The 72089-nt window shown below is 35.4% G+C and overlaps 2 pseudogenes; both read right to left on the bottom strand.

The window, feature by feature from the left end:
- Positions 1-14324: 14324 nt before the first annotated feature.
- LOC131073416 (sesquiterpene synthase Cad-like) lies at positions 14325-18029 on the bottom strand (annotated as a pseudogene).
- Positions 18030-22798: 4769 nt separating this feature from the next.
- LOC131073417 (sesquiterpene synthase Cad-like) lies at positions 22799-46266 on the bottom strand (annotated as a pseudogene).
- Between the last annotated feature and the right edge of the window lie 25823 nt (positions 46267-72089).

Below are 72089 nucleotides of genomic sequence, written 5' to 3'. Positions count from 1 at the left end.
TGGTCATCTTCTCTATCTTTATCATACTTTTCTTTTAATTTTTTGGTGTGGTTTCTCAACGAATTGATCAACATTTTTCATTTATCCGCATTAGGGGTGTCTTGATCTATCTTACACTTGGGCATTTCAGCATGAAGTGATACCTACAAATCTTCAACAATTTTGTCCTTTTTCCAAAAATCTTGTCTTGCAGATGAAAGAAATAGGATGAATAATAGGATGAAGTAATAGGATGAATAATTGAGGGTGCAAAAAATAGTTTTGTCTAGGTATCTTTGATAGTACTAGAATTGGTACCGACCAAAGTCACTGATCTAGGTAAACTCACTGTAGATTCTTTTTCCTGATTATCAGCCTTATCTTTAGATATATCCTTGGGCTCAGGTTTACTCGCTTTATTTTTAGAGGATACTTGTTCATCTTGACCTTTATCAATAGAATATTCAATGTCTTTGCCTTTACCAGATTCAAAATTGACCGAAGGAACAATAGAATTTTTGTGGATATCTATAACATTTTTCATAACAGATCAACAATTGGATTATTATAAGGATTGCTAATAGGGGCATCAATAGGATTATCAGACATAATTTTAGGCACACTGGTAGAAGTATCGAAATCAACAGAAGGGAACAAACCAAGATTCTGAGCAATTGTCACTAGAGTCTCCATGATTTCACTTATAAGTTTTTCTTTGGCATTAGCCTCTCCTCCCATGAGACTGCCTAGGGTCTTCTTGGTTCTCAATTCAGTTTTGTAAGCTTCAATAAGGGTAGCCTTATTATCTTGGGAAAGTGAAAAAATGACTAATTCAAAGACTTGATTCTTAATGGACTATTCCTCTTCCCAACAATTTTTTTGATCCTAATCAATTTATCGTACAGGTCTTTTAGAATATTATTCCTAAACTAATCATCTATAGCTTCAAATTGAAGACAATATAATAAAAAATCTTTAATTATTCTATTTTGATCCTCAACATTTGCTTCAATATAAAGACTGCCTACCTCACTTGGGCTTTTACCTTGAGCAAGGGAGTCACACAAGCTCTCCTCATCAAGAGGCTTCTTGACTTTCTTCACTTTAGGTTTTTGGACATGTACCCACATCTTTCTCTTCTTCGGACTCTAGAACTATAGTCTTCCTTTTAGCTTCTATTGTCTTCTTCAAAGAACTAGATGAGGGAAACTCCTTCTGAGCAACTTTAGATGCTCCAGATGCGCTAGCAAGTCTTCCAGGACATCTAATATTAGTACTATCTTCCTTAGTTTAGCCTTTTCCATGGATTCTTGAATTACGTTCTTGACATTCTTTTCACAATCCTTCTTACTGAGTTCCATGTGGACCTCCAAATACTTTTCAATAACTGTCCCAAACATTCTTGAGACTCCTCAGCCATATTTTGCAATAGGAATTTAGCTACACCTTCAAGAATCTCTTGGGTAGCTTCATATCTGAACAGAGGGACTCAAACTTTCCTTGGCAAAACCACCTTCATATAGCATTTATTAGTTGTTACTACAAACGTAATACATTTCTTGTACTTTAAAATGATCTCCTTCGAGATCCTATCTCTTCTCTACATGTTCATTTGAAAAATGGCAAAAAAGGCTAAAAATGCTTCTTCTCTTTCCTTATCACTGATGAAACCTTTTATATTATCCCCAATTAGATGGGCTACAGGGGTATCCAGAGACAAGAAAACCCTACCTCGACCAGGTAACTCTTATAAGAAATAAAATAGAATACACAAGGATAGGGTTCTAAGTTTGAAAGAATGTTTCTTTTTCCCATATTATGCAAAATTCTCTAGGAACTGCTATCACAAGATCTCATAGAGGTTGAAATCCTTGTTCAGCTTTGCCATTTCATATGCCATATGTACTATCCTAGCTGAAATGGAGTTTTCCCTATTTGTGAAATAAATCTTTTTTTTTGACCATCCTTGATAAATATTTAACCATTTGATTCTAGACATTTTCAATCACCAAAGAACGCTTATCAAATGTTGCACCTAGTAAAATCCATAAAAAATTTATTTTTGGGAGATTTTTGAGTGGGAATAACTCTAGAATCACTCAGACTAGTAATGGATTTCATTACATCTTTAGTGATAAGATGAGTTTGATCTAACCAAAGGAATTCATCATGATACCTACTCATAGCTAGCTTAACCCACTTTTTATCATAACAAAAGTTGGGAAAGTCATTCCATGTGTCTAATTTCTTCTCAGCTAGGTTAGAAAATTCATGCCTTACCTGACCATGCTCGTTAATTATTTTCTTAGTCCACAATTCCAACATCTTTCTATTATAACTAAAATCTTCCATATTAGCATTAATATAGGATTTAACATCCTCAGCAAGGACTTCTCGAATATAGGGCGAGGCTTGGATACCACATCAACTACGGTAGGAGTATCCATGAAATCTAATTCAAAAAAGTGTTAACCATGATCAATTTTGCGAGAGAAAACCTAAGAACTCTAATCGCCTTGACTGTATTCAATGCTCTTAATTTCTTCTTTAATTCAAGGTGAAGTTAAGTTCATCAAAGAGGTGTCCTTATAATCCTCCATGTAACGCTCCACATTAAATGCACATGAGCTATCTTCTACTTTTTTGAGTTTTGCAATAACCTACCGAATCCTATGATGAGTTATGAATTTGATGACCGGACTTCTTCATACTTTTCTCTATCAATATTATGGCCTCATGCTTCTTTGGATGGGGATAGGGATATGATATTTTTCTAATCACTCTGTTTGGCCCAAAGCCATAGATTCTTTAGTTTCCAAATGAAGTGTCTGCACTGGATCTAGGCGTTGATGCATCTATAGTCTCTATCTTTCTCTAGATCTTATTCATCTCATCTTTCACATCCTCCAGATTGATCTTCTTTAACAATTTAACTATATTTTGAACATTATTTCTTATGCATTCTCTTTCCATGTGTCCAAATTCGTTGCAGTTGTAGCACCTATTGTTCACTGGATATTGTCTTCACCTGCATTGGTTAGCTTTGTGTCAAAAAAAATTACATGTATATCATCATCCTCTAAAATGATTATATCTACCTTGATTCATAACTAGATTTTGACATTGATTAGATTTATGACCATATTTATTGCATGTGTAACATGTAGTAGAGAATAGGTTAGAATTTTGATTCAAGCTACTTCTACATTCTACTACCCTATGTCCTCCTCTATTGTATTTATAACAAGAATCATTATAGGAGGTATTTTATTTACTTACTTGTTGTTGGGCTTGTTGGGACTGATTAAAATTGAGTCAAATTTTAGAGGCCCATTTCAAAATTTTGCTCTGCATGTCAGAAAAGCACCTAAATAAGTCAGTTTGAATGCCTAGTTAGCAAGGGGGTAAAATGGAGCCAGTTGATTTTCAGAGGGTAAGGCTCGAGATTCATGTCCCACACATTTCATTTGGCCTATTCAGTGATGTGCAACTTTCAGAATTCATTTTGGATAAATTTATGAGGTACCCATTTTGAGGGGTGAGCTGGAAGTGCATTTTAGGCATAAAATGCAGATTTTATGGAGTAGCCTTCTTTGAGCGATTACATCTTTTTCCCTATTGATCGTCATGGAAAAATTCAAAATGGATTCAATTGTATGCATAAAAGTGAGTTACCCTGCAAAATTTCAAGTCTTGACGAATCCGTTTGCTCCGTTTTCATAGCCAAATCCATTTGTAGTTTGTGAGGTTTGCACAAGTGTAAAAATGTCCCGATGAATGTCATGTCAGAATTTTTGTTCCGAGCTAATGTTGGTATAAATGGTGAGCTACATTTCAAATTTCAAGCTTTTATCAATCCGTTTGATCGGTTTTCAAAAGGACTCATTTTGCCATCAAATTCAGTTATCCGCACTTCCAGTGTTAGATCAGTTAATGTAGCCGTTTTGGTGAGCGCGCCGTTTGCATCCTGTCATTCTGGTGATCGAACTGAGAATTCAAAGATTTAATATGTACTTTAAGGTACCTATGTTCCAAATTTGAGAGCCTACGGAGGTCGTTTGATATTTTTAAGAAAGGCATCATGTGTTGCCAGAACATTGACTTCATCAGGTCCGCAGTGTCGACAAAGCCAGTTGGCCGTTTTCGGAAATTAATATCTCTTCACTCGGGACTCATCTTGAGAAACCGTTTGGTAGATGTCATCCTTGTATATCAAAGTACACGCCTGTCAGATGGCGAGCTCCAGAAAGGTGTTTTGACAGGTTTGAAAATTACGTCTTCGCGATTCAATGCGAAAATTGTGGCGTAATTGCTTGAAAGATGTAAAATGCAATTTTATGATCCGAAAATGGTGCCGATCGATTCCAGAGGTGTGTTTGAGGTTCCTAAAGCATTCCGAAGGTCAGTTGCATGAAAATGAAATTTTTTTTAGTCGGACCCACTTTGGGGCCCGACCTGGCTCTTGCCTGTGCATTGTTATTTTATTGGCGACTTGGCTTTATGAGCATTTCTAGAGTAATGTTGATGTCCATTGTTGGAGTCGAATACTTATGTGTTTCCCACCAGAGGATAATGTAAAATCAATGCCATATTTTCCTTCCCTGCTAGAACTTGGTGGTTGGGAGATGAGTTTTATGAAATATGCAAACCAAATGAAAACCCCAGCATCTTCCCTCTTTGCTGAATGTGTATTGTTTGGATGGCAAAAAAAAAAAAAGAGTCTATGGCTGGTGTCTTTCATTATTCTCCATCTATAATGGCCTTTACAACTCCATTGCCAAATGGTTATGACCGATTGCAGCCAAATACAAGGAGTGATGAGAAAAGAGAAGTTTGAAAAGCCTTTGGCATGAAATGAAAACAACCAAGTGCATTGAAACTCCCTTTGCTGGCAGCTACAACAGCAATAAACTTTCAGACAAATGCATTTGGCAGGTGTAAAATTAAATCTCCGTTTGCAGCGTTGAAGATGGAGTTTGGAGGGCTCAGAAACTTCAAACAAAATGAAATTGGCAGTTCATGTGGTGTTGAACAAACAAGTTTAAAAGGAAACCATTCAAACAAATGCCAATAAAGTCCTCCCTGTGTGATCATTAGAAGGCAATGTGCTTTTTTTTTAAAGCAAAGTTCAAATGCAGATTTGCCAGCAGCTGGAGTCTTTTAAAACAAATGCAATGTGCAGCAAACAAGTTTCCAAAACTCCAGATTGACATGGAATTGGCAAATGGAAATGCCAATGAAACCTCTAGCATCCTCCCTTGCAGCGTTGCGTGGTTGGAAAGACCATCGAACCTCATGCAAATGTCCAAAAACGCCATTAAAGTCTCAGAAATCTTCAAAATACACAGTCCCAGGCTTAATGTTTTAATCCCACATTGGCTGGGAAGTGGTATTTTCTGGTATTTATAACCAAAAATGCACAGTAGTAATATGTCAAAGCCATAAAGGCTTTTGACACAAGGTGCCTATGGGTGCCCAAGGTGGGCCCAAGCGTGAGCACGCTTCTCGAGGTGACAGAGGAGGTGAGTTGACGAAGACCAAGTGGACCCCACGTAGGCACGCTTCTCGAGGCAAACAAGCAAAATTTTGCATACGAAGGCCGGGTTAACGAGCGAGCAAGTTTGAGAGAGATCAACGGTGCGCGCTATTTCGCGAAGGGAAGATGCACGTCGTTTAAACCTCGCGAAATAGCGAAAGTGAACGAGAGCCGTCCACGTGTCGTGATAGGTGGCAGTCCAGCAGGCGGGTCCCGGTGAGGTGGCACAGAGTTGGCGCACGGGTGGCAGTCCAGTGGCGATGATGTGGCGGCCAAGTGGCAATGACGAAGCAGATGACATGGCGGTGATGAGGTGTCATCCCAGGTGGCATCCGGTCAACCCCATCGACCAATCAGAGGCCGCCACGTGGCAAAGTGTCAGAGCACAAATGGAGGCAAAAATCAAAATTAAAATGGATAAATGATATAGTTTAAACTATGGAGAAATTCGAAAAATTTAAATGATGGGTCCATGTTGAGGATTAATTCGCCCAGGGCTCAATTTTTTGCCAAAGTATAAAGTGTTATATGTTTTCGGAAAGCTCTCGGAGTGAGGAATCCGATTATGAGGTTAATTTTGACAAATGTGGGATATTTTAGAAGCAGTTTCCATGGGAACAAAATTCAGTTAGAGAGGAGACTCTTGGCAATTCAGTTGCAGATTTGATTTTCTTCTCTCCTTCTTTTTATTCCGAATTCTTCTCAGTAGTAGGGGTTCCAGAAATTTGGAAAATGCTCTAGATTTGATGGCTTCCACTTTCTGAATATCATGAACCAGATTTGTGAATGCTTCTGTTTGGTTTCAGGGTACAAAGATTGCAGTGTATTGTTGTAAATGTGGTTTTAGTTGTAGGTCTTGCTTGTGTCAGGCATGAGTAAATTCCTCACAGTATTGTCTCTAAGTATGCATTTCATTATCATAAATTGAATCCTCAAGGAGGATGAAGATTTGTCAATTTTGAGGAAATTGTGTGACTGTTTATAGGTATCCTTCAAGGAAGGTTTTAAATTTTGTAGTCAGTCATGAATGATGAAATGTGTATCCAGATCTGATAAATTTGTGAATGAATCAAATAGTGCACTAATATAAGGTATTGGTGCATGAATATTTTGTTTAAGGAAAATAACCTTGCATCTATGAGTCATATTTGCAGTTCTATCTGTGACTCTGTTGCCCAATGAACAAGGCACTGGTCTTGCAAGTTTGGGGATGTTTTCAGATATATATTTTAAACGACAAATCTAATTTCCCTTCATGTTTAGGGGTGTTTGTGTTCCATTCTTTCCAAGCTTTGTTTCATCCTATTGTTTGTACAGATCTAGCCAATTTGTAATGTTTCTTAACCTATTGAGCTTGTGAAATGATTTATCTGCTTAGTGTTGATGCAGTTATGTGTCTATAATTGTTGTATTTAATGCATCAAAAGGGTGTCCCCCCCTAGGTCTAGCAGAACCTGAAGTGCAGGAGGATCATTAGGATCCTATGTTATGTTGTCCAAGCCCTGAGGTGTTTCATTGATTGAGATTGGCTATCTCATAGATAGATTTATAGGTGTCTTGAGTTATCACTTTTGGTGAACAACAGGGCTAAAGACTTACCATTTTCTTCCCTGGTAGTTGCTACTTTTACTAAAGGTGAGTCTTCTTTGTGATATGTTTGGATTTGAGAACATTCCTCAGATTCATTCTTTTCTTCCTTCTTGGTTTCCAAAACTTTCTTTGTATCTGTCACCTTGTAAGATTTACCATATTCAGTTTTACTCTCTTATTTCTTTTCTTTCTCGAGATCTACCTTTAGAGATGTTACTTCTATATTTTGCTTCTCGCACTCTTCTAATTTTCTTTCATCATTTTGTTCAAATACTCTTTAGTCTTTTCATTATCTTCACTTTTGTCTTCCAGATCTGCAATAGTGTCATTTGCTTGTTTAAGCTCCTCACTGACTTCTTTATGCATTATTTTAATCTTTCAAATCTGCTCTCTTAGCTTCTCAATGCATTCATTATCCAAGTGGACATTTTCTTTCAGATCTTTATTTTGAATTTCTACCACATCAATATCCTCAAGAGCATTTCTAAGATCTTCGCTTAAATCCATAATTTCAACTTTCTGGGTCTCCTTTCAGTGGTTAAACTCTTCCAAAGAACTTGTCTCTAATACCAATTGTTCAATATTCAGAATACTTAGAGGGGAGGGGTGAATAAGTATTCCCTTAAACTTATTAAAACTTCTAACTAACCAATCACATAACATAATTTAAATGCAATAAAGAAAATTAACAGCGAACACATAACATCGGATTTGTATGTGGAAAACCCAATATGGGAAAAACCATAGAGATAGTGTTCTCTTAGGAATGATGCAATATGTAACCGGTTACACATTATAAAGGTATGGCTCACTACTGGTTTGGGTTCACTTCTTGGAGGGCTCACTATGTGAATATAAATGGCTCACTGCCAGATATTAGAAAATACAGAATTTGAACTGTTAGAGTTGCATCTGACATATTGATAGATTACAGTTCCTTTGAAGTACACAAAACTATCTTATACATTCATTGTACATATATCATATAATAATATTTACATCCATAGAATTTTTTGCATAAATACACTATACACAAATAGTTGTTTTTCAACAACCATACTTCTAACATGCAAAACTAATGGCTATATATATCCACATCAAATATTCTGATGAGTTGGCTCAATTGGAAGGTGTGAGACCAAACTATCCACAAGCTACAACAACCAAAGTATCTTCACGTGGTGTCAATTTCCAAGCTGAATCATAAACACCTTGTAGAATGAACCTTTACTGTATTCGGATAGGACCAGAGTCAAAGAAATCTTGAATAGTCTACTCTCAACGCATCCAGATAGGACTGGACCCAAAACATCATCTGGTAAGAGTAAATATCAAACCTCAAAGTTTCATGAAGTAAACATACATAGATTGCATAACAAAGAAACATCGTATACTTGAAGAAAACTTCTAGACTAAATCAAATACATACATGCTAGACCAAATAATATCCATGACATCAATGACGACAGGAAAACACACACAATATATCATAATGAATGTAGATTATCTAATCAGGTGAGATAAATTTGTGGTAAGAAAAGATTGTATATTTGAAATAATATTGTGATTCATATTAGTGAACATAATCAACAAATTTGGGTGTCCACTAAGTTTGACTAACAATCAAGGAATGCATTTTATTGCATCCACTATTAAAGTTTTGTTTCGCATGTTCATTTTTTTAGTATTATTGAAGCCCACCTTACCATGTATAGGCAAATGGTTTTATTGAAGATTTCAATAAAATTCTAGTCAATATTTTATTGAAGGTATTTGGTGAGGGTCATCATTATTGGACCAAGAAGCAACTTCTTGTTCGATGGGAATATTTTACAACCTCAAAGTAACTCATTGTATGTATTTCATTTTAGTTGGTAAATATTAAAGACATTATTGCCCTAGTTGAATTCTTGGCACTAACCTTACACACTACGTATATTGTGCAACTAGACAAAGAGTGTGTATGAGTGTTTATTAGAGTTGTAGGATCTAAAATAAAATTAAGTTGTGGAACTATGGGTTCAACATGTGGAGAAGTAAAGATAAAAGTAGTGTCATGGTTGTCATATTAAGGAACAGGATTTTTAACTAGGGGGTTTGGTGCTTACTTTATATTCAATTTAAGTGTCATCCAAGTAAGATGAAGGTTCGATGATTGGGCTCATATATGATTCATCATATTACAATAAATGATGTAGTGCAAATAGAAATGATAGATGGTGCATCATTAAGAGGAGGGAATAGTGTTTTGTAAAAATCAAATGTGGAGTGGTTCGAAGTCTCATGTTAGTAATTTATTTTCCTTTTCTAAATATTTTGTTATTAAATCAGTTGACTATTAAATTCGTAAAATATTTTTAATTAAATTTTATCAATAAGATCCTCTGTGACCAATGTAATAAAATAACTATGCTGATTCATGACTTTTAATCATAAATTATTTCTTTGTGCTTACATTGAATAAAGTATGTACGAGTAGAACACATGATATAGTCTAGTTAAATTCTTTAAGGAATAAGGTACAACATAAAAAAATGGCATGGACAATGGGATTTTTGGAATCTTGACCATTCTGCATTTTTCATGTATTCATCAACATTCTACATCTAGCACATAAAATGGTTATGTTCTAATATTTTTTGGGGATACCTATCTTAGCTCCAAATTTATTGAATACACCTCTTGTCATTTAAAAATGCATTGCATGTTTGAGGATATTGGGAATGTTTATGCCTCAATGGAAACGAAAATATCTTGAAGGTCATGATGACTAATTAATTATATGTCATTTATGAATGAATGCCATGAGGGTCACCACAAGTAGATTATTTGATGGGTAAGATCATCAATATGTAAGGTCATAATAAAATATTGATGAAAGTTAAAAAGAATATCTTTCACTTGTCAAAACACCTTTATAATTATAGAGTTAATATGGTGAAATATTTGTAACATTATCATGCACATATTTCATTAACTATGAATCTATTTCATACAAAATTTAATTCTTTACTACATGTGCCTATACAAAGCACCATTGGCATGACAAATACAACAACTCAATTTCAATTAATAATGAAGGTTTAGTAAATATATTCCCAATTTCTCTATTTTACAAGTGATAATGGTACAAGGTTCAAAGAGTCATAATTCATAAAATAAAATAAGATATTTGTTAGTATGTGGCGATTGATCATGTTGCAAGGCTTAAATTTTGGTAACTTTGTCAGCATGTTTTCCTCTCAAATTAATTAATGGGCTTGTGCAGGGGGGAATGACCTTCCTTTGGGGCCCAAGGGGTTCATCCCCTTGATGGGGACCTAGGGGAAAAGCCTGTAATAGGGGTCTAGGGGCAATTCCCTCAACAAGGATTGTTGGGGGTAGTGTCCCAGGACTGGGGTTTTCAGGGCAACACCCTACAAGAAACAATTACCCATTATTTAATAAAGGATTCAACTATTATTTTGGCATGCATACTAACCTTTGTAAATTGACAAAAGGATTGATAAATAAGTGGTTTTGTAAATTAAAATATATCATCATATTATAATTTTCTCTTCCTTGGATAATAGAAAAAAAGTGGACGATTGTTTCTCTATTAGATGTAGCTATCATTGGGTGAACCACATTAAATATTTGTATTCTTGTTAACTGTTATTTTTCCCTCCCTTATTCTACATTATATTTAAAATTATTTATTGTTTTGGTATTTCTTAAACCCTAACAATATTATTCATTATAATTTAACCTCTTAGGTTCTATTAGATAATGAAAGTTTAAGGATTTTGACCACCTTTGAGAAAACATGGATGATCATTGAAAGAAAAAACTTAGTTCTAATGCAATTGATAGTCATTTGGTGGCATAGGAAATTGCATTTGGGAAAATAAAATATGGCTAAACTTGGCTAGATGCAATAATGCCATTCAATTTGTTGCATTCATGCTTTACAACAAGATATAGTCATTACAGACATAGATTTATTTCCCCTTACTCTTTCTTTGTCGTACCTGAATGTTCTTGCATATAATCGTTAGATTTTTTCTAATTACATCTATTCACAAAAAAGGAAGCAACGAATTATCATGCCTTTTAGTTGGGCCTATTCATTGTTTCCCCAATATATGTTGATGTGAATGGGTTTGATTCCTATTTTTCATGGTTAGACTAGTGAATCCCATTCTCAACTCTACATAAAGGTAATGAAATTTGTTAAATTTACTTATTTTACTTTGTAATAAAATTACATTTAATTGGAGCTTCTAATTGTTTATTCAATTCATGGAATAGTCATACAACCTATCAAGAGAAGAGAATATACCATAGGATATACCAAATACCAACTAGATCATGATATTTATGTCACCCATGTGCAAATTTTAATTTCGACCATTGATTGATTCTAACAAGATTTAATTCATTGAATATTATAACTAATTTGTGCTTCCTTGCTTCTATAAAAGGCAAAAAGGTTATCCATTTAAACGAGGAACAAAATTATAATATTCTAACATAGATTAAACTAGGATTAAAAATGGTTGCCTACTATGGGCCAAATGTTGAAGAATTGTCAATATTTTGCTTACTTCATGGTTTCCTTTCAATTATATCAATTAAATTTTTTATTTATACTTGTATAATAATTAAATTTGATGTCAATTTAAGTTAATTTCTAAATTTTAAATCATTTGAGGCTATACATTTTTTATTTTCATTAAAATATATAATTATTACACCATAATTGGGAGTGTTTGATTGATTTCTCTATGTGGTAAGTTTTTTTTTTTTTTTGCATCATTTATATGTAATTATGATAAGGATTGTTCAAGCATAAATTAGTACTTATATGTTCTATATTTCTATATTATATTCATCTAAGATCATTATGCTACTTAGAATGTCTAAACTTTCTATCTTTCCCACTCTATCTTCTTTTATTTTCTTTGAAAATATATAATTCAAAATTTTAAATTCTAAAGAATATAAATATTATATAATAGATGACCAAAGCATTTTTGAAGGCATAAATTTAATTAGATTATAAATCAAAAAACACTTATTTAGAGTGGAATGTGTAAATGAAACTGATATTTTTTAAATCTAACTCCATTTTATAGTTACTAGTAAGTAAGTCACTTTGTTGGGATAGTAATCACATCAAACCATTGAGTTACTTTTTTAAGTCAAGACTTGACATTCAAAGCTTTAAGATGATTAAATTTTTGTACCAATTTTTTTTTTTTAAAGAAATAAAGTTATTTGTGAATTTTATCTATGTTATGTGTGACTGTAAACCACATCAACACATAAGAAAACATAAATGGTCATAGTTTAATTGATGTGTATGACTCATCCTTTGACCATTGATTACTTGTAACTACTCCTAAAATATATTTTATAGTTTATGTACTCACCCCATATCAATATATATCACTTTTATAATTACCACATTAGGAAAATGATATCATTTATTTTCCCATATTTTATTATTATTTCATTGAAATGGGGATGAATGAATAAAGTTCTCATACTCCAAGTTACATTTTATAGTACATGGATCTTTGAGCTCCCATAGAAAAATCTACTTACAATTGATAATTATAATATTTTTCAAAACATAATTACTATTAACATAAGTCTTAGGGCCTTAATTCTAATAGGATTGATTGCAATCCGATATAAATTAGGATGTGATAACCAATATTCACACAATCACCAAAACCACAAATACAAGCTTAAAATGAGATTTTTGAAAAAAAAATTCAAGAAAAAAATATAAACCACCATATTTCATGTGAAAAGTTTACACTGAACTAATTAGAAAATTACACTTAAGATTTCACTTGGTTATTCAACTCAAATAAACATAAATTTAATAAAATGGCATCATTACTAAGGTTTGGAATAAAATAAGAAATTAGGCATGTTCCTTTGATTGATTTTAAAATTTGTAGATTATAACCTTTAGCAAGGTTCCAACACTAAAAATTCAATACTTTTCTTGTACATTCAATGTGTTTTATTAAACCATAACAATATTTTTATTTTTTTTTGTAAATATCTAGCATAGATCATTAAAGACTAATTAAAGATCACTTGATAGCATTATTTATAAGAATATTACAAGATATGGACACATTTCAAAAGTCATTTATGTTAAAAAAAAAATCCTATAAAATATAGATACCCTTATAGATAGAGTAATAAAATTGCTACCTTTTTTACAATATTCTAGAATGAGCAATTAGATTCAAGCAATCCAAAATGCCTTATCCAATCAAATTCCTTTTCTAAATGTTACTTTTTAGGCGAAAAAAAGTTATCTATTAGAAATCCTTGAGTCAAAAACACCCTTCCCCTATGATATCTTATCTAGAGAAAGGAAAAAGTGTTTCTATTCTTCCAATTATGGTCATCTTCTATTTATATAATTTGAATAAGACTTTAATATCCAATAAAAATTGAAACAATAGTTCAAATTAAATTCACATTGTATAAAAATAATTTCCTTTCATGTACATTAAAACTAATTTAGAATCTAACTATACATAGCATTGCAACCACATAGGATATATAATCATAATTAAAACATATTCAAACATATTTTAGATGGTCATGTGGGCACTATTACATAGACTAAGACTACTTTACTCTTCAATTTACTCTCTATGTCTACATTTCTTCCATCTCTCTAATATATTAAATTGTTATATTTATCTAATTTAAAGAATTATTTCTTCTATTAACTATTAATATTGAAAGTAAGCAATTGAACACACTACGAGTTTAGCGCATGTGTCAATAACTATGCAGATACATTGATTAGTACAAAGATTGAAATATACATAATACAATGAATACATGATATAAAACAATAATTAAATCATAATCAAACACATTTAATATAGGTGTACTTGCCTTATTATCCATGTTAAGATTTTTCTTGCTCAACACTTGAGAACACAACATCCACACTACACGTAGTAAACATATGATAAAAAATTTCACACTTAAACTCTTTAAGAATCTATAACATCAAACACATTAATTAGAAGTTCTATATGAAATTTAAAGTATGATGGATAATATAACAATTATATTTCAATCAATACTCACTTCCAAATTATATAGTGGTATATAACCCACTTTATTCAAAGTGTTTTTGGGTAGCATTTATAGGGAAATGAAACTAGTTATACTATATCATCTAAATTTTAGTCTATGGAATGATTGGATCCATGAGAATTTTTGTTATTGCATCTCGTATCTCTTTTCAGTAGGAATTTGTAATACCATCAATATCCTTGTACAAGAAAAATATACCTCGCATGCCAGCATTGAAATATAGGTTCCTACAATAATCTGGTATATTTGAAGGCTTAAGAAACTCCTTATTTGACTCTTGTAGACAGTTCTCAATGATATTTATGATATAATTTAAAGCATCTTCCCTTGTAGAATCATGGTTGTCTTTCATGTAGCACTCAATGCTTGAAGCTGACTCTCCATGAGTTTGTTCATCCTTCAAAATTGTTAAAGAGATATTAGTGCATAATTTCATTCAACTAAAAATATCAAATTTTTAATGTAATTTTTACTTTTTATTTAATATTTATATCATTTACCTCAAAATCTTTCATATCATCCACTACTCATGCAATCAATGACACAAGAGCTTGCAATTTTGATGATGGGATATCAAGTTTCTCCACAATCTCATCAGATAAAGGAGCATTCATTAGTAACAATGAATTGACCATTATAATTCTTAGACCACCACTTATCTCTCCATTCCTTAAATATTCATCAAAACCTGGTGTATGATTAGAAGCTATCCATTCCGCTTCTTGCATATAAGATGTGATATAACTCTCCCACTGAAGCAATATAAACAAAGAATGGTTTAAATCAAATCAAATATTTAAAATAAAATTTTAAACACTTACAAAACATATATACAATATTATGTTTAAAATTTTAGTATAAATAATTAATAATATTTTACTTTTCTAAAACTAAAATTTTGTATTATTAACCTTTTGGAGAGAAAACACAATATATAAAATTAAAAAATGAATATCAAATATTCTTATTGAAGTAATAGAAAGAAAAATAGTTTGTTCGTTTGAAAAATTATGATAAAAAATTCAATAATATACTTAAAAATTTAATAATATGTTCACATAAAGAAAAGTATATAGAATCCAACTTAATATTAATATATTATAATTATATTAATTTTAAAAACTAATCTTGTATTCCAATATTGTTTATGAGTATGCAATTTGTTTGATCTAGAAATCAACATATGTTGTAAATTATAGTTACCAATTTATGTTTCAATAGTATAAAGGGAAGAAAAAAATCTAATATATTTTATGTCCTTTTGAAAATATAGAAAGAATATTTAATTTTTTTAGATCAATTTATTTATAACAATAATAAGTTATTGCATCTAATGTTTGATTGTGTAAAAAAACCATACGCTTTTATGAAAATTAAAGTAGTAAATATGAAATATGTGATAAGAATATGTAAATTAATAAGAACTACTATAGATAATAATAGGATTTAATAAAATTACAAGACCACAAAATTAACAAATTTGTAGTTACGCATGATTGAATGTATTTGTGAACAAAGGGACCATGCTTTCTTTTGGCTTCACTTGCAATTTCCTTATGTATCATGTATACAAATTTGAAAGCAATTTTCATGTATTCTAGAAGATTATCAATCATGAAAGCATCCCATCTAGAATAGAATGAACAAGAACAATTAGAAAATGAACTAGACATTTAACATAATCTAAGATTACTATCTAATTGAATACCTTATTAATGTTGTTGTGAATGGTCTCAATTCATCAATGGTCCCATATGTGTCATAAATATCATCAAGGATGGAAAGACTAGTAACTAATTTTGCAAAACCAATTCTACTTGCACTGAACTCAGGTTCAAATAATGAGCAATCCCACCAAAAATAAAATTCAATGTGGCGATGTTGGAAGAAATCAAGCTCAATTACACTTGAATGTTTCCACCACCTAGCACAAAGAAATTGCATATCATTATGATTATAAATCCATTTTCTTAGATTGACTGTATTCCATTCTTATAAAATGTAATCAATTTTGACATTTGATTTATGATTCTCAACCTCAAACAAATTTACTATTAGACATTCCTTGTATATTATTAAATGTGTAGCTATTGTATATTATTGATTTAATAAGATTTATAACTAAATAATTAGAATGTTTCTATTTTTATCTTGCCTAATGCGCAAGGGAACATTTTCTGAGCTAGTGTATTCAGTTTGACTAATACTCACAAGGATATTAATTTCATTTCTGATTGATGTTGAGCTTGTAAAATATTGAAGTCCAATATTGCCAATCCCAATAGCTTTTGGCTATATATGCCTATAATCCTGGGAGAAATTATACACATCAATGATTAGCATTAAACTTATTTTATTTTTTATTAACTCAAAACAACATAGTAGATGGAAAGATTATTTTTTTCAAGTATTTTTTAAGCGAAGAATAAGTACCAATGCTCATACATAAATTTGATCTTACTTATAAATGTTATTAACAAATGATGTATTGCAATTTTGTTGTTTGAATATTTGAATAAAGTTCCAAGCTTCCCATCTCGGAACCCTAGTTCTCCAAGGATATTTCAAAGTGTACTCAATCTGAAAAAGACATAATGTTATTAAAAAGATAATATGTAAATATAAAATTAACACTAATATTTAAAGAATATGTGGCTAAGACAATTAAAATAGCATGGTTAACTATTAGTAAATTTCAAAATTTTATAAAAAAAAAAATGGGTTTGTGGGTTGGTGTTCAATTGTTGACCATTTGTAGTTATCAAAATTAGCAAGCAATTGATAGGAAAACTCATCATTCCAATTTTGTTTCTTCTCAAATAAAAAAATAACCTAAATAATAATCCCTTTCATGGAAAAGTACTTGCCTCCATTAGAAGCGAATTTTTCTTTTCTTTTATGTCACCAGTTTCCTTCATGGCTTGTTGCAGGTATGCCATTGCAAAAACTCTAGCTTCTTTTAAGATTTTTTCATCGGGAAAATCCAGCTCTGAAGCTTTGAATAAATTCAACATAATTGCTAATTTTGCATCCTCATGGCTAGATCCAAAGTCAAAGAATTGTCCTTCTTCACTTTTGAATTTTTTAAAAACATCTACTCACGTATCCAGAATATTCTAGTAATTTGAAACATTTGACTATAAAAAGATAATCTAAAAAAAATTAAAAATTCATCACCTGAAGAAACATCATATCTATTCAATCGTAATATCTGAAATCCTAGAGCCATCATGTTGAGATCGCCAATAATATTATGATTCCAATACCTATTAATGACGATGATATTTGATCACAAATCTACTTACATCTAGAGTCCACTATGTAGTATTTGATACACCTCCACATTTTAGTATTTCAAAATCAGATACACAATTATGTATAGTAGAAAATTTGCTTGATGAAACATACATACTTGTGGATATAGTCAAGTGCCAGTTTGATTTCCTCTTGAAAATATCGATCGATTCCCAAACGTTGTAGAACGTCAACAAACAAAATCCTTTCAAGTAGACTAAATTTTTCTTCTCCTTTAGAAAATATACCATGAAGGTCATTGATCAATGTTTCCCTATGCTCATAGTATGAGGAATCCTGCTTACAAAAGATAGAAACAAACCTTTTGCATCAGCTTTCACAATAGAGAATAACATAAATCTGTGTGAATCAAAATGCAATAGTGTATCATACATACCCCATATGGAGAAGCAAGAGACTGAATGAAATCATCAGTCCAGATGTTAGGATGATGATTTCCATTCCGGCAAATGGTGGGCTTGGGCATGCATGAATTTTCAAGCATTTCGGACAAGTATTAGAGTATGTGTTGTGATAGTAAAAAACGTGTGAAGACTAGATTAGAATGAACTAATGCTAGTCAAATAAACGTCGAGATCAGAGCCCTAACAAATCTTAGTGTTGTCATTTTAGAGATTGACCTTTCACTAAGCCTTTGTTGAATAAATTGAGAAATCAAAAATGATATGGTCTCCCCCTAAGCAGGGTTGGTTCAAGCTAAACTTTGATGGAGCCTCCAAAGGGAACACAGGTGCTTTAGGTATAGGATATGTGGTTAGAGATCATATAAGAACAGTAATTGGAAAGATGGTCATGCCACTACCACCGAATACTAACAATATAGAAGAATTCAAAGATTTGCTCCTAGGCTTACTTGATTGCCACAAACATGGGATAAGAAACCTCATATTAGAGGGAGATTCATAGATTGCAATCAATGCAATTAAATCAAGAAGAACCCCAAACTAGCAACTATAGGCAATTTTAGATAGTATAATTGAGATTTTGAGCAAATTAGAGCAATATGAGGCTAAACATGTCTACAGAGAGGCTAACACAGAAGCAGACTCTCTCTCAAAAACTGCAGCAGAAGGCCACTCTTTACATTGGTGGGAGAAGGACAACATTAATCATGGTTAAAGCTATAGAGAGTAAATCAACAGTTCTCAGTAGTGGATTCTTGTTTTCATACGTCAGACTTAAAACTTTTCTGCTAGCTTGGTCTAAACGGCTATCTTTTCAAATTCAAACTTTTCCGCCAGCTTATAAAAGTGAAATTGTCACATCAACTGTGACGTCACTTTATTTTGGTCTTTCTAAAAGTGATTTTTCCCACTTCATCCCAAAAAGATAGTCTGTGGTCCATCGTCATTGCAAGTATGAGGCATGCGTTGTCTGTTGGAAACAACTCATTTTTTTAGCCTCAAGATTTGGCATGATAAAGACAGATATCCCTTGCCACCTTTGTAGGTGTTGGTTAATAGATTTTTGCTTCTTAAATACCTTTCAAAAATGACTCCCAAATACCCAAATTGAAAGACAAAAAAAGAACCAATAGTTGAGTCACTTGCAATGGTGAGTCCAAGTTCTCTCTGAATTTTGATATGAAGGTACAACTCCCTTCGTTGGATAAAAATGTATATTTTTTGAATATGCTTTTAACTGGAAAGCAATAAAGGCAACTAACATCTTCTCATATCCATGACACAGATGTGAATAGTAGATTTATAATGAAGTGAATGAAGATAAGTAAAACATAGTTTAATTACCCACACCCAAAAAATACCCTTTCCAATAGGTCAAAATATTTTGGACTCTGATCAAGTCTCTCTCATGCCTCAAAGAACAAGGGGGATCAGAATACTTGAACAAAGAGCTAACATCATGTTTCTTTCCACATACAAATTAATTCTGAAATCAAAGTTTTAGAATTAAATGCATACATAATTTAATGTAACAGAAAAGGAAATGAAAGGTAATCACAAGAGAAACAAAGCTCATTGTAATCAAAATAAATTATTGACAAATCCATAGATCAACAAAATCTTCTTCATTCCATTAATGTCAAAATGTGAGCTCACAGACTCAACACTTCTGAAAAAAAAAACTATGTCGTCCAAAAAACAATGTTGCCCCCTTTTTTATAGCCAAAAGATCAAAAAAAAAGAACCCTTGCTCTTTTCTTTCATTACATATATATAGCCTTTGAGACTTTCAGTTATCAATAACTGATTCTTGAAAAGATTATTAATTAATCTTTTCTTTTATCTTTTATCTTCTTTTTTTTGCTTCAAATCTTTTATCTCATAATTTTTTATAGACCCGTACTTAGAGATTAATAACTTTTGAACGCGATAATATTTTTCCAATCTCTCCAATGAGGATTTATAAAACTAGGGTTTCTAAAACATATCAAACATTCAGTGCAATTCAACGGTTCAATTAATAATTATTCCCCCCGCACTGACACCGATTTTTCTGTCTCAGAAAATTCATGGTTACAGGTTGCATTGAAAACTATAAAGAATATACATGCCAAAACTTGCACATGGATCATGAATTTGAGCTACCATTTGAAGGAATGAGCTCTATTTTATGACAAAACTCTCTTTATAATAAAGGAGGATTGTAACTCTTTAGATTTTTTGTAATACTGTGTTGCTAAAACAATTCTTTAACTACTATCCTTTGTTATCAACGTATGAATTAATAATTAAATTCATCTTTCAAGAAGCTGAATCTTCCTTTGTAACATGAAGGTTGGACTTTGTATGTGTTAGTGTCGCTATCTCAAAATTCATCTAAACACTTTTACTCTCAGCTCGATGATCATTTTTAAAAACATCCACACTTTGAACCTGCGAACTTTGAACGATGAACCTTGAACCTGTAAGGTTCAAAAACCCAAATTGCACCCACAATATGCTTCATTGATTGTTTTTCCTTTCCATTTTTTTGTGCGTTGAGCCTATGAATCTTGAACCTTGAACCTACAGGGCTTGAACCTTGAACCTTGAACCTTGAACCTGCGGGGTTCAATCAAATGGTTCAAAATTATAGACTTTGCCCACAATATGCTTTATTTATGACCTTGTCCTCATATTTGGTTGTGCGTTGAACCTTTGAACCTTGAACCTTGAACCAAAGAAGGTTCAATAGTTCAAGTTCAATGACCAAAAATTACAAAGACTTTAGACTCATTAAAACTAACATTACGATACAACCCGCTCCGGTTGAACTTGAACTTTGAACTTGAACCCAAATTTTGAACTTGAACCCGAACTTTGAACTTGAACCCGAATTTTGAACTTGAACCCAAACTTTGAACTTTTGAAAAAGGTTCAATAGTTCAAGTTCAATGACAATTGTTCCTTTGGGCTGCCATAGAAAAATCTACATAACTTTTTACTAAGGGCTCTTTTTCTTATGAAATTTTAACTATAGAATAAATGATCCAAGTAGAACATAACCCAGAAATAATTTTTGCATAGGACACATAAGACTTGGGATTTAATATGGGTAACCCAAAAATAAAAGAGTTAAAATCTCTCAGCCAACATGGAGTTTGGCCATAAAAACTGGTCATTTTAGAGAAAAGGATGTTAAAATTATCTCTACAAAAATATTTTGTGTCATCTTTCACATAATTTGAAAAATAATGATTTCTTTGTGATTAGCAAGTAGGGGATGTCCAGGAGGGTCCTTGAAAGTTTGAATAAAGGTGACCAACACTTTCAACATTAAAACATTAGCAATAGCTGGTTTTTAGGTGACTATGAGGCTTTACGCATGAGCAAAAATATAGGGGTAATAGCAAGCGAATTCATTGCAAGGCATTTTGCATTAAATGCATGTTGAAGACAGAGTCTATTAGCTTTTATTTGGCTTCCTTCACAAGACAATCAACCTTATTTTCTCTACAACCATCTTCACAGAAACTAAAGCTACTAGAGGTGTCTAAGTGATGTCTGGGGAGGAGCCATTTGGGTTTATAATGAGTGTCTACCCCAAACCAATCTCTTGCTTTGGAGCGGATACCCCCATCTCTCTCTCTACCTCAACCCGCCAAGTCTCTTTCAGACAAATCACGGACCTGAGATTGAAGAGGCTCATCCTAATTCCTGAGCCAATAGTCATCCTGGCCCTTAAGCTCATTCTTGGTAGTGGGAATATCAACAAAGAAGAATACCCCCGAGACAATACGAGCATTTTGTCTTGGTTTGTCGCCACCCTGATGGACCTCAAGCTTGATAAATAGGAAGTCTGGAACCTCACCAGATGACTCTTCCCAGGAGACATCTTGCTTGAATTGCAAGAAGTCATAAACAAAGCGCAACATGACTCTTTCACTCCGCATTTGAGTGAGATAATCCTCTTCAGTGTCTCGGGAGAGCTGATTAAATTCTATCCTTTTCTGATAGACCTGGCGGGAAAGGAATTACAAAAGCACAGATCCTTTGCTGCCATGGCTCTCAGGTTTCTAAAATGGAGGTTTCTAGGGGATAATTTGAAGGACATGGGAAGGGAAGAAGAATTCCTAGACTTTTCCAGACTTAATGGTGTTTTGCCTCCCAAAATAGAAGCAGAGGGTCCCCAAGCAGAGCATAGTAGGCGAGGTGGTGGTCGAGGTTCCGGTCATGCTTCTGGTTGAGGAAGGGGTCGTCCTCCACAAAGGGGTCTCAAAAGAGGTCGTGCCCCAATGCCTCCACCCATGCCTCGAGGAGAGGATTAAATAGATATAGGTTTTTAGTTGGTCTGTTCTTTTTTTAGGCCACTTCAGAGCACATAGTTGGCTCCTTTTGATTTCTCTGTCAATTTTAAGCTTACAAAGAAATTTTAACGTAGCATTAGTCTTATAAATTTTGAAAAATCTTTAATAGATTTTATGAAAAGGATAAATGAATTGTAATCAACACTCAAATCCCACTCTGAGTCCAGAGAATTTTAGGGCTTTGGATGTGGTTTTCTTTTTTTGTGCATACTCATGGACATAGCTTTATTTTCACATTTTTTAGGCCCTATTGGGCCATTTTAGAAATTTGTGGATCAATAATTCCAAATTTAACCTCTTTAAGCATCTAGAATAGCAAATGTGTTAATTAGAAGTGCTAGATATAAACTTGAAAGTATGGTTGACAATGCAACAATGATATCTCAATCAATACTCATGTCCAAATTACAATTTGGGAAATAACCTACTTTATTCAAAGTGTTTCAAAGTAGTATTTCGGGGGAAATGATACTAGTTATAAGTTATATATTCTAAATATTAGTCTATGAAATGATTAGTTCCATGAGAATTTTTGTTATTTCATCTCGCATCTCTTTTTTATGGGAAATTATAAAACTGTCAACATCCTTGTACATGAAAAATACACCTCACATGCCAACATTGAAATATAGGTTCCTACAATAATATGGTATATTGTAAGGCTTAAGAAACTCCTCATTTGACTCTTGTACACAACTCTCAATAATATTTATGACATAAGTTAAAGCATCATCTCTTGTAGAACCATGATTGTCTTTCATGTAGCACTCAATGCTAGAAGCTATCTCTCCATGATTTTTCTCATCCTTCAAAATTATTTAAAAAATATATTAATGCATAATATCTTTTAATTCAATTTTCTTCAAATTCTTGTCATTTACCTCAAAATCCTTGATATCATCCACTACTCATGCAATCAATGACACAATAGCTTGCAACTTTGATGATGGGATATCAAGTTGCTCCAAAATCTCATCAGATAAAGGAGCATTTTTTAGTAACAATTAATAGATCATTGTCATTCTCATACCACCACTTATTTGTCCATTCATTAAATATTCATCAAAACCTTAGAAGCTATCAATTTTGCTTCTTGCATATAAGATGAGATATAACTCTTCCACTGAAACAATACAAACAAATTTTGATTTAAAACAAATTAAATACATATGGAAAATAATAACATAAAATTTCCTTTTCTAAAATTAGCATTTCATATTATGAACATTGGAGAGAGAAAGGGCAATATAAATATAAAAAATGTAATGAATATCAAATATTCTCATTGAAGTATAAAAAGAAAAATATTTTGACCATTTAAAAAATGGATGCTAAAATATTCAAGCATTTACTTGAAAATTTTATATATTTACATAAGAAAATGCATAATAAATTCAACTTAATATTAATATTATTTTGAAAAACTAATCTTGGATGTCAATATTATTTTATGAGTATGCAATTTGTTGATCTAGAAATCAATATTGTGTAACTCATAGTTATCAATTTATGTTCTAATGGTAAAAAGACAAAAAAAAATCTAGTATATTTTATATATCTTCTTTAAAATATAAAATAAATGTTAAATATTTTTTATCAATTTATTTATGATAATAGTAAGCTATTAGGAGTTTACGTTTGACGGTGTAAACAAACCATCTGATTTTATGAAAATTAAAGTACTCAAATTAAAGCATGTGATAAGAATATGTAATAGGATAACAATAAATGTAGATAATAGGATTTAACCAAATTCTTTGACCAAAAAATAACAAATTTCTACTCACACAAGATTGAATGTATTTGTGAACATAGGGACCATGCTTTCTTTTAGCTTCACTTGCAATTTCCTTGTGTATCTCATACACAAATTTGAAAGTAGCTTCTATGTAGTTTGGAAGATTATCAATCATGGAAATATCCCATCTAGAATAGAAATGAATAAACAAAGTTAGAAAAAGAATAAGTCATGTTCAACATAATCTAGGATTATTAACTAATTAAATACCTTGTTAATGTCATTGTGAATGGTCTCAATTCATCTATGGTCCCATCTGTGTCATAAATATCATCAAGGAGGGAAAGAGTGGTAAGAAATTTTGCCACACTGATTTTACTTGCACTAAACTCAAGTTCAAATTGTTGGCAAATTAGAGGAATTGATTATGTGTTGCATTGATGTTTTGTCATTAATGGCAACACTAGTTGTTTTGGTTGTTTACCGGTTTCTGGTAGGTTCTGGTAGAGTGGTCAGATTATGATATTGATCCAGTATGCTTTGGTTTGTGGAATTGGTTTGGATTTATCATTCATGCTATTTAGATATGTATCACGATCGGTTGGTTTGGGATTTGATGACTCATGAGCTATCATTTATTCTAGTAAGCCTTTTGGTCACTAGTAAGAGGGTTCTATCAACATATCTTTGTTGAAGATCTTTTGATACATGTGATAAGTGGTGTTCTCATGACTTCTAGATGGATTTTGGGATGTTGGTAGTTATTTTTCTCATGTTCCTGTTGATCGGTGGTGTTAGATTTGGGTCTGGACCTAATGCTATTGTATTTGGCTAGGTTATGGACCAGTTTATGTAACGTGTTGGTGGATGATCCCAATGCATTTTTGATTGGATCTATTAATTGGATTAGGTTGTTTCGATCTTAGGCTGACTTGGTTGATCATTAAATTGTGGGTTTATGTTATGAATTTATTGTATTATCTATTAGGTGGTCAACTTAATTGTTTAGGTCCCGGGTTGGTATAAATATGATGTAAGATCTCTTTGTAGATCATGGGCATATGGGTTTTAAGGATAGAGGTTTATCTTTGTGTGAACAAGGTTGTAATCATATGTAGAGGTTTTTCTCGATCATAGGTGATTGAATTGGGTTGGTGAAAAAGGTGTAAGACCTCTGGTACTGAGCTTAACCGAAACAGTATTCAGGCATAGGAGATGTTATTCTTACAGTTCATTCTTCTTTCTGGATTGTAGTCTAGAATTATTTTGTAGTCAGTGAGGTTTCTTTTGTGATGAGTAGTGCGCTCTAGGTTGTTGGCCTTCCTGCATGTGCAGGCCCCTCTTTATGTAATCACCTACTTACTATCTGACTGTGGGTAGGCTTCCCACCGTGGTTTTTCCCTTTACCGGGTTTTCCACGTACAAATCTTGGTTTTATCTTTTGTGGATGGTTGGTAAATGTTTTGTGGAATATATTTGTGCTTAACTATTATATCTGATATTTCAGTATTTGGTTTATGTATTCTGGTTATAAGTTTTTAATGCTTAAAGTTCTATAACCCCCCCCCCCTCTCTTAGTTGTTCACTGGTTTTATGAGTTGTCTAACAATTTCTATCAGAGCCTGGTCCTCTCTGTAGAAGCTTAACCGCTTGAGGAAGATCCTATGGCATATAATAGTTCAAGTTCATCAAGTTTATCTGTAGTTGTTTTTTGGAGAGAAATTCCTAGGCTTGATGGAACAAATTAGAGGGTATGGAAGATTTGGATGGAGACTCATCTCAGATGTCTTGGTAAGGAGATTTGGGAGATCACTGAGAAAGGATATATACCTCATAATCCAACATCTGGCAATCCTCCTATGGAAGGTTTGGATAAGGACATTGAAAATGATTGTAGAGCTAGAGAAGCCCTTTTGTGTGCACTTTCTGATCAGCAAATTATGGGACTAATCAACAAATTAACTGCAAAGGCTATATGAGATAAATTGGAGACTCTGAATGAAGGTGACCCTATTGTCAAAATTGATAAGCTTGATGGTTACCGGGTGAGATATGAGAACCTGAAGATGGAAGAAGATGAAAGGTTTAATGCTTTTATGGACAGAGTTAATGAAATTGTTCTGGGAATTCAGTGTTGTGATGGATCTCTGAGCGAAGATGAAATAGTTTCTAAATTATTAAGAGCTTTGCCACCGGCTTATAAGATGAAGGCTACTACAATTAATGAATTGAGAACAATCACAAACACCTCTATTAATAGAGATACCTTGGATGGGAAGTTATCTTCTTTTGAGCTTGAGGAATCTGGTTCTTTTGGAGTTGCAAAATTTGAACCTTCTTTTCATGCATCTACATCATCTACCGGCAAGAGTGATTTGAAAGCCTTATATGCTAAGGAATTGGAGGAAATGAAGAAAGAAGATAAAGAGCTCAAGCAAATTGAAGCTATTTTTGCTAGAAGATTACCTAAAGGTCTGGTAGGAAGTAAGTATGAAGGAAAATCACCTTTTAAATGTTTCGGTAATAAGATAGGTCATTTTGCATATAGATGTCCTGAAAGGAATTCAAGATTTGAGGAAAGATCTAGAAGATATTTTAGGCCTAAACATGATTATGAGAAGAAGAATGAGTACAAGAGGAACAAAGACAAATCATGCTACTATGCAGATGAGGAAGGTGTGACTGATTCTGATGATGAATTGACACAAGATTCAGCTAGTGGTTCTAGCAATTAAAAGAAATGGGTATTCTTGGCTATCAAGGAAGACAATCCGATACCCGAAGTAAAGGCCCTTGTTGCTAAATTTGAAGACAAGGATGAATGGGTATTAGACAGTGGATGTTCACATCATATGACTGGAGATAAAAGGAAGTTTCTATCTTTGCAAGAATTTGATGGTGGTCTAGTTAGATTCGGAAATGACAAAGCATGCATGATCAAGGGAAGAGGAACTATATCATTGGATGGTAAGCATGATATTGATAATGTTTATTATGTTTAATGTTTAAGGAATAATATTTTGAGTGTAGGATAGTTGGTGGATAAGGGATTTCAGTTACAGTTCAAAGATAGAAAATACAAGATTATCAATGGATCTGGATTGGAGATTGCAACCGGTACTCAAACTAAAGGTAACATATTTCATTTGAACTCTGGTGATGTTGGGACTCATTAAATTTGAGTCAAGTTTAGAGGCCCTTTTCAAAATTTTGCTCTGCATGTCAGAAAAGTACCTAAATGAGTCTATTTGAATGGCCTAGTTTGCGAGAGGGCAAAATAGAGCCGGTTGATTTTCAGAGGGTAAGGCTCAGGATTCATGTCCCACACCTTTAATTTGGCCTATTCAGTGATGTGTAACTTTCAGAATTCATTTTGGATAATTTTATGAGGTACCCAGTTTGAGGGGTGAGCTGGAAGTGCATTTTAGGCACAAATGTAGATTTTATTGAGTAGCCTACTTTGAGCGATTGCATCTTTTGCCCTGTTGATCATCATAGATAAATTCAAAGTGGATTCAATTGTATGCATAAATGTGAGTCAGTATACAAAATTTCAAGTCCTAACGAATCCATTTGCTCAGTTTTTTAAGCCAAATCCGTTTGCAGTTTGTGTGTTTTGGCAAGTCCCTATTTCGACAGGTAGTCAGAGCCCTGTTTCGCAAAAGTGTAAAAGTTGCCTCAGTAAGCGTCATGTTAGAATTTTTGTTTTAGGATAATGTTGGTATAAATGATGAGCTACATTTCAAATTTCAATCCTCTACCAATCCGTTTGATCAGTTTTCAAAAGAGCTCATTTTGCCATCAAATTTAGTTATCCGTACTTTTAGTGCAATATCAGTTAATGTAGCCATTTTTGTGGGTGTGCCATTTGCATCCTGTCAGTCTGGTGATCAAACTGAGAATTCAAAGATTTAATATGTACTTTAAGGTACCTATGTTCCAAATTTGAGGACCTACGGGGGTCGTTTGATATTTTTGAGAAAGGCGTCATGTGTTGCCGGGACATTGACTTCATCAGGTCCGCAGTGTCGACAAAGCCAGTTGGACATTTTCGGAAATTAATATCTCTTCGCTTGGGACTCATCTTGAGAAACCATTTGGTACGTGTCATGCTTGCATATCAAAGTACACGTCTGTCAGATGGTGAGCTCCAGAAAGGTGTTTTGACAGGTTTGAAAATTACATCTTCGCGATTAAATGCGAAAACGTGGCGCAAGTGCCTGAAAGTCGTAAAGTGCGGATTAATGATCCAAAAATGATGCCGATTGTTTCCAGAGGTCAGTTGTATGAAAACGAAATTTTTTTTAGTCGGACCCACTTTGGGGCCTGACCTGACTTGCCATTTTCAAGTGTCTTTTAAGCAAGGTTTACATTGTTATTTCACAGTCATGTTATGTGATTTAATTATAATGAAATGGAGGTTCGATGCATTTGTACAAGATGGATAACATGTCTTATGGTGGGCATGAAATTGTTGGAGCACACTTTCTGCTTGGATGTGGTCTAGCCTTTGCAATTAAAATAAAAAGGTAGATGGAGTATCAATTATTTTTTATGATAGTGGTGCTCCATAGGTGTCTTCTATGGTAAAGAAGATAAAAAGTCATGATGGGCAGAAATTGGATAGAATTCAAGACCGTATTGGAATAATCACAAGTATGGTTCTTAGTGACAAGGCCATTAGTGTGGCACAATCCGGCAATGGTGATCTTCTTGGTAAGGTAGCAGGTGCTTATGGAAATTCAATGCCGGTCAAGACTCTCACATGCTGCCTAAGGTTTAAGCTATCGTGGTGGAGAAGGAGCATTATGCAACATGGTGATGGAGTGTGACTCTAGCAGCAGTTAGAACATTCAAGTAAATGCAAAACCTCCTCTCCCACGTGAAGCCTCTGGCTGCAGGAACAACAAATGAGTAAGCTTTCAAGTAATTGCAATGGGTATGGTGCCAAATTCCCCTCTCCAACATGGCAAATGAAATAAAGATGCTTTCAGCAGGAGTATTATCCCCTATGATCGCTACAATCAAAAAATTGAAAGATTTGGAGGGTGTACATATTCATGTTCTTGCATAACGTATCAGTGAGCCAACCAGAGAAGCTCTACGGATCGACTACCTGCCAGCTTTCATGTTGAAATTAACTAAATCTCTGCGGACATTACCTAAGGAAGAGGGAGTTCAAACCATTGTAAAGTTCATGGATGAGTACTCTCTGAGTTAATGCCAGAGCCAACACCACTTAGTCCCTATGTTTGGAGGAGGCATTCAAAACATTTCAAGCAAATAAATTGTCAGGTCTTCCCTCCTTCATGTGGCACTTGACTGGTGTCTGGAGAGGGCGTTAGAAATGATTCACAAAGGGCAAATTCTTCATGAGGTTGCAGAAAGTTCCCAGGCGATGCCTTTGCTGGGGAATGTGGAGCATATTAATACAAATTCTAGGCCAATTCTATTGGCATATCAGCCCCTACGTGGTGTTGGAGGGTAGGTTAAACCATCAAGCTACAACAAACAGCAGTCCAGTTTCCCCCCACATGGAAACCAACATTGCAATTCATGAGGGTTTAAATGTTTAAACCTAGGCGTGGAAATAGGACTGAGGAGAGTGTAGAAGGCTTTCAACTCCCTTTGCGTGGGCCTGTGTAGAATTAAAAACCTAGCCATCACTCCTCCGATTGGCTTTTGTGCATCAATCTTCATATGGCGGGGAGATAGGTGTGGGGTTGTTGGGACTCCCTTGACCATTCAATAGAACCGAATAACATAGAATTTCTCCATCCTACGATGCTTGTCTCAGGCAACGATGATTGCAGGGTTACGGTATGGTGCACAGGGTAAGATGCAAAATGTTTGACACATACTTTGTTTTGTTCTCCATTCTAATTGCTTCGATGGCTTAATGGAGGAGATAAACCATGGCAACACGGGTATGACCAAAAGTGCCTAAGATGTACATTGCGATTGTGGGATGTGAAAGAAAATTGCCATGTGCATTGAAAGCAAGAGGTAGATTTGCTCGTATCATCAAGGAAATAGGAGAACCTTCACCACTGGCACCATTAAGACTCAAAGACCTTCAGAAAGTGCAGTTTCTGGGCATGTTGTTAATCCCACATTCATTGTGGAGGGTACCTTTTTCGTATTTAAATTGGAGAACGCACACATCTATAATGTCTAAGCCATAATGGCTTTTGACGGATGGTGCCTATGGGCACCCAAGGTGGGCCCACATGTGAGCATGAATCCCTAGGTGACAGAGGTGGTGACTAGGCGGCGACTAGGTGGACCCCACATAGGCATGCTTCCTGAGGCAGATAGGCAAAAATTTGCAGAGGAAAGCCGGCTTAACGAGTGAGAAAGTTCGAGATGGATCAATGGTGCGCGCGGTTTCGTAAAGGCGAGATGCACAGAAGTTAAGCCCTGTGAAGTTGCGAAAACGGTAAATGTCGAGCATGTTGGATCAAGATCGACGACCCGCCCAGTTTCGCAGATTGAAGATGCACGAATGTTAGACCCTACGAAGTTGCGAAAGCCAGGTGGCGCACAGGTGGTGGGTACAGTCAACGGTAAAGCAGGTAGGTCCCGGTGAGGTGGCGATGACATGGTGCAGAGCTGGCGATGATGTGGCGCTGAGGTGGTGTACACATGGTGGCCAAGTGGTAGTGACAAAGTAGATGACGTGGCAGTGATGAGGTGTCATCCCAGGTGGCATTCGATCAACCCCATCGACCAATCGGAGGCCGCCACATGGCAAGGTGTCAAAGCACATTCAAAGCAAAAAATCAAAATTAAAATTGTAAATGATATAGTTTAAACTATATTAAATAATTCAAAAATCTAAATGATGGTGCACATTGGGGAATTAATTCGCCCAGGGCTCAATTTTTGGCCAAAGTATGAAGTGCTATATGTCTTCGGAAAGCTCTCGGAGTGAGGAATCCGATTATGAGATTAATTTTGACAAATGTGGGATATTTTGGAAGCAGTTTCCATGGGAACAAAATTTAGTTAGAGAGGAGACACTTGACAATTTAGTTGCAGATTTGATTTGGTTCCCTCTCCTTCCAAATCCCAATTTTTCTCAGTTGTAAGGGTTCCAGAATTCTATGAGAATGGCTCCAGTTTTCATGGCTTCCAATTTTGAGTATTCTTGAAGATTGTACAGGGCATGGCTTTTCCTTCAATAATGGAGTTCAATTCTTGCTATAGGTGTTCTTAGTTGCAGGTTCTTGTATATGTAAGGCATACATAAATTCACACAAGATTGTCTCTAGATTTGTATTTCCATTTTATCAAATTAGATCCTCAAGGAGGATGAAATTTGTTATCTCAAGGAGATAGTTATGATTGTTTGTAGGGATTCTTCAAGGAAGGATTTAAATTCTATAATAAATCATAAAAAAATGGAATATAGTTTCAAGATCTGATGATTTTGTGAATGATCTTAGTAATGCATTTATGCATGAATATTTAATAATCAAGATGGATTTGCAATCAAAGCTTTCATTTATAGTTTGATGTATGACTCTGTTGCCCTTTGATAAGGCACTGATCTTGCAATTAAAGGGGTTCTCAAACCAATTTAAAATCCAATCAGAATACCTTTAGTTTATGTTATGTTTTGAAATGTTTCATCTATCTCATGCTCAAGCATAGTTGAGTTTTATGTGTAGATCTAGCCCATCTGCAATAAACTACTTGTTTTGGAGCCCTAGTGAGATCTATCTGTTTATGTTGATGTTGTCATAGGTGTGTAATAGGTTTAATTCTAAGCATCAAAGGTATACCCGCCTAGGTTTTGCAGAGCCTGAAGAGTAGAAGGATTCATATCCTTGTCATGTTGTCCATGCCCTGAAGTTCTTCATAGATTGAATTGGCTACTTCATAGATCAATTGCAGGTGTTCTTGGGTTATCACTTTTGGTGAACAACAAAAATGGCGACTCTGCTGGGGAAGAAATGAACTGTCAAAAGCCTCTAGTTAAGAAAGATTTAATTCATATAAGGTTGAGATTATCCCATCCGAGTCACCACAACAAAAATGGCGACTCTGCTGGGGAAGAAATGAACTGTCAAAAGCCTCTGGTTAAGAAAGATTTAATTCATTTAAGGTTGAGATTATCCCATCTGAGTCACCACAATAAAAATGGCGACTCTGCTGGGGAAGCTGAATAGAACTGTCAAGAGCCTCTGGTTAAGAAAGATTTAATTCATATAGGGTTGAGATTATCCCATCCGAGTCACCACAACAAAAATGGCGACTCTGCTGGAGATTTAAATGGGTTCAAATGCTTGATTGATATGGTTAGAAGTGGAATGTATTCTTCGTCCTGTCAATTTCATATCCAGTTAGTCAGTCCATTGCATATGCACAGAGTTGAAAGTGGTTTTATGGTGAAGAAAATGCTCTTCGATCTGGATCTGCAGACTGATATGTGTTACATGTCATATTTTATGAAGGAGTAACAGTGAATTTATATTGTTTAGAGTTGTAAGAAGTTCTTGCAGCTGTATACAAATTTTTCCCCAATTCCTTATTGGGTGGTGACTCTGTGGTTCATACCAGTGTTAAATAGTCTGGAAGAGTGTTGATTGCAGCGAGATTGAAGAAGTAAAAGGAGAATTAAATTTGTGATTGAATGGTTCTACTGTTCAAAATATCCTCTGTGCAAGAGGTGGCGACTCTGATGTAAAAGACAGTGCTGAAAGTGGAAGTAAACCTCCAGATCTACAAGTTTTATACAACTGCAAATCTCTAGGTATTTTTCAGAGGTTTCAAATGCAAGAGATCTCTTCTGAGAGTTTGAATGTGTAATGTTGTTTTCCCATTTAGTGAACAACACTAGTCTAGAGGGAAAGAGAGGATCTCAAAATTGATTTGCATATCTATGCTGCTAAAATATTCAATGTATGTTATCCTCCGTAGTATGCAAATGTGGAAGAACTTTATGTCAAGCAATGTTAAGGAATAGATTTGTATAAAGATATGTGCTTGAAGTTTTCTATCCAAGATTTTATAATCATTTGTGGAAGTAAGAAAAATGAATAGTGAAGTTTTTCAGTCTTGTGTATTTCCACATAGAGCCATGCCTGGTGAAGTGTCACAACTGTATAATAGGAGAAGTTTCGTCATAAACCATTATCCTGCTCTAAATTTCAGAGATATTCTGGGTTACCCAAATCCCATACCCACATAAATTAGAAAGTATTTGCCCATATTCAGTGGGAAGAAATCAGAATCAGCATGTCAACATGTTAAAAGATTTTCAGATTTGATAGGAGAATTCAAAATTTGCCAAGAAGATGTATGCATGAAATTGTTTATTCAGTCATTAAAAGAGGATGCAAGAGATTGGTTCTCTTTTTTGCTAGTGAATTCTATTACCTCATGGGAAGAATTGGTTTCCGATTTCATGGATCAATTCGATGAGAAGGTGAGTGATTCCGACTTGCTGAAAGAATTCACTTATATACAAATCAGGGAAGATGAATTGGTACCAACATTCAATATCCGATTTTCACAAGCTTTGTCCAAAATTTCCTGAAAGTATAAACTTGATGATAAAGTATGTCTGGATGTTTACATGAGTCCATTTGATGAGAAGATGGGTTTCCTATTGAGAAACAAAGAACCTAAGACTTTGCATGAAGCTTTTAACACAGCCAGGGACATGGAAAATAATTTGAAATTTGGGATAGCTAAGAGGTTTGTGTTTGCTGTGGTTTCTTGTCAAAGCACCTTCAATGGTGAAATACCATGTGAGACTCAGCAAATAATTTCGTGTCTAGGTGCATCAAGCTCTGCAGTTCTGAATGGTTTTGTTGATGCATGTGTTTCAAATTTAAATGAGAGTCAAGAACCTTTGTTGTTAATGCCTGTTGTCTCTCGTAGTAGTGATGGAATGATTAGTGGGCAATGTTGTGATAATGCTGATATGGAGATTGATATATACAAAGGATATGTACCATTTGATTTGTATGCCAGTTATGCTAATTATGTGGCTGCCAACTACCAAGTGAATCATGCATCTCTCCATGATAATATTAATGAAAATAATGATGGTGATGACCATCAATCTTTACATGTTGCTGATGTATTTGATGTTGAAATACCAAATACAGAGGGATTACTAAGTATTGCTGTTTGTGCAAGTGAAAATGTGCCATATGATGAAAATCAGAATTGTTTAGTGCAAACAATAGTTGATCCTTACTTAGATATTGATAATGTTAATTGTGTTGAGGATGAAGTAAATCTATTTTCAGATTTCACTTCAGATTTCACTTCTTGTAATCATGATGATGATCTTTCTATTTTGAAAGTTATGCACAAAGTAAATTCAGAAAATTGTGATGGTATGCATGATTGCAATGAAGATATAGCACACATGGATGGAGAAAATTTTATGGAATCTCAAATGGAACAGCAAAGTGCAATGCAAGTCCAAAAGATTGCAGAACTTAAGAAAGCTCTTGAAGTTGTGGACAAGAAGGTTCAAATGTTGGAGAGCCTTCGAGCTATTGACGAAGACCTTCTGCAATATAGCGAAGAGAATTCTTCGGAAAAGGACTGTGAATTGAATGTTTGTATACTTGATGAACATGCTGATCTAACAGATGGTTTTATGACAGGAGATTTTAGTGAACATGCTAAGAACCCATCTGATGAAGTAAATTGCAGTGATGTTCATTTTCTTTCTTTGGCTGATGACGAGTATTCTATTGGTGAAGAAGATCAGTTGTGCCAAGATAAGTATGATTATCTTGATTTTCAGAATGATGGTCATAGTATAAAATCTCATGAATGTGAAACATGGAACACTGAGGATTGTTCCAGCCAAGTTTCATTTTCTTCTTTGTCTGATGAAGACGATTATGATGATCGAATGGATGGTGTCTTTAGCAATTTTACTAATGTTATATTCAATGTTGATATAGATACGGACCAACCATTTCAGTGCCATAATGTTCATAAAGGGATTGTCCATTTGGTTTCTAACCCTTTGTATGAAGAGATAATTGATCAACCAGATGTTGTAAATGATGAACCAGTCCATAATACTGATGAAATTCCAAACAACAATAGCATGGGTTGTAAAAATTTGTTTCATGATGAAAGTAAGAGGCATGGGTTATGTGATGATCATTTAAAACCACAAATGAAAGTGTTTCAGGGGGATATAGGTTTGGATGAAAAAGATTCAGCTAAGGATTTGCTTCAACCAAAGGTATGCATTCTTTTCCATGAATGGGATGTTGAGAATGGAGAGGTTTTCAGTTTGATAAGCAAGGATAGTATGCGGTGTGATCAGTATAGTGAAATGTCACATCCAAATTGTAACATGTATGTTCCTTGTTTGCATCAGTTGGTTAGTAGTGTCCCTCGTTCTATTAATTTTAATGGTAATAAGGCATGTGCTGATAGGCACTGCAATGTTGAAAATGAATGTTTTATTTTTGAAGTTCAGCATGATGATGTCTTTGCAAATGATAGAGTTGATTGGGATAGTGAAATGTATGGCAGCTTGTGGAAAAGCCCTTATTGTGCATTGTTTCATGATCTTATTTTTGTTGAAGTAATGTGTGGCTACAAAGCTCAAAATCAAACAAATGACATGCACACTAGTTGTTTCAGCAGTATGATGGTAAGGTCTGATTATAATGATTATGCTCAGTTGTTACTGGAAGGTGCCTTTGTTTCGATCATGATATCAAGAGATGAGAATTAGATTTTCGACAGAGGTAAATGTTTGTAAGTGGAGTAGTTATAATCAGTTGTGAGTATGTTTGTATCTTGTACAGTCGCTTTGCTTCAGTTGCATGGTTTTCAATAAAGTGCCCTGCTATTTGGGTAGAATAAGGAAGCCCTGTTTTGAGATGAGACAAGAAGAGAAGAATTGAGAGAAGAATGATCTATTTTTGGGTGGTCTGCTTAACCATTGATTCTAGATTCATGTGTTGATCTTGCAATCAACCATCCCCAGTCAGAGCCACTATTGGGACTCATTAAATTTGAGTCAAGTTTAGAGGCCCTTTTCAAAATTTTGCTTTGCATGTCAGGAAAGTACCTAAATGAGTCTGTTTGAATGGCCTAGTTTGCGAGAGGGCAAAATGGAGCCGGTTGATTTTTAGAGGGTAAGGCTCGGGATTCATGTCCCACACCTTTCATTTGGCCTATTCAGTGATGTGCAACTTTTAGAATTCATTTTGGATAAGTTTATGAGGTACCCAGTTTGAGGGGTGAGCTGGAAGTGCATTTTAGGCACAAATGCAGATTTTATTGTGTAGCCTGCTTTGAGCGATTGCATATTTTGCCCTGTTGATCGTCATAGATAAATTCAAAGTGGATTCAATTGTATGCATAAATGTGAGTCAGTATGCAAAATTTCAAGTCCTAACAAATCCATTTGCTCATTTTTTTAAGCCAAATCCGTTTGTAGTTTGTGTGTTTTGGAAAGTCCCTGTTTCGACAGCTAGTCGGAGCCCTGTTTCGCATAAGTGTGAAAGTTGCCTTAGTAAGCGTCATGTTAGAATGTTTGTTCCAGGCTAATGTTGGTATAAATGATGAGCTACATTTCAAATTTCAAGCCTCTACCAATTCGTTTGATCGGTTTTCAAAAGAGCTCATTTTGCCATCAAATTCAATTATCCGTACTTTCAGTGCTATATCAGTTAATGTAGCCATTTTTGTGGGCGTGTCGTTTGCATCCTGTCAGTCTGGTGATCAAAGTGAGAATTCAAAGATTTAATATGTACTTTAAGGTACCTATGTTCTGAATTTGAGGACCTACGGGGGTCGTTTGATATTTTTGAGAAAGGCGTCATGTGTTGCCAGGACATTGACTTCATCAGGTCCGCAGTGTCGACAAAGCCAGTTGGACATTTTCGGAAATTAATATCTCTTCGCTTGGGACTCATCTTGAGAAACCGTTTGGTAGGTGTCATGCTTGCATATCAGAGTACACGCCTGTCAGATGGTGAGCTCCAGAAAGGTGTTTTGACAGGTTTGAAAATTACATCTTCGCGATTAAATGCGAAAACGTGGCGCAAGTGCCTGAAAGTCGTAAAGTGCGGATTAATGATCCAAAAATGATGTCGATTGTTTCCAGAGGTATGTTTGAGGTCTGTAAAGCTATTCAGAGGTCAGCTATATGAAAAAAAAAAAAATTTTAGTCGTACCCACTTTGGGGCCCGACCTGACTTGCCATTTTCAAGTGTCTTTTAAGCAAGGTTTACATTGTTATTTCACAGTCATGTTATGTGATTTAATTATAATGAAATGGAGGTTCGATGCATTTGTACAAGATGGATAACATGTCTTATGGTGGGCATGAAATTGTTGGAGCACACTTTCTGCTTGGATGTGGTCTAGCCTTTGCAATTAAAATAAAAAGGTAGATGGAGTATCAATTACTTTTTATGATAATGGTGCTCCATCGGTGTCTTGTATGGTAAAGAAGATAAAAAGTCATGATGGGAAGAAATTGGATAGAATTCAAGACCGTATTGGAATAATCACAAGTATGGTTCTTAGTGACAAGGCCATTAGTGTGGCACAATCCGGTAATGGTGATCTTCCTAGTAAGGTAGCAGGTGCTTATGGCAATTCAATGCCAGTCAACACTCTCACATGCCACCTAAGGTTTCAGCTGTCATGGTTGACAAGGAGCATTATGCAACGTGGTGATGGAGTGTGACTCTAGCAGCAGTTAGAACATTCAAGTAAATGCAAAACCTCCTCTCCTACGTGAAGCCTCTGGCTGTAGGAACAACAAATGAGTAAGCTTTCAAGTAATTGCAATGGGTATGGTACCAAATTCCCCTCTCCAGCATGGCAAATGAAATAAAGATGCTTTCAGCAGGAGTATTATCCCCTATGATCGCTACAATCAAAAAATTGAAAGATTTGGAGGGTGTACATATTCATGTTCTTGCATCACGTATCAGTGAGCCAACCAGAGAAGCTCTACGGATGGATTACCTGCCAGCTTTCATGTTGAAATTATTTAAATCTCTGCGGACATTGCCTAAGGAAGAGGGAGTTCAAACCGTTGTAAAGTTCATGGATGAGTACTCTTCGAGTTAATGCCAGAGCCAACACCACTTAGTCCCTGCGTTTGGAGGAGGCATTCAAAACGTTTCAAGCAAATAAATTGTCAAGTCTTCCCTCCTTCATCTGGCACTTGACTGGTGTCTGGAGAGGGCGTTGGAAATGATTCACAAAGGGCAAATTCTTCATGAGGTTGCAGAAAGTTCCCAAGCGATGCCTGTGCTGGGGAATGTGGAGCATATTAATACAAATTCTTTGCCAATGCTATTGGCATATCAGCCCCTACGTGGTGTTGGAGGGCAGGTTAAACCATCGAGCTGCAGCAAAAAACAGTCCAGTTTCCCCCCAAGTGGAAACCAACATTGCAATTCGTGAGGGTTTAAATGTTTAAACCTAGGCATGGAAATAGGATTGAGGAGAGTGTAGAAGGCTTTTAGCTCCCTCTGCGTGGGCCTGTGTAGAATTAAAAACCCAGCCATCACTCGTCCGATTGGCTTTTGTGCATCGATCTTCATATGGTGGGGAGATAGGTGTGGGGTTGTTGGGACTCTCTGGACCATTCAACAGAGCCGAATAACATAGAATTTCGCCATCCTACGATGCTTGTCTCAGGCAGCGATGATTGCAGGGTTAAGGTATGGTGCGCAGGGTAAGATGCAAAATGTTTGACACATACTTTGTTTTGTTTTCCATTCTAATTGCTTCGATGGCTTAATGGAGGAGATAAACCATGGCAACACAAGTATGACCAAAAGTGCCTAAGATGTACATTGCGATTGTGGGATGTGAAGGAAAATTGCCATGTGCATTGAAAGCAAGAGGCAGATTTGCTCGTATCATCAAGGAAATAGGAGAACCTTCACCACTGGCACCATTAAGACTCAAAGACCTTCAGAAAGTGCAGTTTCTGGGCATGTTGTTAATCCCACATTCATTGTGGAGGGTACCATTTTGGTATTTAAATCGGAGAACGCACACATCTATAATGTCTAAGCCATAAAGGCTTTTGACGGATGGTGCCTATGGGTGCCCAAGGTGGGCCCATGTGCGAGCATGGATCCCGAGGCGATGAAGGAGGTGACTGGGCGGCGACCAGGTGGACCCCACACAGGCACACTTCCTGAGGCAGTCAGGCAAAATTTTGTAGAGGAAGGCCGGCTTAACACGTGAGAAAGTTCAAGATGGATCAATGGTGCGCACGGTTTCACGAAGGCGAGATGCACGGAAGTTAAGCCCTGCGAAGTTGCAAAAAGGGTAAATGTCAAGCATGTTGGATCAAGATCGATGGCCTACACGGTTTCGCAGATTGAAGATGCACGAACGTTAGACCCTGCGAAGTTGCAAAAGCCAAGTGGCGCACAGGTAGCGAGTACAGTCAGCGATCTAGCAGGTGGGTCTCGAAGAGGTGGCGATGACGTGGTGCAGAGGTGGTGATGACATGGCGCTGAGGTGGTGTACACGTGGCGGCCAAGTGGCAGTGACAAAGCAGATGACGTCGCAGTGATGAGGTGTCATCCCAGGTGGCATCTAGTCAACCCCATCGACCAATCGGAGGCCGCCACGTGGCAAGGCATAAGAGAACATTTAGAGCAAAAAATCAAAATTAAAATTGTAAATGATATAGTTTAAACTATATTAAATAATTCAAAAATCTAAATGATGGTGCACATTGGGGAATTAATTCGCCCAAGGCTCAATTTTTGGCCAAAGTATGAAGTGTTATATGTTTGCAGAAAGCTCTTGGAGTGAGGAATCTGATTATGAGGTTAATTTTGACAAATGTGGGATATTTTGGAAGTAGTTTCCACGGGAATGAAATTCAGTTAGAGAGGAGACACTTGGCAATTTAGTTGCAGATTTGATTTGGTTCCCTCTCCTTCTTATTCCCAATTTTTCTCAGTTGTAAGGGTTCTAGAATTTTGTGAGAATGGCTCCAGTTTTCATGGCTTCCAATTTTGAGTATTCTTGAAGATTGTACAGGGCAGAGCTTTTCCTTCAGTAATGGAGTTCAATTCTTGCTATAGGTGTTCTTAGTTGCAGGTTCTTGTGCATTTAAGGCATACATAAATTCACGCAAGATTGTCTCTAGATTTGTATTTCCATTTTATCAAATTAGATCCTCAAGGAGGATGAAATTTGTTATCTCAAGGAGATAGTTATGATTGTTTGCAGGGATTCTTCAAGGAAGGATTTAAATTTTGTAATAAATCATAAAAAAATGGAATATAGTTTCAAGATCTGATGATTTTGTGAATGATCTTAGTAATGCATTTATGCATGAATATTTAATAATCAAGATGGATTTGCAATCGAAGCTTTCATTTATAGTTTGATGTATGACTCTGTTGCCCTTGGATAAGGCACTGATCTTGCAATTAAAGGGGTTCTCAAACCAATTTAAAATCCAATTAGAATACCTTTAGTTTATGTTATGTTTTGAAATGTTTCATCTATCTCATGCTCAAGCATAGTTGAGTTTTATGTGTAGATCTAGCCCATCTACAGTAAACTACTTGTTTTGGAGCCCTAGTGAGATCTATCTGTTTATGTTGATATTGTCATAGGTGTGTAATAGGTTTAATTCTAAGCATCAAAGGTATACCCGCCTAGGTTTTGCAGAGCCTGAAGAGTAGAAGGATTCATATCCTTGTCATGTTGTCCAAGCGCTGAAGTTCTTCATAGATTGAATTGGCTACTTCATAGATCAATTGCAGGTGTTCTTGGGTTATCACTTTTGGTGAACAACAGGTGAGAAGTCATGTTTGATTTCACAAATTGATGAGAGTTGACTATGGAATAAGAGGTTGTGTCATGTGAATTTTGATTGCGTTGTAAATATTAGTTCTACTAAGGCAGTTAGGGATATACCTAAGATTGTGAAGTCCTATAATCTGGTATGTAAGGAATGTCAAATGGGAAAGCAAGTCAGAACTTCTTTTAAAAGTATACAAGACAAATCTAATGGTGTTCTTTATCTTATTCATAGTAATTTGTGTGGTCTTGCAAGAATCAAGAGTTTTCAGAGTGATAGATATTTTATGCTAATCATTGATGACTATTCTAGAATGAAGTGGGTTGCTTTTCTAAGGGAGAAATATGAAGCATTCGAAATGTTTAAAATCTTTAAAGCTAAAGTTGAGACAGAGATAGGAATGAAGATTAAATGCTTAAGGTTTTATCAGGGTGGAGAATTCACATTTGGTGAATTTAACAGTTATTGTGAAAAGAATGGGATAAGGAGACAGTTATCTGCACCTTGAACACCTCAACAGAATGGAGTTGTGGAAAGAAATAACCTAACTATCTTGGATGCAGCTAGAACTATGATGATATAAGTTAATCTACCTCATATCTAGTGAAGAGAAGTTGTGAGCATGGAAGTACACACATTCAATAGATTTCATATCAAAGGAGACACCGGTAAGACACCCTATGAGTTATAGTTTGGTCATACACCTATAGTTAAGTATTTTAGAATCTTTGGTAGTAAATGCTATATCAAAAGAGATGATTCCATTGGAAAGTTTGACCCTAGATGTGATGAAGGGATATTTCTTGGTTATTCTAATGAAAGAAAAGCATATAGATGTTATAACGAAAGATTAAAGAGAATTGTGGAGAGCACTAATGTCAAGGTGGATGAGCTGAACAGAAGTCAAATCAGAACTTATGAGAGAGAATCAGTAGTGGAAATGATCATAACTAAACCAGTAGAACCTACACCAGAAAAGAATGTTGAACCAATTACTCCGGTAGTATCAGAAAATTCAACAGTAATTGAAGATTAGAGCAGAGGAACAGAAAATTAGAAGACTCCTAAGTGTTGGGTTAAATCATTCAGAAGATCAGATCATTGGAGACAAGAATAAAGGAGTGATGACAAGAAGGTTGGCAGTTGATGAGGTATGTTTAATTTCTCAAATTGAACCGACATCAGTAATTGAAGCATGTAAAGATGAATGCTGGATGAAAGCTATGGAAGAGGAATTGGATTAGATAGAAAAGAATAATACATGGACTTTAGTTCCCCGGCCTAAAAATAAGAATGTTATTTGGACTAAATGGGCTCTTAGAAATAAATTGAATGAAGATGGATAGGTTGTGAGGAATAAGGCTAGATTGGTTTGTAAAGGATATTCTCAAAAGGAAGGAATTGATTATAATGAGACTTTTTCTTTGGTAGCTAGGATTGAAGTTGTGAGATTATTTCTTTCTTATGTTGCCCATAAGAACTACAAGGTTTATCAAATGGATAATAAGTGTGCATTTATGAATGGAGATCTTGAAGAGGAAGTTTACATTGAGCATCCTAATGGATTTTCACTTATAGATGACAAAAACATGGTTTGCAGGTTATGGAAAGCTTTATATGGATTGAAACAAGCCCCTAGAGCTTGGTATGCAAGACTGGATAAATATCTTTTGAAGCTTGGTTTCACTAAAGGTAATGTTGACAGTAATTTATATTATAAGATCACTGATGATGATATATTGATTGTCGAAGTCTTTGTTGATGATATCATTTTTGGAGATGAGGATAGGTTATGTATGGAATTCTCTGATAATATGAAGAATGAATTTGAGATGTCTATGATTGGTGAGATGAATTTTTTCTTAGGTTTGCAGATTACTCAAACGGATAAAGGTATTTTAATCTGTCAAACTAAGTATGCTAGGGAGTTGTTGAAGAAATTTGGTATGGAAAATTCCAAACCGGTTGGTACACCTGTGGTTACAAGTGAGAAATTGACTAAGATAGATGCATTAGCACCAGTAAATCCTACATGGTACAAGTATATGATTGGAGGTTTGTTATATCTGACTTAGACAAGATCAGATATAATGAATGCAATTTGTATTGTATCAAGATATCAGAATGATCCTAGAGAGAATCATGTGAGTGCGGTGAAAAGTATTTTCAAGTATTTGCAAGGAACAACTGAATATGGTTTGTGGTATCCTAAAAATGATGATTTTACACTATGTGCATATACAGATGCAGATTGGGCTAGAGATGTTGATGACTGGAAGAGCACATTCGTTGGAGCTTTCTTTCTTGGAAAGAAACTTGTTTCATGGATCAACAAGAAGCATTCATGTACCTCTTTATCTATTGTTGAAGCTGAATATGTTGTTGTTGCTAATAATTGTACACAAGTTATATGGATGAAGCAAATGTTGAAGGATATAAGGATGGACTATAATGAACCAATATTTATTCACTGTGATAACTTTGTTGATATTGACATATCAAAAAATCTGGTATTTCATTCTAAGACAAAGCACATATCCATCAAGTACAAATTTTTGAAGGAGAAGGTGGAAGCAAATGAAGTTAGACTGGTTTATGTGAACACTAAAGAGCTTATTGCAGATATCTTTAAACTAAACATTTACCTAAGGAATCATTTGAGTACTTCAAAGACAAATTGGGGGTTTTTGTCCCTCTGGTAGAGATCTAAGTGATGTCGATTGACATCAATCTAGTATGCATTTATATAGCTACTATTCATTCTGAATTGATGTTTTGGTGCTACTACTCAGGGGGGGTAGTCAGTTGAGTGGTTCAATGGATTTATGATTTTTCTTTGATGTTCATGTCAGATTTTTTGCATTGATGTCAAAGGGGGAGAGATATATGTGAAAAATAGAGCTTAACAGAATATCAGTCAAAGGGGAGAGAATAGAGATTAATAGGGATATCATTCATAGGGGGAGTTTGTTAACTTCATTGTAATATCATCCTATGGGAGATTGTTGGTTGTCTTCCTTTGGGGAGAATTGTTTGGCATTTCTTGGCACTTGGATGTTTTTCATGTCTAGAGTTGCCATCAATGCAAAAGGGGGAGATTGTTGGAAAATTGGAGGAATTGATTATGTGTTGCATTGATGTTTAGTCATTGATGGCAACACTGGCTGTTTTGGTTGTTTACCGGTTTTCGATAAAGTGGTTGGATTATGATATTGATTCAGTATGCTTTAGGATGCTTCGTTTTGTGGAATTGGTTTGGATCTGTCATTCATGTTATTCAAATGTGTATCATGATTAGTTGGTTTGAGATTTGATAACTCAGGAGCTATCATTTATTCTAGTAAGCCTTTTGGTCACCGGTAAGGGTTCTACCGACAAGAATTTTTTGAAGATCTTTTGATGCACATGATAAGTGGTGTTCACGCATCTTCTAGATGGATTTTGAGATGCTGGTGGTTATCTTGCTCATGTTCTTGTTGATCAGTGGTGTTGGATTTGGGTCCGGACCTAATGCTATCTTATTTGGCTAAGTTATGGACTAGTTTATGTAACGTGTTGGTGGATGATCCTGATGCATTTCTGGTTGGATCTGTTGATTGGATTATGTTGTTTCGGTCTTAGGCCGGCTTGGTTTATCATTGGATTGCGGTTTTATGTTATGAATTTATCGTATTATCTTTTAGGTGGCCGACCTAATTGTTTAGGTCTTGAGTTGGTATAAATACGATGTAAGATCTCTTTGTAGATCATGGGCATATGGGTTTTAGGATATAGGTTTATCTGTGTGTGAACAAGGTTGTAGTCATATGCAGAGGTTTTGGTCGATCATAAGTGATCGAATTGGGTTTGTGAAAGAGGTTTAAGACCTCTGGTATTGAGCTTAACCAGAACTGTATTCAGGCATAGGAGATGCTATTCTTGCAATTCATTCTTCTTTCTGGATTGTAGTCTAGATTTATTTTGTAGTCAATGAGGCTCCTTTTGCGATGAGCAGTGCGCTCTAGGTTGTTGGGCTTCCTGCATGTGTAGGCCCCTCTTTATGTAATCACATACTTACTACATAAGTATTATCTGACTATGGGTAGGCTTCCCATCATGGTTTTTTCTTTTACCGGATTTTCCACATACAAATCTTGGTGTTATCTTTTGTGGATGGTTGGTAAATGTTTTGTGGATTATATTTATTCTTAATTGTTATATCTGTTATTCCGATATTTGGTTTATGTACTCCGGTTATAAGGTTTTAATGTTTAAAGTTCTATAATTTGTTAACAACTAATTTACCACCCCCCCCCCCCCTCTCAGTTGTTCACCGGTTATCTGAGTTGTCCAACACAAATAACGAGCAACCCCCCCAAAAATACAATTCAATGTGGCAATGCCGAAAGAAATCAAGTTGAATTACGCTTGAATGTTTCCACCATCTAGCACAAACAAATTGCATATCATTATGATTATAAATACATTTTCTTAGATTGCTATATTCTATTCTTAAAAAAATAATCAATTTTGACATTTGATTTACCTTTCTCAACCTCAAAATAATTTAATATTAGACATTCCTTGTATGATTAAATTTTAGTTATTGTGGAGTATTAATATAATAAGAACTATAATTAAATAATTAGAATATTTCTATATTTATCTTTCCTAGTGCTCAAGGGAATATCTGTTGAGCTAATGTACTCATTTTGACTAATACTTGCGTGGATATTAGTTTCATTTCATATTGATGTTGAGCTTGTAAAATATTGAAGTCCAATATTGCTAATTCCAATAGCTTTTGGCTATATGTGTTTGGAATCCTGAGAGAAATTATAGACATGAATGGTTAACATTAAACTTATTTTCTTTTCTATTAACTCAAAACAACATAGTAGATTGAATGATTGTGTTTTTTTAAAGTTTTTGTTTTAAGGGAAGAATAAGTACCAATGATCATACATAAAATTTAATCTTACTTATAAATGTTATTGACAAATGATCCAATGTAATTTTGTTATCTAAATATCTGAATAAAGTTCCAAGCCTCCCATCTCAGAACCCTAGTTCTCCAAGGATATTTCAAAGTTTACTCAATCTGAAAAAGACATCATATTATTTAAAATATGATATGTATATATATAATTACCACTAATATTCAGCCAATATGTGGCTAAGCAATTTAAAATATTGTTCTTAACTATTTTGTAATTTCTTAATTTTAGAAGAATGAAAATGGTTGGTCTAGGTTGATGTTCAATTGTTTGATCATTTGATCATTTGTAGTTGTAAAAAATCACAAGGATTTGATAGGAAAGCCCCCCTCATTCCAATTTTATTTTTTCTTAAATATCTAAAAATAACTTGAATGATAATCCCTCTCATAGAAAAGTGCTTGCCTCCATTAGAAATGGATTTTTCTTTTCTTTTACATCATCATATTCCTCCATAGCTTGTTGGAGGCATGCAAATGCAATAGTGTATCATACATACCCCATATGGAGAAGCAAGAGACTGAATGAAATCATGTAAGCAATAGAGGACATTTAAACTTGATAGTACAATATACACAAATCATAAACATTGTATCCAAAATTGCACTTCATAACCTTCACATGACAGAGGAATGTAAAGCATTCTTCCATCGAGATATTAAAAACTCTTTCTAGCATATTGAAACTTCCACTATACCAACCTTCTATAAAAACCTCAACCTTACTCAATATGTAGTACCCCTACCCTAGTCTATTTCTAACCTTGGTTTAATCTTGATTAGTTTATCATAATATGATGTTACAATCAGATGTTTGATTTAACGCATAGCTATTGATGTGGTTCTCACACTAGTTGTATGCAGATTTTTAGTGTGCCTATTTCGTGGTATCAATATTGAGCTAACGTTTTCATTAAATTTTATATATGTATGCATGTATGATCATTGGTTGCAGGAAATTTTAGGTACATGCCACGTGAGTGCGAGGTTCGTCTTCACCTGGATGTGCAGGTTTGAGTGTACCTTTTTAATCCTTAGAGTTGGATTAGGTGGTCGTAAGACCCTAGTTGACCTTAGTCGTGCTCAAGTGAGCATCATCAGTCGTCGTCGGTGATCCCTTCTTGTTTGGGTTTGCGAGTCGTCTGTTTGGTTGGCTTTCTCGATTTGCGTGCTTGGTGTGTTTGGATAAATTGATTTAATTAGTCCTTAGTAATTATCTTGATTAAATATGTATTTGAGCATTAGAGATTAATGGACTAGATTAATCAGAATTTCATTATGCGATTTTCGTCGATATTGGATTGCTCGTTTTTAATTGGAAGTAAATTCGATTAAATGACTGATTTTGATTATTAAATGCATTATATATATATGCTGTTGAAAAAGAAAGATTTGTTTTTAATTGCGATAGGTTTAATTGTATTCTGTTGGATTATTAAATTAGAAAGATTAAATTTCAGTGGTTTGGGAAACCGTTTTTGAATTAAAAAGCAAGTTTAATTGTTGCTATAATGGAAAAGAATTAAATTTTGTGAATTATTTGTAAATAAAAATTTTAATTCCAAAAATGGAATTTTTGGGTCAACTCTTCCATATAACCCAAATTTGGGGAAATTTGGAAGGATGGACATTTTTGGAGGAGATTTTAGTTGGAAAGATTTTTGGGGGTTTTTGGAGAAGAGGCAGTTTGCTGAATCTGGCAGGTGGGCTCTCCCTCAGCTATACCAGGATTGCGAATGAAGGTAGGAATTTTGAATTGTTTTCTTGTTGCCAAGAATTTACTATTTTGGTTGAAAGAAATGAATTTGTGATTAAAAATCAATTTGACTGTCCATTATGAATTTGGCTGGAGATTTTAATTTGGGTGTGTAATTCCTCCATTCCTTTTTGGGTGTTTGAAACCCTTGGATGTTTGAAAAGGATGAGAAAACCATCATGAAAATGTGATAACAATCTCAGTTTGTTTAATTCGAATTTATATTGAAACGAAATTTCTTATCAATTTCGTGCTGGGTGTTTGTGATAATTATCGGACTGTGTGGTTTTTTTTTTTTTTTAAAAAAGAAAATTTATTATATCATCTTCGGACTGTGCGTTTTTTTTGTTGAGGCGAACTGGGCGAGTTTTTAATAATAAAAACGAGCTGTGTTTTGGGGATTGGAGGCGGGGAACGGAGCTCCACCCGCTCCGCCTCCCCTCTCTCCCCCGCTCCTCCCCTTTCTCCTCCCCTCTTCCCCGCGAGCTCCCCTTACCTCCGCCCGCCTGCGGCTCACGGCGGTGGCCGCAGGGCGCCGTGGTGCCTGCGGGCACCACCGCGAGCGCCGCCTGCGGCTAGGGTTAGGGCACGACGCCTCGCCCATATTGTTAATGTATTTTTTTTTGTATAATAGAAAACATAGTTTTTTAAAATCGTTTTTTTTTTTTATGTATTTTTTTTTAGTTTTTAAAAAAAAAAAATGCATATGGTTTTAATGTCATATTAATGAATATTATTTTAATGATTAAGCTTCCTATTATTGATTAATGATTATTATATATGTGATTAATGGAAATTATTTTGTGTATTTAAACTAATCGATATTAATTCGAAATTTGTGCAAATACATTAATTATTAGTGAGATATATTTTATTAATAGAGATTAATAATTATATATTAACTAATAATTAACTGGGTTATTGTGCACTATTAGTCCTTAATTGTGTATATTTTAGTTATCATGGAATAATAAATATACTCTTTTATTAACAGTTCATTTTGGATTCTGCTATACGTGCGTAGGGAAGTAAGACTTGGATTTTGGAAATGATTATCTTCATTTGGATTCCCTTTTTATATTATATTTCTGTGATCCGTATAGAGCAACTGGGTGTGAAAATATGAAACTCTAGAGGACGGTTTAGAACCAGTATGTTTATGACGTTTGATTGGAGATTAAATATCTTATTTTAGTTGATTAATGGTTGTCTGAATTTTATTAATATGAATTGGTTAAAAACTCATTATGGCTTAATTTGCCTGTTCGATGCTTTGAACCTTAGGAGTTAGAAGACCAAGAACAACTTATCCTTTGATGAGGTAGATAACTGTAAGCTGATTTAGATCTTGTAGAAAACTTGATCGACTTTAATGATTAAATCAATTTGAGGAAATATTGTCTTTTCTGATTATTGCCTTGCGAGTTTAATTTCTGTATTCGCCTTTAATTATGAAATGGCATGTTTTGCTTGCTTAGTAGGACCCTGTCGTATGGAATGATTTGGTGTACCTATTTCAGTCCTTGATTCCGAGTTGATTGTTGTATTGTGGTAGTGTCGTTTTGATCATATCCTCCTTGTGTGTGAGTCGAATGATGATTGTATGAGTCGTGTTTGACCAGATGATTGTTTCTCTCTTCTTGAACTCCGTTCGTCTGACCATGTGTATTCCTTGGGTTTTGAGTTCGTTGAGTTTAGTCTAGTGTCGTATGGGAAAGTGGCTTTCGATTGGGGGCCGCGCCCAAAGTGGCTGCTGGGTAACCCGTCGAAAGTGAGTCTAACAAGTGATAACCTAAGTAGATTAGAATATAATCTCTAAATAAGATAAATGTGCCTCACACATGAGACGAGTGCTATCATAGATTCGACATGCTGTGAGAAGGCCTGAAATGGCAAACCATCTTCCTTGTCATCACGAGAGGATGTGTGGGTCCACACGAGGCTTGGATGGGCCGGAAGCTCGGATTAGGTTGCCAGGGTGACCCAGTGTATGGGTGACCCAGTGTATGGGGTCGGGACCTATGAAGACTTGCCATGGTAACCATACTAGGTTGTGTGATGACACTTGTCTCTACGTTCACTAGTGTGTTGTCGTTTTGTCCTGTTAGGAGTACCTTTGTGAGTCATCCTTTTGTCTCTGCCCTTGTGAGTGTCGGTTTCATGTTAGACCTTGGGTGGTGATGGCTTAGTTTTAGGGATGCTCTTCTGGACCTCTTGTTTTAGCTTTGATTATGTTCAGCTGGATCCTGTTCTTTTCAGGGATCGTTTATGTATTAATTGACCGATGCGGTCGTTTGTATATTGTTTATGTATCGCCTTGATGGCTGGATTGAAATGGTGTAACCTCTTGTATTCTTAACCTTTATTATTTATCAGAGGGGTCTTGCAGTTGAGCAGACCCGGAGATGTAGCCCTTTAGGGGTGAACTCCGAGATCATTATGGTGTTATGTGATGTATTCTCTTATGTTTCCTTTATTCAGCTTTATCATGTATGTTTAGCTTATGTTAAAATGGTTAAGTGGATAAATGGGAATTAACTATAAATGCTTATATTCAGTTCTTTCTTGAATGCCATGTTGATTGAATGCATAAGTGGTTTAGATGAGATGTGCCGTAGACGCATGTAGGTAATCGTCCTTTAAAATGCAATAAGTTGGAATATGAAAGAATGTAACTTAGAGTAATGAATTATACTCAGTTGTTGTTAAGAAATTTAAATATGCTTGGAAAGATCTCTTATGTTATGATGAAATCCTAGTGTATTAGAATGTTAGATGTATGGTTTGTAATTTTAAATGAAAAGCTTGAATGGAAATTATGAATGGATCTTAATGGATGAATCCTTGCTTGTGATTTATATTTCCATCTTCTGAAAGAAATTATCCTGATTATGAATTATCTCGTTATTAAGATGTTCAGTTTATTGGTTTAATTGTGTGAGTTAAGTGAATTGTGAAATTGAAGTAATCTCGTTGGGAAACTCTTTAGGTGTTAGTTGAAGTCTTCCGCTATGTAATCTGAATCTTTGGTATCTTGTTGCATCTTATGTGTTGTAACCTTAAAAAAATAAAATTTGCACTCTATTCTTGTTATTTTGGCTTATCCCTTCGGGGTTTCCTGGTGGGGCATTACATTTTGTATCAGAGCCCATGTTGCAAACATTGGGATCTCTGGTGTCGCGTGTGCCCTCTATTTGTGTGAGGTGTATCGACCTTATGTGTATGCTTGTCCTCCTTTTGCATGTGAGTGATTGAGCAGACCTTAGCTTGTGTGTAACGTGTGTGTTCACACTTTGTTTTCGCCTTCTTGATGTTGGCGTTTGAGTGCTTATATGTGCATTGTGTGCTTATTGATGTCTTGGTTTACGATTACTCTTATTCTGAAAGAGAGTCGTATGTACCTTCCTTTTTTGAGTGTTGTACTCTTTAGACTAATCCATTTGGATTGGTCCGTGCTTGTCTTGAATTTGAAAGTGCGAATCGTGTCTGTTTAAGATTATGATCTAGCTTAGTGTTGTCCACTTGAAGGACTTGTATGGCAGTTATTGAATGCTTATTTTGTAGAAAATTAAAAGATCATCACCATTCCTCTCTCTCTTTCTAGAAATTGAAATGATTAAGATATGTGTAATTATCTTTGATTTGAGTTTCTTGTTTGCAAGAGAGAAAAGGGTGTGACCTCTTGGACCCTTGAGTGAGCCTTATGATGCTTATGTTTCTAGATTATTAAAGGGGCTATGGGTTTAAAATTTATTTTGGGTGAATGGGAGAAAACTGTATGTTTACGTTTAAAGAATTCTCCATATGTATCTTGTAGGAGTAGCATGATTAAATTCTACCTTGGTAAGGTGCATTGCTATGCGAATAGTTGTATTATGTGAAACTGCTTGGTTTGTAGAAGAAGTGTTAAAAAGAGCATGTTATTGTAGCTTTGAGAGAATATTAATGTGTTTTCCGAAAGATTGTTTTATGTAACTCATTAAACCAGTTTGATTGAAGATTTATCTTAGCAAATGCTCCATTGAACTCGCTTTTGGGTATGTGGAATTACCTTAATGTGTTTAGAAAGTGCGAATGGAAAAGCTTGTTTGATGTGCGTGCATTAATATGTGTTATTGGGTAATAGCTCTTGCTTATCTTTGATCGTAATGTGATCTTCTCTAATAGGTTGCAAATTATGACATATGTCTGTATTGTATTATTTAAGTGAGTGTTCTTAAGAGGTCTTGCATTACCGAAAAGATTGCTTCTCTTGATCTCTGTTTTGTTTGGAAAACTAGAACCTCTTGTTGCAACCATAATCATTGGAAATGGTTTTGTTAGACTAATTGTCATCCTTCTAAACGGTAGCGAAATGAAAACCGTGTAATTGAAATGATAGGCTTATAGTGAGAAAATATATAATGCAGCATGATCTTGTTTGATCTTGCGTGTTTTGTAGGAAATGGTTTGGTTATCAAACTCTCTTTCCCTTCTCTTTGCCTAATCATAAGAATTTTAGAAATGCTATTAAAGAGTGCACTGATTTAATAGAATGTTTATAAAACATGTGGAATTGTGTGTTTGCTTTTTGGCTTCATAGTGATAGATGAAAGTCTTAAGCTTTAGAAATGAATTTGCTTAGCTAGTAATTTAATTATGAATGCTTAGTGAGATTCGAGAAAGATATAGAAATGATGTTATTTCCTTATGTAATTGGAATCTCCCTTGTATAGATGTTAGCGTACTGAAAAGTACTCCCCGTAATGTGACTAAACCAGTGCTGGTGTATTTGCATGTGTTGTAAGAAACCAGTGCTTATTATGTGTGCCCATGGATTGGTGAAGTAATCAACCATGGAGGATATGTTGCTTATGAGTATGGGAAACCATACTATTTAAGTGCTGTTGCTTATTTGTTTCCCTGCTGAGTACCAAACCTCGGGTTGTGGGTAACTCGGTATGTTAAGGGGTAGTATTCGAAGTAACCGTTCCTTGAATAGTATGGATTGGCGTACGAGTAATGTCGGCACGAAGCGACTTTAGCTTCTCTACTTCGAGGAATGATATAGTTGTACTACTAAACTGTATCAAGGTGTACTCAATACTTTCCCTTGTGATGAACCTATTTACGAGGTTCATGAGTGCCAGCCTTATTCCTATCCTTTATTTTGAGCATATTGTTGGATTCTATTGGAGCATCTGTTGCCTTGTCTTCATGAGAGGCGTGTTATTGTCTTACATAAGTTGCCAACTGACTAGTGTTGGTAGACTTGTGGTTAGACCTTAGCCATGTATACCTCTGGCTTACGACGAGTATCCTGAGAGGAACATCGCTATGCGGAGTGTGACCAGCGCGTGCCTTATCCGCGGGGTACACTGCCATGCGGGATACGTCCATTGCGTGTGTTGTCCGCTTGGAGTATTGCCATGCCGTGCTGAGACACGATGCGGGATGTAGTAGACATTTCCATGCGGCCTACCGCTAGGTATTGGGTAGAGCCATGCCACGTGACAACGTGATGCGGGGTGATGCCGAGGTGCACACTACCATGCCATGCGGGTGTGTGACTTGGCCACACCACATGATGAGCTACTAGGATAGCTAGACGATTGTTCCTTCCTTCCTCGTTGGTGGCTAGCTATTAGTCACGTAGTGATGTAATGTGCACTTATGAATTTCTTTTATTTATTTCTTTGTGGGCCAGCAATTTATTCTACTTTGACTGTGAAGGTGTAGCCACGATCTTGTGATCTTTTGCACTTTTGATTTGGTGTTGAGATTCCGGATTATTTTCTTGCCTTACTATTGGAATTGAGGATTTATTATCTTTATTCTTCTATACTTTGGTGGCTAAACCGGTTTATCCTTGTTGTTTTCGTATGCTGGTCTTGTGTTGCAATGTGAATTCCTCTCCAAGAACGTAGGAGATGGGCTTGGATGAGTGTATGCGAGGAAGTAGATGCAAGGAACCTTGAGGATGGAGGTACATGAGGCTGTGATGCAGCTAGTATCCACTACCTACCTATGTGTGGTGACTATCTCTTGGAGGCTAAACACCTTGCACAACAAGGGATATTCACGAATGTCTTGTATGGAAGGTAGCACCGCTATGGTGTGCCTAGCACCATCAAGCCTTTGAGTGAGATATTGGATTTTTATGATCATATTGTGGTTATGAGATCAGGCATAGAGATGCTGATCATGCATGTTATCTTTGACCGAGCATTAGACATGCTCACATGTGGCTTTTTCTGTTATGCATTCCAGTTATGTGGATGGTTATTATTTGTATCATGGAGTAAATTGTGTTAACTTGTCACTATGTTATGGGACATAGTCTTTGGAAAGGTGTTCTTATGCCTGGCAAGTGTAACCAATTGAGTTATTTATGTTGCTCTTATTTCATGAAAGTTAATATGGTTGTAGAAATTGATATTTTGAGCTAGTTCTATGTTATTAAATCTTATGATAAAGATGGATTGGTAAAGGAAATTGATCATGATGGCACGTTTTCTTGTCATTTTTGGTAGATGATTATGGTAATTGTTGTTTACCTCGTTGTAATGCTTTAATTTGGTGTAATGAAAGGAAGAAAATTCTTGTTTCTCTGCTATGATTGTGGATAATTCCTAGAATATTTTAAGGAATGTATGGTTTTAAATGTATCTTGCCAATGGATAATGGCGTTTGTAAAGGATTTTGCAATTATATTTCATTTATTTATAGAAAGATTTCTATGTGCAATTTGATCCTTGTTGAATGAGTTTTAGGGCTGATGCGTACGACATGTTCTTCATCTAGCCTTACGACTTCCAGGAGTAAGTCGGAACCTAGGGGGGGAGAATGTAGTACCCCTACCCTAGTCTATTTCTAACCTTGGTTTAATCTTGATTAGTTTATCGTAATATGATGTTACAATCAGATGTTTGATTTAACGCATAGCTATTGATGTGGTTCTCACACTAGTTGTATGCAGATTTTCAGTGTGCCTATTTCATGGTATCAATATTGAGCTAACGTTTTCATTAAATTTTATATATGTATGCATGTATGATCATTGGCTGCAGGAAATTTCAGGTACACGCCGCGTGAGTGCGAGGTTCGTCTTCACCTGGATGTGCAGGTTTGAGTGTACCTTTTTAATCCTTAGAGTTGGATTAGGTGGTCGTAGGACCCTAGTTGACCTTAGTCGTGCTCAAGTGAGCATCATCAGTCGTCGTCGGTGATCCCTTCTTGTTTGGGTTTGCGAGTCGTCTGTTTGGTTGGCTTTCTCGATTTGCGTGCTTGGTGTGTTTGGATAAATTGATTTAATTAGTCCTTAGTAATTATCTTGATTAAATATGTATTTGAGCATTAGAGATTAATGGACTAGATTAATCAGAATTTCATTATGCGATTTTCGTCGATATTGGATTGCTTGTTTTTAATTGGAAGTAAATTCGATTAAATGACTGATTTTGATTATTAAATGCATTATATATATATGCTGTTGAAAAAGAAAGATTTGTTTTTAATTGCGATAGGTTTAATTGTATTCTGTTGGATTATTAAATTAGAAAGATTAAATTTCAGTGGTTTGGGAAATCGTTTTTGAATTAAAAAGCAAGTTTAATTGTTGCTATAATGGAAAAGAATTAAATTTTGTGAATTATTTGTAAATAAAAATTTTAATTCCAAAAATGGAATTTTTGGGTCAACTCTTCCATATAACCCAAATTTGGGGAAATTTGGAAGGATGGACATTTTTGGAGGAGATTTTAGTTGGAAAGATTTTTGGGGGTTTTTGGAGAAGAGGCAGTTTGCTGAATCTGGCAGGTGGGCTCTCCCTCAGCTATACCAGGATTGCGAATGAAGGTAGGAATTTTGAATTGTTTTCTTGTTGCCAAGAATTTACTGTTTTGGTTGAAAGAAATGAATTTGTGATTAAAAATCAATTTGACTGTCCATTATGAATTTGGCTGGAGATTTTAATTTGGGTGTGTAATTCCTCCATTCCTTTTTGGGTGTTTGAAACCCTTGGATGTTTGAAAAGGATGAGAAAACCATCATGAAAATGTGATAACAATCTCAGTTTGTTTAATTCGAATTTATATTGAAACGAAATTTCTTATCAATTTCGTCCTGGGCGTTTGTGATAATTATCAGACTGTGTGGTTTTTTCTTTTTAAAAAAAAAAGAAAATTTATTATATCATCTTCGGACTGTGCGTTTTTTTGTTGAGGTGAACTGGGCGAGTTTTTAATAATAAAAACGAGCTGTGTTTTGGGGATTGGAGGCGGGGAGCGGAGCTCCACCCGCTCCGCCTCCCCTCTCTCCCCCGCTCCTCCCCTTTCTCCTCCCCTCTTCCCCGCGAGCTCCCCTTACCTCCGCCCGCCTGCGGCTCACGGCGGGCCTGCGGGCACCACCGCGAGCACCGCCTGCGGCTAGGGTTAGGGCACGGCGCCTCGCCCATATTGTTAATGCGTTTTTTTTTGTATAATAGAAAACATAGTTTTTAAAATCATTTTTTTTTTTTTATGTATTTCTTTTTAGTTTTAAAAAAAAAAAATGCATATGGTTTTAATGTCATGTTAATGAATATTATTTTAATGATTAAGCTTCCTATTATTGATTAATGATTATTATATATGTGATTAATGGAAATTATTTTGTGTATTTAAACTAATCGATATTAATTCAAAATTTGTGCAAATACATTAATTATTAGTGAGATATATTTTATTAATAGAGATTAATAATTATATATTAACTAATAATTAACTGGGTTATTGTGCACTATTAGTCCTTAATTGTGTATATTTTAGTTATCATGGAATAATAAATATACTCTTTTATTAACAGTTCATTTTGGATTCTGCTATACGTGCGTAGGGAAGTAAGACTTGGATTTTGGAAATGATTATCTTCATTTGGATTCCCTTTTTATATTATATTTCTATGATCCGTATAGAGCAACTGGGTGTGAAAATATGAAACTGTAGAGGATGGTTTAGAACCAGTATGTTTATGACGTTTGATTGGAGATTAAATATCTTATTTTAGTTGATTAATGGTTGTCTGAATTTTATTAATATGAATTGGTTAAAAACTCATTATGGCTTAATTTGCCTGTTCGATGCTTTGAACCTTAGGAGTTAGAAGACCAAGAACAACTTATCCTTTGATGAGGTAGATAACTGTAAGCTGATTTAGATCTTGTAGAAAACTTGATCGACTTTAATGATTAAATCAATTTGAGGAAATATTGTCTTTTCTGATTATTGCCTTGCGAGTTTAATTTCTGTATTCGCCTTTAATTATGAAATGGCATGTTTTGCTTGCTTAGTAGGACCCTGTCGTATGGAATGATTTGGTGTACCTGTTTCAGTCCTCGATTCCGAGTTGATTGTTGTATTGTGGTAGTGTCATTTTGATCATATCCTCCTTGTGTGTGAGTCGAATGATGATTGTGTGAGTCGTGTTTGACCAGATGATTGTTTCTCTCTTCTTGAACTCCGTTCGTCTGACCATGTGTATTCCTTGGGTTTTGAGTTCGTTGAGTTTAGTCTAGTGTCGTATGGGAAAGTGGCTTTCGATTGGGGGCCGCGCCCAAAGTGGCTGTTGGGTAACCCGTCGAAAGTGAGTCTAACAAGTGATAACCTAAGTAGATTAGAATATAATCTCTAAATAAGATAAATGTGCCTCACACATGAGACGAGTGCTATCATAGATTCGACATGCTGTGAGAAGGCCTGAAATGGCAAACCATCTTCCTTGTCATCACGAGAGGATGTGTGGGTCCACACGTGGCTTGGATGGGCCGGAAGCTCGGATTAGGTTGCCAGGGTGACCCAGTGTATGGGGCCGGGACCTATGAAGACTTGCCATGGTAACCATACCAGGTTGTGTGATGACACTTGTCTCTACATTCGCTAGTGTGTTGTCGTTTTGTCCTGTTAGGAGTACCTTTGTGAGTCGTCCTTTTGTCTCTGCCCTTGTGAGTGTCGGTTTCATGTTAGACCTTGGGTGGTGATGGCTCAGTTTTAGGGATGCTCTTCTGGACCTCTTGTTTTAGCTTTGATTATGTTCAGCTGGATCCTGTTCTTTTCAGGGATCGTTTATTTATTAATTGACCGATGCGGTCGTTTGTATATTGTTTATGTATCGCCTTGATGGCTGGATTGAAATGGTGTAACCTCTTGTATTCTTAACCTTTATTATTTATCAGAGGGGTCTTGCAGTTGAGCAGACCCGGAGATGTAGCCCTTTAGGGGTGAACTCCGAGATCATTATGGTGTTATGTGATGTATTCTCTTATGTTTCCTTTATTCAGCTTTATCATGTATGTTTAGCTTATGTTAAAATGGTTAAGTGGATAAATGGGAATTAACTATAAATGCTTATATTCGGTTCTTTCTTGAATGCCATGTTGATTGAATGCATAAGTGGTTTAGATGAGATGTGCCATAGACGCATGTAGGTAATCGTCCTTTAAAATGCAATAAGTTGGAATATGAAAGAATGTAACTTAGAGTAATGAATTATACTCAGTTGTTGTTAAGAAATTTAAATATGCTTGGAAAGATCTCTTATGTTATGATGAAATCCTAGTGTATTAGAATGTTAGATGTATGGTTTGTAATTTTAAATGAAAAGCTTGAATGGAAATTATGAATGGATCTTAATGGATGAATCCTTGCTTGTGATTTATATTTCCATCTTCTGAAAGAAATTATCCTGATTATGAATTATCTCGTTATTAAGATATTCAGTTTATTGGTTTAATTGTGTGAGTTAAGTGAATTGTGAAATTGAAGTAATCTCGTTGGGAAACTCTTTAGGTGTTAGTTGAAGTCTTCCGCTATGTAATCTGAATCTTTGGTATCTTGTTGCATCTTATGTGTTGTAACCTTAAAAAAATAAAATTTGCACTCTATTCTTGTTATTTTGGCTTATCCCTTCGGGGTTTCCTGGCGGGGCATTACACAATAACACTACTAGACCACACAACAACTTCAGAACATACATTTCTAGACCATCTACAACACATAGTGACATCAATGACAACACAATACAACAAATCAAGTTTCTATTCTCCCCCTTTTTCATTGATGGCAACACCTGTGTACCGAGCCAACAATAAAGAAAACTAATTTTACAAACTAATCTATCTCCCATTTGCTATATTTCTCCCCCTTTGACATCAAGGACAAAGGGAACTCTGCAAAGATCTCTCTCCCCCTCATTGATAAGACATTGATAATTGTACCCCTTACTACTCCCCTTGAGAGAATCCACTACATCAATCTAGGAGCAAAAGATGAACTTTAGAACTCCCCCTAGAGAGATGCATGAACTTAATGCATCTAGTTTAAAGGAGGGATAATAACCCCCAACTTATGTCAAAGATACTCAAAGGTATCCTTCACCAAAGCCCTAGTAAAAATATCTGCAATCTATTCTTTAATAGGAACATAGTCTAATCCGACTTCCTTCTCTCTTAAGAAATGATACCAGATAGCAATATGTTTAGACCTTGAATGCATTACTAGATTATTTGACATGTTAATAACACTAGTGTTATCATACATAATAGGAATTGCTTCATCATACTTCACTGTAATATCATTAAGAATTTGCTTCATCCATCTAACCTGAGTATAGAAAGATGTTGTTGCAATATATTTTGCTTTTGTAGTAGATAATGACACCAAATCTTGTTTCCTACTCTACTAAGAGACCAATCTATCTCCCAAGAAAAATCCACTACCACATTTACTTCTCCTATCATCAGCACATCTAGCCCAATCAATATATGCATAAGCTTTTCAAAGTGAAATCATCATCCTTCTTATACCATAATCCACAATCTGGAGTCCCTTTCAAATATATGAATATCCTCTTTACCATTTTATCATGAGATTTCTTAGGATTATCTTGATATCTAGCAACCAAACAAATAACTTGCATAATGTTCGATCTTGAATCAATCAAATACAAAAATCCTCCAACCATTGACCTATACTTTTTCTAATCAACATCTGGAGATCCATCATCCTTACTTATCTTACAACCAATAGCCATAGGGGTTGCACTTGATTTAGAGTTCTCCATCTCAAACTTATTCAACAACACTTTGATATACTTGGCCTGAGAAATAAAAATGCCTTTCTCTAATTGGGTAACTTGGAGAGCAAGAAAAAATGGCAGCTCACCTATCATAGACATCTCAAACTCCTTTTGCATATCTTCTACAAACTTCTTACATACATCATCATCTCCTCCAAACCTGATATCATCAACATACACAATAACAATCAATAATTTATCACCTTCAACTTTGAAATAAATGTTATTATTTGTAGTGCCTTTCCTAAGGTTTTGTTGCAACAAATATCTATCCAACCTTGCATACCAATCTCTAGGAGCTTTCTTAAGTCCATAAATTGCCTTCTTTAGTTTGCAAACCATATCTAAATCTTCTAATAGCTTGAATCCATCCAATTGTCCAATGCATACTTCTTCCTCAAGTTCTCCATTCAAAAATGTGTACTTGACATCCATTTGATATACTTAAAATTTGTTGTAAGCAACAAATGCAAGAAACATCCTTATAGCTTCCATTATTGCAACTAGAGCAAAAGTATCATCAGAGTCTATACCTTAAACTTGTGATTAACCCTTACATGCCAATCTTTCCTTGTTCCTTGTAACTTTTCCATCTTCATTCAGCTTGTTCTAGAACACCTACTTGGTTCCTATCACATTCTTATCCATCAGTCTAGGTACCAGTTACAATGTATGATTTTTCTCTATTTGATTTAGCTCCTCTTTTATTGCCTTAATCAAAATTTTATCCTTTCTATCTTCCATATAAGTCTTTGGTTCTACCTACGATAAGAAACAATAGTTTGATTAGTCACTAGCTTCTACAAGTCTTCTTCTTGTCTGAACATCTTTATTCTTGTCTCCAATAATTTGTTCCTCGGAATGATTCTTCCTCACATACTTTTCTGGTGTCTTAGGAGTTTGTTCAATTTTCTTTTCTTCTGTACTTGTTTCTTCTTTCTTTTTCAAAGCAGCCTTCTCTTCCGCAAAAATCAAAATAACTTTTATCCCAATCTCAAATTCAGGTACAATCTTAGTTTGATTTCATTCTTCACTAACTCTAACATTTTCACTCTCCACAATCTTGTTGAGCCTCTTGTTGTACACCAATAAGCCTTACTCCTTGTAGAATATCCCAAGAATATGCCTTCATCTAATATTGCATCAAACTTCGCTAGATCATCATCATTTCTCCTTATGTAGCACTTGCTTCCAAATGTTTTGAAATAGTTGACTATAGGAGGTCTTCTGTTCCATAGCTCATAAGGTGTATTTGTTTAATTCACTCTTATCTACACCCTAGTAATTATATAAATAGTAGTATGCACAAACACTTTCCAACACACATTAGGCAAGTTAGCATTCTTTATCATAGTTCTAGCCATTTCAACAATTGCTTTCTTCTTTCTTTCTACTACTCCATTTTGTTGAGGGGTCCTAGGAGCATAAATATGTCTTCTAATACCATGCTCTTCACATAATCTATCAAAATTATTTGAATTAAACTCTCCTCCTCTATTAGATCTTAATAAACATTTGATTCTAGCATCAATTGATTCTCAACCATTGACTTGAATATTTTAAACCTTTCTAATGCTTTAGATTTTTCTCTCAAGAAAGTAACTCATGTCATCCTAGAATAATCATTAATAATCAACATAAAAAACCTTTCACCATTTAGTCCTCTTGTCCTTGTAGGTCCACATAGATCTATATGAACTAGCTTCAAAGGTATTGAAGTTTAATACTCCATGTTCTTGAATCTCCTCTTTGTTTGCTTTCCTAAATAACATTCCATGTACATAGTATCAACATGTTCGAGAATATTTGGTAAATCTCTTACAACATGACTAGAATTTATCTTCACCATATTGTCAAAATTGATATGTCAAATTCTTTTGTGGCACAACCAACATAGATTGTTTTGCACCAACATACAATTACTACCACTATTATCCTTCACATAGTAAACATTGCCATTAGTTCTTGTACCTTTTGCTAAATGTAAATCTTGGCAAATAACTTTTATGTGTGTGTGTGTGTGTGTGTGTGTGTGTGTGAGAGAGAGAGAGAGAGAGAGAGAGAGAGAACATTTCATTTTAGACAACTCTACTTTCTCTTCTCGCAACATTAGAATATTCCAGATGAGATTACCAAAGTAAAACCTACCCATAGTCATTTTGGTGCCAAAAATTATACCCATTAAAACTATTAATCCACCACACACAGGAAGACAATCAGAAAGAAATTACATACTGTAGACGTATAAAAATGACCATATTCCTAAATGAATATTTTATGTTCATTTCTCTATTTAATTAAATCCAATTTAATTAAATTATCCACATTCCTCTATCTAATTAAGTAAATTACTCAATTTATTTAAATTAAATTCACTATACCCGTTTAATGAATAAATCATTTTTCCCCTATCCACTTTTAATTAAATTCAAATTTAATTAAATAGTTATCCTAAATTGAATAAATCTAATTTATTTATTTTCCCCAAATTGCAAAAAAATTGAATTAAATTAACTTTATTTCAATTAAATCCTATTATCCCTCCATCCACTTGCAAAATCCTACATCTCCCACTTGCCTTCCTAAACCCCTTTCTAATCCCTTCTACACTCTTCTAATCACTTCTAATTAGCCTAACCCATCTTCTAAACTTTGTCACATCCCTAAGCAAGGGGAAGTCACTTCTCAAATCCTCAAAGTCTTTGATAACCATTAAAGGCTTCAAGCCTTCAACCACTTAATTCCCCAAAGTCTTCATAACCATTAATGGTTAACTCAAACCCTCTTACATGGTTAAAGAATTTCTTTTAACTCAACCTCCATCTAACCCAAAGGTCTCATCAAGCATTTATTGCTTTGACCATGATTATCTCTTAATCATTTGCACAAGGGTTTATCCTTGGATTAACTCTTAATCCAATACGTAATCTTAACTTAGACTTAACCCTTACCCTCTAGATGACCATGAGGTCTTCTCAGGCATTTAATGCCTCCAACCCCTTCTCTCAACCCAACCCTATGTTGACACTTGTCACCATTTCATTGGTGCAAATTGCAAACATGGATCCCCAACTTTCAAACTCAACCCTTGATCAACTCTTCCAATCCTGACCATCCATTGCCCTGTTTTTGCTATAAATAGAGCTCTCATTCCTCCATTTTGATATATCCTCCAAATTTGTAGTATCACACTTATGCTCAAATACATTCAAGCTTTCATATATCATTGTTATGCTCATCATTTTAGCCTCTTTTAAATCAGGAATTAGTCTAAATATGCATGTTTAGAATATTTTCTTTATCATTTAGCTCAATCATAGACTAAATATATCATGTTAGGATAATACTCATACTAACCTTGTTATCTTATCATCTAGTTTATTGCATTTCTAAGATCATGCATAGCTTAGGATGCATTTCATTCTAAAATCTATCAAAAGCATCCCTCGTTCTTGCATTTGCCATCCCTAAACCATTTTGCTCAGTGATCTGAGAGAAAAAATATTGGTTTGAGGGACATTGTAAGATAGAGAACCATGGGACCCACCTTGGGAAGCTGAGTTATACTTCATTACTCCATAGCTTGCACCAAGAAGTCCTATGTGTGTGTGTGTGGACAAGTCTTTTGGAATATTTTCACATTTCAAGTTCTATCGGCTCGCTTTTCCCGCATACATTTCTGGCGCCTACCGTGGGGCCCAACCCGATATATCAAATCAGTTTTTAAATTTAACTACTTTTGCAGGCACGTGGGAAAAATGAATTAGCGTGTTAAGTTGACTGTTTAGCGCATCTGGTTAACAGCCTAGCATATCCAGTTCACTATTTAGCGCATGGAGTCCATCATCTAGCACGTGAAGTTTATATATTAGCGCATCAAATCACTAATTTTCCTGTAGGTCTCGGTGCAGGAGAAAAACAAAGCAGTGCTTTCGGCGCACAGAGTAACGCATCCAGAAAATAGTGTAGCACATTCAAACCATATTTTAGCGCATACAGTTTGTTCTGTAGCACATTGCAAATAGAAGCAAAAATTGTAACCGAAAGTTAAAAATTAGACTTGTGGAAGTCCACCAAAGCATCTAACGTTTTTCCTCTTATTTTCTTGCAGGATTCTAACCAATTTGTTGCAGAAAGGAGCGTAATATTAGAATATTTAGATAGTTAAGATTTTCACTAACTTAGTTAAGTTAGTTTAAAATTTTGAACATCTTTTATTCTTAAAATTGAACTCACTTATTTCTTTTGGGCTATAAAAAGAACCACTATCAGAAATTTTCTTGCTTTTATAGGAGAAAAACTTCATTTTGGAAGCTCTAAAAAGAACAAGCAAATTTACTTTTTGCAAAGCTTAAAACGAACCTCACCTTCCTTTGGTGTCTAAAAGGATCCAGCTTATTTTGCAAAGTAAAAGAACCTCATTTTTATTTTGTGCAAGGCAAAAAGGGAAAATTTTCCCCTATCGACTTTAATTTTGTTGACCAACATCACGATTTACTTTGTTGACCATATTTATTTTTCAAAAGTTTTGGAAATACACACTTTGCTATGAAAGGTTAAAAAGAACATCATGCTTATTGAAGCAACATCTCCAAATAGAAGTTAACAAATCATTGTTTTGAAGGCTAAAAAGAACAACTTGATTGCCTTGCCTCGAAAGTGGAAGGAATATGCTCTCCCCTTAACTGGGTGATCAAAAATCCAGACCATTCTTAAAGCTTTCTATATTTCAAGCATAAATCCTTTAGTAGGCCTGCCTTCCTAAGGAGTTGAAATCAACTCTTAAAGCCGTTTATGGCTGGTGTGAAGGGAACGACCTAAGTGGGGAACGACCTAAGTGGGGAACGACTTTGATGCCAAGTGTTCCAACCCACTATAATCAAACGTGGAAAGTGATGAAAGTCCTTTTCAACGGTTGCGCATAGCGATTAGCCTTCCCTCAGTATCCTCAAGATACATAAAGCCTTTGTTCTAAAGGTTGGGAAGCCTCCTGAGGGAGTTTATCACTGATGGCCGAACGAGAAGACTGATTATGAACCATAGAATTAGAAACTTTGAACCAAGTCAGTAACCAGACATTTATAACATCATAGTGCAAGGGTGGGGAAGAATCCACCCCCGATATTACTCACCATACATCTCCCAAGATAACTACTCAATTGTGAAGCGATTCACTTTGAGTTAATTTCTGGCAAAAAGCAAAAAAACGGGCACCCTCTAGGGGGTGACATGACTGTTTGAGCTAACAAAGTATCGAGACTAGTGGACTATGATGTTATTTATGACCTTTGAATAAAGAGTTTTTCTGAAGTGTATTATTCGTATCCAAACCTATTAAAACATTGGGGATTTGAACACATCCTTGCAGAACATACACTTTTGTTAGATTAGGCAAAATGGTTGTACTTTTTGTGCTGTGCTTGCATTTACTACTTTGGAAAATCATCCATCAAACTTGAAAAATTCACGACAAAAATTCAAAATTTGCAAAAAATCACCAAAGGAAAAATCAGGGTAGTTTAGCGCATAAGAGCAACTTCTTAGCGCGTGAGGAATTTTTGTTAGCGCATCCAACCATAAAATTAGCGTGTCAGTTCCAAATAGTAGCGTTTTATCCCTAAGCAAAACGGTGTGAAAAAATTTAGCGCATCAGAGAAACAGTCTAGCGCATGGAAGCATCAACTTAGCGCATGGAGGCTAAACATTAGTGCATCAGGTTCACAGGTTAGCACATTACAGGCTTAGACTAGCGCATAGCTTTTTCAAAACAGATAGAAAACAATTTTGAACAGTCAAAACTTTAGCACATGTCTAGGGGCAGCCTAGCGCGTGTGGTCATTATTTTAGCGCGTGGAGTAATTTTTGTAGCACATGTAGTCTCTGTTTTAGCGTGTGATCAAAAACATAAAAACAGAGGGCAAAACAGTAAAAAATTTCAAAAACATTTTCAGAAGCATTTTCCATCAAACGTCATTTTTCATCAAAGAAGAGTAGCGAAAACAAACCATTAAGACTATTTCTTGAGCTAAATTTGTATCAAAACAAACGTTGTAAAAATCCTAAATTGATCGCACAATAAAACATGTCTATCCTATCATAATCCAGAAACCTCATCATCAATATCAGTAGAATCCTTTACCATCTTACGGATTTTATCTCACAAAAACACTTGTTTAAAATTTTCAAGTTGTCAAATCCAGTCTCCATATTGGGAGGCTTTTATCCATATCATTTGACACGCTTTGTCGTGAAGGGGCATCTAAACCTTCACTTTGATAGAGTAAGATTTGAAATTTTCCAAACAAAATCAACTGAATCCAAACAAATCAAAGGAAACCATTGACCACTCATGCATGACTAATCCTCATATTCTGAGAAGAAAGAACCTTTATCATAACATCACATTGAAGAAACAACAACCTAGTTTTTCCAAATTCATCAAGAGAAACAAGTTTTTATACATCAATTGTCAACTTTTCAAATCTCGTCGGGTATTCCTTCATCACGTCAAACGTTATATCCAAAACAAATCCAACAAATTTGACAAAGAACCCTTGAAGATAAGAGCCTACTGTCAAAAGTCTGCTTTTAATCAGATCATAAACCACGAAGAAAAAATCAATCCAGCATTCCTGCTCGATGGGTGTATCACTTATAACACATCTTGACCAGAACCACCCACCCCCGAGCAACATATCAACGAGGCTTTTGTCCCCTTCATCACTGAAAGTTTCTACTAACATGCCTGTTACTCGCTCTCAAAGAAATCAACAATGCGAGACACACGCAGAGTCTAGTATGAATCGAAGATTGTCAAATCCTTTTGAAGTTCCACACTTAGAAGAAACTGAAATTTCTGAAGCACTTCTTCAGGAATGTCAGGAAAACCCCTCATTCCAAAAACATCTTTAAAATCGGATCTCGACAATATGCATATCAAGAACAACAAAGAGAAGAAGAAACTTGTAACTTTGAACAACACATACCTGAGCAACACTTTCTAGAACAACGCATACCAGAAATGCATATACCCGAGCTAGAAACTCCCGAGCAAAATATACCATTTACCACACCTTTTCAACTGAGAACAAATACAAGGGAAGAACTTTTCCCTCAACAAGACAATATACCTTTGGCTGCCCTTACTCAACAAATGCAACTGTTGCAAAGGCAAATACAGGATATGCAACAAGGGACAACAGTGCGGTATTCTTTAAACAAAATATGTCCTTATCCATTTGACAGAAGATTGAACATGGTGCCTTTTCCTCCAAACTTAGACGTTCCCAAATTTGATAAATATGATGGGAAAAGTGATCCCCGAGATCATGTTCAAGAATTTTGCACAATGAGCCTTGAATTTGCTCATGATGACACCTATTTGATGAGGTTATTCCCAAGAAGTTTGGGAGGGCAAACAATGGAATGGTTATCCAAAATTACACCACCTGTCAGATCATTTGATGAATTGGCTAACAAATTCATAACCCAATATTCCTATAACATCCAACATGCCATAACCATGCTAGATGTTTGCAACACCAAACAAAAGAACAATGAAACATTCATGATGTTACTTCAATGCTGGCGACGCATAGTATCCAGATATCCTCGAGATATTCCCGAAAAGGAGAAAATGGAAATCTTCATCGATAACTTGAATGGTGAAATGAGTTATAGGCTAAAACTTCAATGCATACCATCTTTCGCTAAATTAATTGAAAATGACATTCAAGTAGAGGAAGCGTGTGTCAAAAAGGGAGCACTCAAATTCTACAAGGAAGGAACAAACTCATCAAACTACAATAACCAGAACAACACCAACCTCGACAAATCTTGATTTTGGACTCGAAACAAAAATGAAGGCAACAATGAAATGCATGATCCCAAATCTAAGCAACCAGTGCTTGCATTATCCGGAAATCCTCAAAACATGAAAACTCCTAAGAATGCTAATCCAAATGCTAACACATATACACCAAACAACGATCAAGGACAACTCAACACAAACGACACCAACAATACTCAAAGTAAAAACATGAATCCAGGACCTAACAACAATTCATGCAACAACACAAATAATTTCCAAAAGCGTATCTTCACACCACTGGGGCAATCACTAGAATCCGCATTCAGAGAACTTTTGGCACACAAGATTCTTTCTTTGCCTCCAATCAGCAACTATGAACCCCAAATCAAACCACCTTGGTGGAATGATTCACACTATTGTGATTACCATTATAACAAGGGTCATTAGACGAACGATTGCATGAGGTTAAAACATGTGGTGCAAGATATGATTGATCGAGGTGACTTAACAGTAGATGGTCTCAAAACAAATGGTGATCATGGAGCCTTTAAAAATCCTCTTCCAAATTATAACAAAGATGGAGCTTCAACCTCAAACGATCCACGTGGAGCTCATGTCAACCATATCTACAACAACACCATAAATCACATATCAGCTGAAGATCATCAAGTAAATGTCATTACCATCCGAGATAAGCGTGATCATGAATCTGTCAATGTAACAATCCGAACTCAGAAATATGTCTTAAAAGGACATACGTCACCTACAACTACCACACCAAAAATCCAGTATGACTTGGTTAGCCAACTATGCAAAACTCCAGCTCAGATATCTATACTAGAATTGCTGAAACTATCCCCGAAGCACAAAGACATCTTAGAACAAGCACTATTGGAAACTAATGTACCTCAAAATCTGGATACAGACAGATTTCAAGCCATGGTCGCCCATATGACTGGACCTCATAACCTCACCTTCTCAAAACATGACGATGCTTCCTTAAACCATCCGCATAACACTCCTCTCCATATCAAAGTCATTGTTTGCAAACACCAAGTGAAAAGAGTCTTAATAGATGGAGGAGCCGGTCTTAATATATGTACTTTAAAGCTTATCTGTGCATTAGGCTTCTCAGAAGAGTCTATTGATCCCTATAAGAAGATTACCATAAAGGCATATGATGATGAGGAAAGGTCCTCTAAAGGAACTATGATATTACCTATTCAAGTGGGACCAGTGCAAAAAGATACTATATGTCAGGTCTTAGACATAGATCTTACCTACAATATTTTGTTAGGGTGACCCTGGATACATGAAATGCAAGCAATACCTTCTACGTATCACCAGTGTGTCAAATTTTCTTATGATGGACAAGAAGTCTCCATATCTGCTGATCACAATCCATTTCAACATTGCAATGCAATGGGGGTAGCCCAAGATAGTTTGGTTCCTCATAATAGAGAGAAACAACGATCTTTAACATCAGATCTACAAACAGCAAAGTCCAACTCCTTATTTGGAGACTTCAAACAAAAAATGCAAATCAAAGACTAAGGTATGGGAGAATACTCTTTGGAGCCTTTATGTTTGGTCGAATTGCCAACATCACCTAGATCTCATGGATTGCCTACTACATCAACACATCTGGTCACTCAGCCCGTCACCAAATTTGATGGTACCTTTATCCAATTGGGCACTCTAGCACATGAATCAAAAGACAAGGATGTTCTTAGCTGGTTATACAAAGATGAGAAAGAAGATAATAGAGTAGCTGCTCTAGACATTGTTCTACCTACACACCTATATGGAAAAGGATACTTAATCATGCAGCAAATGGGATATGACGATAAAGGACCTATTGGGAAATGCAAGGAAGGAGTCACTGAACCTATAGATCTTCCTTCACGGCCCAATGGAAACAAAGTAGGATTGGGTTGTGAGCTCACTTTCCTATTAAAAAGGCCACCCCACCTAACTAAAAAACCTCAATGGAAAGTAAAGAAGAAGTACAAAGAAGAATCCTAGCAGGAAGCACTCTTTGAATCAGCAGAAACAATCCGTAAGGCACGGGAACATCAAGATCAGAAGTTACATCAGGAAAAGCTTCTAAAGCACAAAAGGGCCATATCTGTAGTAGTAGCTCATATTCAAACACCAATATCTTAAGAACCAATGAAATCATCTTCAGATTCTTTTGTTTTTCCCCGAGGAAGAATAGTTTATGAACAAATACAGAAAATAGAAGATGGATCTGACACAGAATCAACAAAAACTATCAAAATGGTATCCATTATCAAAGATTTGTTTTCACCATACAACATACCAGTTTACAACACTGATAGAATCTGGGATGATGCCTCTAAGACTGATTCCAATGAAGATGAATGGGGTACGTGCTCCAATGCTACTACAGATATCCCTGATGGTATTGATTCCATATCCCTTTCTCGAGAAGAACATAACGCAAAAGACAGACCTCTTGAATTTGGACCACAGAATATCTATGACAGCAAGGAAAGTGAATAGAAACATTATGAACAAGTCTATGCGGAAGATAATACCATCAAAGACCTCGACGAAATCCTGGACTTCTTTAAAAACAGGAACAATCACGATGAACACTCTGTCCTAACACTTACAGTAGCAGAACTTGATCCACCTAACGATTCCTAACCGCTTGTCTTTCCTAACCTCATCGATTGGGATGAACCTGAAATCCATCATATACCAATTTTCCTAGATGATGAATCTATTATCCATTACCTATGTACCATAAATCTGGAAAAAGGCTCTACCAATGAACAAAGTAATGATGTCTCCAAACTAGGGAGTGCCAAGTCTCTCAATCGCAAAAATGAACCAAGTAAAAGATCTGATGCTGAAAACTAGTCAATGGCAGCTCTAGATCACAAAAAAGTAAAAATAAAGGATGCATCTGAGGGTGAAAACCTTTTTAAGGCACCTAACGATGGGAGACTTGACACTCTTCCTGAGCACTTTCATGAACGATCATCCATATTGATTGAGCCCACTCAATCAATCAACATTGGTACCACAGAAGCAGTCAGAAACCTACACCTTGCAGAATCTCTGACAGAGGAAGAAAGATCAGCATTCATCATTTTCTTTAAAGAAAAACAAATTAACTTTGCTTGGTCATATGATGATATGCCTGGAGTAGATCCACACTTAATCATGCATCACTTATCCATCTCTTCAGGAGTTAAGCCAGTCAAGCAAAAGCTACGAAAGATGAATCCACAAGTGGCACTCATGGTCAAAACTGAACTAAAGAAACTATTAGATGTCGGATTCATCCAACCCATTGACTATGTAGAATGGATTTCCAACATCGTTCCAGTATCCAAGCCAGATGGTAGTATCAGAATATGCACTGACTTTAGAGACGTCAACAAAGCTTGTCCAAAAAATGACTTTCCTCTGCCCAGTATCGACATAATTGTAGATCTTACAGCAGGCCATGCAATGCTCTCACTAATGGACGGTTTCTCAGGCTATAATCAAATCAAAATAGCCCCAGAAGATCAAGATAAAACCGTATTCACCTGTCCTTGGGGAACGTACTGTTGGAATGTTATGCCTTTTGGCTTAAAGAATGCAGGGGCCACTTATCAAAGAGAAATGACAACAATATTCCATGACACGATGCACACATTTATGGAAGACTATGTGGATGATTTACTAGCTAAATCCTTTACCAGAGTAGAACATCTCAACATCCTAACAAAGATCTTTGATCGATTGGAGAAATTCCAAGTCTAGCTCAACCCTAACAAGTGTGTCTTCAGGGTTACATCAGGCAAGTTACTAGGCTATATAGTCTCAGCTAAAGGTATCGAAGTAGATCCAGCAAAGGTACAAGCCATTATGGACATGCCACCACCAAAGAATATCAGTCAACTCAGATCTCTACAAGGATGACTTCAATCAATCAGGCAATTCATCGCTCAGCTAGCAGATAAAAGTCTACCATTTAACCATTTACTACACAAAAATGTACCATTCAAATGGGAGACCAAGTGTGCAGAATCTTTTTACCAAATCAAAAAGTACCTAATGAATCCACCAGTTCTAGTACCACCAGTCGCAGGAAAGCCACTTATCCTATATATCTCAACAATAGATATATCGCTGGGGGCACTATTGGCACAAGAAGATCAACAAGGAAAGGAAAGAGCCATATATTATATCAGTAGGACATTGAATGGCTATGAACTCAACTATACATTCATTGAAAAGGCTTGCCTAATAGTGGTCTATGCATCTCAGAAGTTCCGACATTATATGCTAGCACACACCATTAAGCTAGTCACAAAAATTGATCCTCTCAAATATCTACTCAACAAGGCAGCTCTTATAGGCCGATTGGCTAAATGAGTCATGATTCTCAGTGAATTCGATATCCAATACACAGAAAGATGAGCCATCAAAGGACAAGCAATTGCAGATCAGCTGGCTGAAGCACCACTACTAGGAAAACAAACCATGTAAATTGAATTTCCAGACAGGGACGTTCTTGCTCTTTCTACCAAACAATGGACCCTATACTTTAACGGATCCTATACACAACATGGTTTAGGTGCTGGCATTCTGTTCATCACTC

The sequence above is a fragment of the Cryptomeria japonica genome, chromosome 10, assembly GCF_030272615.1.
Source record: "Cryptomeria japonica chromosome 10, Sugi_1.0, whole genome shotgun sequence".
Lineage (NCBI taxonomy): Eukaryota > Viridiplantae > Streptophyta > Pinopsida > Cupressales > Cupressaceae > Cryptomeria > Cryptomeria japonica.
This window is presented reverse-complemented; position numbering and strand designations above follow the sequence as displayed.